This window comes from Humulus lupulus, chromosome X, assembly GCF_963169125.1.
Source record: "Humulus lupulus chromosome X, drHumLupu1.1, whole genome shotgun sequence".
Classification (NCBI taxonomy): Eukaryota; Viridiplantae; Streptophyta; class Magnoliopsida; order Rosales; family Cannabaceae; genus Humulus; species Humulus lupulus.
This window is the reverse complement of record NC_084802.1, coordinates 235,358,890-235,430,978: the sequence shown is the minus strand read 5'-3', so window position 1 is coordinate 235,430,978 and position 72,089 is coordinate 235,358,890. Positions and strand designations below refer to the sequence as shown.

Here is a 72,089-nt window from a genome sequence, read left to right as displayed (position 1 = left end):
TTGACAGGCCATGTCCTGGCCATGGGAACCGTAAGGAGGGCATCCTTCGGGGGACAGGGGGCGCTGATGAGACCCCCCACATTCGAGGGGAACATCCTCCATCTCCACCTCAGCCTCACCATCGTGTAGGGACGGCCCAGCCAACATAGCCATAGTCTTCTTAGACCCAGTAACTGACCACAGGAACTTGGGGTCAGAGACCGGGGACAGCTGGTAGCGGTTGAGGTTCACCACAGTAAATAGGACCACCGCCTTCTTCAGAGCGGAGTCCGCACTAATGAGCTTGTTGATGGCCTCCGCCTCCGGCCCAATGACCGAAGGATCAGAAAATTGCCCTGCATAATCCACGCCAATGTCAGTACAAGCAAAAGTACGAAACAGTAAGTTCTATTAAGAAAAAGAGAAAAACCAGGATACTTACTAGGGCCGGCGCAAAAGTCTTCACGAACCGAAAGAGGGCCCTCTACCCAGAAAAAGTCTTGTTTCCAAGGCCCTATGTTGGACACTGAGCCCTTTATCAAGGGGAGCTCATTGGCCTTCTGCAGGTAGTAAAATCCCTTGGACTTGTGCACTCCCATGAGGTTATACAGGGAATGCACCTCCTGCGCCGTCGGGGCCCGTTGGGGGTTTTCCTTAAACCAAATGAAGAGGCAACTTAAAGTCAACCAACTGTTGGGTGACAGTTGAAGAGGGGCCAAGTCGAAGTAATTAAGAACCGCCACAAAAAACGAGTGTAAAAGAATGGTGCCACCCGCCTTCAGAATCTGCTCACTCAAAGCCACAAAACCCTTCGCAGGGCGGTCAGCCCGGCATGCCTCCTTAGGAGCATATAGGGCGTACTCTGGTGCAATGCAGTAGTGCTTCACAATCCCCTTCAATTTATTCGGAGACACATGGGACACTAGGCTGGATGCCAGTAGAGGGGCCTCGTCCTCTTCCTGGGCGGACACCTGCCTGCGTGCTTTCAGCATATATGCAAAATCAAAAGAAATATGTGAGGAAGAGACAGAACACTTAACCCTCCATTTTTTCTTCCTAGCAAGAGTTTTCCATCGGGGGAGCGATGGCGGAAGCACTAAGCTAGGATAAACTGAGACTAGGGGCTGGGGAGAGGAGCTAGCAGCCCCATGACCGTCATCAGGCGAGGAGGGAGTGGGAGGTTCTGGCGGAATGTGTCCCTCCATAAATTCTAACTCCCACCGCAATTCAAAAAGGGTCGTCCTAAGACACGCTATATGGTCACTAAGGCCCAGGGGTGAAGGTCCTCCATCTCCTCTCGACACTGAGTCAATTTTGCTCTCCACCACCCAAATTTTACGCCTAAGATCGGCCATGCACTCAAGGTGGCGGATGCGGGCTTGCCTTAAAGAGTCATAGTCCTGGTGAGGGTTGCCCTCAGGGGACTCTGAGTCTGAGGACAGGTCAATAAACTCAGCCTTTGGGGGTATGTCGGACGGGCCGTCACTGGCCATGAAACCACGTCCCAACAGCAAAAAGAAGTTCACGTATAAACGAGGGGAAGGCTACAAAACACAAAGGAATAATCTTAATACATCTAGATGCAAACGCCCTAAATGGCCTACTACAGGGTATATATAAAAAAGAACAAAAACAACGAGGAGGAGGGGCGTGCATATGGTCAAACTCACTACAAGCTCAGACTAATGTACCCCATCCCGAGTACTGCTAGTTTGGACCCGATAAAATAAAAAATAAATAAATAAAAGGGAGAAGGAAAGAAAATATACCTCAAGCGATTAAGAAAGCGGGGGCGGGATCTAAAGAAGGTCAGGGAGCAAAAAGCACCACAGAGTCGAAAGTGCGCATCTGCAAGAATGAACCAAAAAGATGTGTTAGCCATAAAATAGACACACCAAGAAATTAGCTCATATATATATAAAAAATAAAAAAAAAAAGATGATGAAACTATGGAAAAAGTGTGGTTATGGGGGATTGAACCCTTTACCTCTTGAAAGGAGCAAGGGTCTAAGTTCCACTAAGCTAAGGAGATGGAGTGTAAATATTAGGCCAATCATGAGGGCCTATTTATAGGAATCATGGTGAATAGTCTACAAGAGCACCTAAAGGTACTCTAATAGACTGGGGGGCAAGTGTTGAGGCTCAAAATTCCACGCCCTCGAAGGATCAAAGGCACGCACTAAGGCCCCATAAGCACTTAATTACGTGATGGGGCCGCGATGCCCTCGAGCTCCCATTGTCCCGCACCAACCACGTACCTAGCGAAGCCACGCCTTAGTTGCATCTGATGGCCTCGCTGATGGTGGCCTCGCAGATGGTGGCCTCGCTGGTGGTGGCCTCACTGGTGGTGGCCTCGCTGATGGTGGCCTCGCTGGTTGTGGCCTCGCTGATGGTGGCCTCGCTGATGGTGGCCTCGCTGATGATGGCCTCGCTGGTGGTGGCCTTGCTGATGGTGGCCTCGCTGATGGTGGCCTCGCTGGTGGTGGCCTCGCTGGTGGTGGCCTCGCTGGTGGTGGCCTCGCTGGTGGTGGCCTCGCTGGTGGTGGCCTCGCTGGTGGTGGCCACGCTGGCAGAGCGTCTCGCTGGGCATGGTGGCCTTGCTAGTAAGGCACCTCGCGAAATGGTGCCCCAACCATGCCTCGGCCGCGCGCATGAGGTCCAGCACCAAGTGGCCTCGCGAGATGGCGTCACGCACACGCCTATTCTTCGCCCCTAACACTTCAAGTGGACGTCTCCTCTAAGGGTCAACCATGACTTCGACATTTAGAGGGAAAGGCCTAAGAATAATTCAAAAGGATCATGTTGGTACAATCTTGTACGGGGTACGACCGTTAGGACCGTACGCATGATCTTGACACTCTTGATAGACGAGTAGTTGGAGCATTAGGAAAGAGGACAAAATTGACACCACTACCTCCTGCGCCACTACACCTGCCACTACCCATCAGACACGGGTACAGACAAGTAGTGGAGACATCCTCCTGACATCTGCTCCTGTACGGGATGTATGACCACAACCTCTGAAGCCACTCCCCTGACACAGTACATATGTACCACTTGGTCTCCTGGACCACCATGTATCTAAGGCCATTAGAGCCTACTATAAAATGAACTCTAAGACCACCTGAAAAGGGGTTGGAAATTTTACTGTAGCAGAGGTTTGAGTGTGAATGAAAGACTGAATTCTCCATTATTGTTCTATCCTAGTTCTTGAGTTATTGTTCAAGTTTTTACAGCTTTCCGATTAGTGATCTTAATTTGATAATTTTTCCAACTTAACTTCGTTGACGAGTTCTCACCGTCAACACTAATCTAAGATGCTGCTTGTGCTCTGTCTCTGACTGAGAGTATACTAGTATATCATCGATAAAGCTGATCACAAACCGATCTAGGTAATCTTTGAACACCCTGTTCATCAGATCCATAAATGGTGCTGAGGCATTTGTCAGTCCAAATGACATCTCCAGAAACTCATAATGCCTATACCTGGTGCGAAAAGTTGTATTTGGTATGTGTTCCTCCCTGATCCTCAGCTCTTGATAACCAGATCGAAGATCTATCTTGGAGAATATCGTCCTACCCTGTAATTGATCAAACAGATCATCAATCCTTGGTAGAGGATACTTATTCTTGATAGTTAACTTGTTCAATTCTATATAATTGATACAGATCCTTAGAGAACCATCTTTCTTCTTCACAAAGAGAACTGGTGCGCCGCATGGCGAGAAACTGGGCCTAATAAAACACAAGTCTAGTCATTCTTATAACTGAACCTTTAATTCCTTAAGCTCTGCTGGAGCCATCCTATACGGTGCCCTTGACACTGGTTCTGTCCATGGCGCCAGTTCAATCACAAACTCTATCTCTCTGTGTGGAGGTAACCCTGGCATATCCTCTAGAAACACATCCAAAAATCATAGACTAATCTAGTTTGTCCTGGTTCCACTGGTACGACCTGAGTGGTATCCACCACACTAGCTAAGAATCCTATGCATCCCCCCTACAATAGGTCTCTAGCTCTAAGTACATATATCATAGGTATACAGGGTCCATGCACAGTGCAAATAAATACAACGGGATCCTCACCCTCAGGCTCAAAGGTTACCATCTTTTCTTGCAATCTATCATTGCCTCGTACTTGGCTAACCAATCCATACCCAAGATCATATAAAATTCAGTAATAACCAACTCTATCAAGTCAACTGACAACTCTCTACCATCCATGTCACTTGTAATAATACGACCCATCTCCTAGAAACCACTAACTTCCCAGTAGGTAGCAAGGTACCAAACCCCACAGGATAAAATTCATAAGGTTTACACAATCCATCAATAATCCTACTAGCAACAAAAGGGTGCGTAGCACCCGAATCAATCAAAACATTATAAAGGACCCTAACACTAGAAAGCTGACCTGAAACCACTGAGGGACTAGTCTTGGCCTTTACCTGAGTTAGGGTGAACACCCAAGCTGGCGTCAGGCTGTCCACCTTCTTGGGCTCTTCCTTCCTGGCTTTCGGGCAATCCTTCTTCACGTGCCCCACAATCCCACAGACGAAGCAGGTCTTCACCCGACATTCCCCAATATGGTGCCTCCTACATCGAGTACACTCTAGGAATGCTTTCTAGGTCTCACTGCCACCCTAGTGGCCTATCTGTACACCTCGTGGCCTCATATCTGGCCCTGGAGCTAAAAGTGTATCTGTAGTCTTTCTCTTTTGGTCACTAGGGCCTCCGCCCCTACCAAAGCCTGCAAATGGAGGTCCCGACCTCCTAGAATCCCTTCTAGTCGCATTCTCGCGCCAGATCTTGTTCAATGCATTCTCAGCTGTGAGCGCCTTCTCAACAACCTGTGCATAAGTAATCACTCCTGGCACAGTAGTGATCCGAACATCCCGGACTATCATGGGTTGTAGCCCCTAGAGAAACCTCTCACTTCTGGTCCCTTCAGTGGGCACCTGTTCCTCGACAAACTTTTTCAATATGTCAACCTTCAAATCATAATCGGTCACTGACATATTGCCTTGAAATAACTTGTTGAACTCTTCAGCCTTTGCAGCTCTAACTGCGTCATTGTAGTATTTCTCATTGAACAGAGTTCTAAATTCTTCCCATTCCATAGTATTTACATTCCTAGTCTGGGACACCACCTCCAACCATATTTGAGCATCCTTCCGAAACACATAAGTGGCACATGCTTCTCTCTCATTACCACCTACCCTCATGAAATCCAGGATGGTGGTTATCATTGTCATCCACTGCTCAGCCTTCAGTGGGTCTGGGCTGCCCTCAAAAACCAGAGGATGTTGTTTCCTGAACCTCTCATATAGGGATTCCCACCTGCTTTCCACTACCTAAGGTTGTACTGCAACTGGTACCATTGGCTATATCACTACCGGTACTGCGAGATGTACGTTCTTTGCTGGAACCTGTTATTGTCTCAAGAGGCGAATCTCATCTTTTTTCCTCGGTAACCTGGCTTGCATATCAGCAAGCACCTGTTGCCAGTTTTTTGGAGCTGGTGGTGGGGCCTAGCCCTAGTCATTCTCTTCCCTAGCCTGTATTTCTTGGCTAGCCAACCTCTGTGACCTTTGAGGAAGCATACTGACAACTGTCCCACTCTACAGTGATCAATTTCATTTTTAGGTAAGTAATAACTATACCTTTTGCCGCCTAGTGGTCCAAGACCAAACAAACAAACAGATGCAATGCTAATAAGCATGCCAATACATAATATATTCAATCGTGGTGCTAATAAGCACTTCCTGATATTCATCAACAAATAGCGATGCTAATAAGAATTTATGACATACATAAGCAACTAACGATGCAAATGAGCATATTCAAGCATTTATACATTTATAACAATGCTAATAAGCATGTTATTTAATCCATGCCAGTATTAACAATGCTAATAAGTATCTCCTAACATACATGTATCTATAACAACGCTAATGAGCGTGTCCATACCTACATGTCCATATAAAAACGCTAATAAGCGCTAACAATGATAATAAGCATTTCTTTATTATTCATGCAATAGTCAAGGGCCAGGCCCTATCAGAATATCTCATGCTCCCTAATAAGACATGCAGATAAGGCGAATACATTTATTTAAACAGTTAAGCAATTAATCACATAAGTAGTTACAAACCCTGAGTCGAGCTTGTCTTTAGTGGCGAGTGTACATGTCCAGCCAGTCTTCAGGAACCCTTAAACCTTGGCAGCTCTGATAATAAGTTGTAACGTCCTCCTAATCCAGGACCGTTACATTGTGTACTTTAAATAGTGCCAGATTTGCTAATCAAGTCCCTTGGTTATAAACGTGTAACTAAGGTTAGTGACAAGGGTTATGGTTAAAAAATTTGGTCAAGAGAAATGTTGACTTTTCATTAAAAATATTTATGTTTATACATGGGATCCCAAAATAACGTTTAAAAGGTTAATACAACTCAAAAGTTACAACCAGCCGACCTAAGAGACAAAATAAGGGATACAACCATAGTTCCTCCAAGATAACCCCGGCCGTGGTGGTCGAGCAGCTGTTTATGTACACGTCGCCACCGAAGCTCTCCAACCCATGGCTGGTCCAACTTTCCCTTCCCCTTACCAGCACCACATAGCATCCGTGAGCCAAGGCTCAGCAAGAAAACTTAAACATGTGCATGAACAGTAAATACAGATTCCAGATACATATCTAGCATGCCCAGTAGTAAAAACCTACTCATACATGCATACAATTACAAATAAATAATTATAGGATCATTTTGGGGCTCGCTGTCTTGAATAGATGACCATAGAGTCAACTCGGGGTCCTTTGCCCTAAATAGATGACCATAGAGTCAATCTGGGGCCTTATGCCCTAGCTATGTGACCATAGAGTCACCTGGGGGCCCTGTGCCCTAGCTCTGAGTAACTAGCCATAGAGCTAACCAAGCGCTTTATTATTTTCCAAACGACCATAGGGTCGGCCAACGTAATAGTACGTCCTTGATTAGGCCTAAGCCTCTCGACCAGCGCACAGCGCGCTATTGTCGCCCTTGACTAATAAGCCAATGCTTTAATCATATATTCAAACAACCAAGCAAATAGATAACCAGACACAAATGACTCGATACAAATAAGCATACTTCAGATAATACAAGTATGCATACATGTTAATCATATAACTCAACCGATTAAATATTAACTATGCTCTTTAAATATTAACCGATTAAATATTAACTATGCTTCGTAAATATTAATCGATTAAATATTAACTATGCATACAATATTAACTATGCTCCTTAACGGGGTCGAGCCCTAATTACGCAGATAATGCAAACAAGCATAAATCATTTAACAGTTATTCAGATACAGAGCATTCAAGCATGCATAATCAACGATCACAATCATAATCTTAATCATGATCATTCTCAGAGGCCTGAGCCCTATTCATAATTATATTTAACAATTGGGCTAATCCCTAATCACATATATCACGTATTGGGTGCAATTTTCGTACCTCAGGTCCGAGTGCAACATATAATATGAATTACTCTCGAGCACGATCTCGGTTTCAAGCCCCTACTGGTAACCTAGTCACAACCATAATATAAAATATCATTAATAAAGAGTGAATAAAGGCTTTTGGACTGAGTCCTAGTCTTCGGGACATCAAATTCTACTAAACCGAGTAGTGGAATCAATCCCAACTCCTTAGGTTTGAGTTCCAGTCACTCAAAACCTAAATTGGCCATTTTTGCCTATGCATGTCATGGTGCCCCCAGATGGATCGCGGTGCGCCTCAAGTCAGAGGCTTTTCCTGCCAAAAACACATGGACACACGCCGTGACTAAGCTTTGAAGGGTCGCAGCGCACCTACGCAAAACAGAACACCCCAGGCCCTTAGGTTCACGTGGGTCACGGCGCCCCAAGAACAGGGTCGCGGTGCGACCCTACGAACTCAGATTTTCTAGCTTTCTTCCTCAGCCAAATCCTACCAAAAACATCCCAAATGATTCCTAAAAACATAATTGAGTCCCTAGAATAGAATCAACATAATTCCATCAACAAAACCCAACCTTAAGTTCACCCAAAACCCCCACAAAACTCCAATTCAATTCCTTGAGCCACAAGCTCAAGAACACTTAAAACCAAAAACATAAATGAATCAAAACAAGGAATAGAGTTTACCTTAGGTGTGATTTCTATCCTTCTAGTTGTAGCAAATCCAATCCTTACTCAAGCCTTCAATTTACTAAGTTTTCAACCCTTAATTTCTCTTAGTTTCCTCAACAATCACCAAGAAAGATGAGAGAGAGAGAGAGAGAAGAACGAGTGAGGGAGAAGAAAGAGTTGCTGAGAGTTCCAAGTGTTTTTTTGTTTTGTGAGGTTACATAGAGTTCAAGTATCTCTAAGTATATCCCGAAGCTCAGGGTACCAAAAACGTCCCCAAGGGTAAAATGGTCAAAATTCCCGGAATTCCCTTCTAATCTCACTAACACCAAATATATCTTCAAATATTTATTCCCATTACCTGTTAATTCTCGGTAATGTACTAAATACCCAAAATACCCCTTGACTCACCCCGAGTTGGATTTTGGTCTCGTTGTGACTTTCCCGCTAACTTGCTCCCAAGGATCACCTCGTGCCGAGTAACCCAAATATATCCACATAATAATGTGGTCTCACACATATATCACATATATGCACATATATTCTAAATAGACCCATAACGGGCCAAATTATGAAAATTGCTCTTCTAAAAAGAAACAGGCCCACATGCATATTTAATACACCTAAACATGCATATCTAGTCATATTATAATATAACTCACGTAATCAGATAATGATACACATATATATCACTTAAACACATATTTCATAATTAAATTATACTTATCCAATTAATTTCCATAATTCGCCATCTTGTCCCCCTAATTAAGGCCTTAAGCCATATTAGGTAATTTGGGATGTTACAATAATGTAGCTATTTACAAGAGGTATGAAGCTTTTGGGGTCAGGAAGGGTCAGTATGCCCAACTTGCTGCTCTTCCTGCCAAAGAGAAAGACTGGTAAGCCATCATGACAGATGCCAACACGAGGCTCTACAAATTGTTGGGAAATGGTCAAAGTCTAGTCTTTTGTCCCCGAGGGCTTGCTAGGAAAAGGGCCCTCGCCATGATCGAGGGGGTTGAGAAGCTAATAAAGTCGCCCCACTAGTTCGTAGGCACCCTACCCAGAATATTGACCAAGAACGCGTTCGTTCTGAAGCAAGTGCCAGTGCTTCAAGTCAAGGTAACCCTAGAACAATGTTAATCGAGCAATAGTCTTTCTTTGCTAGCTCGATATAATCTGTCCCACATTGCACAAAGGGATGCAGATACATAAAGAAAAAATGTCACCCTCCAACAGTTTGTGGATTCATTAGTGCCCCCTTATGACTGTAGTTTTCCAATCGGAACAGTCTAGTAGATAATTATTATTGTTTCAGGAGTGGAATGTTCCAGGAGTATGGTACCTAATTGCGATCAGTGTTTGAGGAGTATGATCCAAGCTTGGATGATGAACCCATCCCTAAAATTGTTCCTCCTGAACCTCAACCAAAACCAAATATCCTCGACCTTTCTAGTCATGATCCTGTTAACCCCATTCCTATTTCAAAACTAATTCTAATAAATTACTCAAATAGCTTGGAGGGTTGGACCATTGTCTTTTTTGTCTTGTTTTACTTATTCTATTAAGCTTTGCTAACTCTCTATTTGTTGTTGCAGAAGAAAATATGAGCGACCTAGTAGATGCTTTCACCTCCACTAGCTCGACTATTAAAAGGACGTGAGTCACAAAGTTCCTCTGCTAGGTACCAAAGTAATAAAGGGGTGAACCCTGTCCTTGAGCCTCCACCTAAGCAAATCCCCAAGACCCAGCTTGCTCCTCCTCCTATTCCATCTGCTCCTCGACCGATCTCAAATATGGTGAAGTTCCCTAAGCGCCATCAGGGTTCTATTTAGGCTCTTATAAACGACTTACTCAGCCACGTAGATCAATTGCCTGAAAGAAAACTTGATAGAATGGAAAGTGCTGCCCCTGCTCGTTGGGTTTTATGTCCTAATTAAAACCCAATTTCTTTGTAATCTCATTTTATTATCAATAAAAGAATAGAAATAATTTTTTATTTGGTCAATCACTTTGCTCACATGTTTTATTTTCATGTTTATTTGTTTAATACGAACTTCTATTAAATCCCGAGTATATAGCTAATAATATTTATAGTGACGTAATCAAAGTAGAATATAAATATGATTATATGTTCAAAAATAAGTTAGTCCTAAGATTATTCAATGCACAGGATTTACACTAATTTGCCAATCTACGATATGATCTACTTACACATTGTAGTGTTATGTTCTTTCCAGAACATTAGCAAAGTAGATAAGATCAGATGTATTTGTTACATCGGACTAGACCGATATTGACAGTAAATAAGATAAGAAGACATACCTTTATTATCTATTCTATTCATATCATATAGTTGACCATAGGTCAATTCAATCTCAATTCTGAGTGGTTAGTATTCTAACTAATTGTATTATTTGAGTTCTTTGACTCGTTCGTTACTAGCTTACCCTACGGACTAGCCCATACTTACATCTTGAGAACTTGATAGTATAATTGAGTGGGAGTGTTAAATATGAACATCTATAGCTTCTGATGAGGAAGTAAAACTATGGTTTCCTTTTAGTTTGGTTCGAGGTGCTAAATGATAGAGATCTCATTTCAGTAATTAATATTAGTTTACTGAAATATCATTTACAAGGAACTAAGTGTTTTAAGGATAAAATACAATGACGGGTAAAACGATATTTTAGTCTCATCTCATTGTAGATCGTCGATAGAGGATTGAGTGATAATTATGGTTGTGACAATGGATAACTAATAACGTATATATATTGCTTATAGAGCGTTCTATGAATTCAAGAGTGCAATTCCGAGTCTTTAGTGGAGTCACAGGGAATTAATTAGTTAGTAAATTTATTTGTTAAATTTATGATAACTTATTGGAGCTTGATTTTATAGGTCCATGGTCCCCACAATACCTTGGATAAAATCATTTAGATAGTCTCAATTAATTGATTTAATCTTCAATTAGAATTATCAAAGTTGACCAAGTCAATTTTGGATAATTTCACAGAGTTATACAATTTAGAATAGAAAATAGATTTTAGGGGAAAATTATTAATTATGACAAATTGGTGTCTAAATTACTAAATAAGTTTAAATCAAGGTTCAAATTATAAATAATTAATTTTATGAAGGTTTTAAATAATTATTTAATTAATTAATCGATGGAAAATAATACGGGTCTTGAATTTAAGTCCAATGACTTATAATTAAATGAGAAATTTCACGAGCCTATAACCCATGATAATTTCATCCTAATGGCTGATATTGCCTATTATTTTATTGATTTTTTAAATTAAATAAGTGACCTAATTGAGCCTTTAAAAGGAATGCTAAGTGCGAGTTGAAAACAGATGATCAGAAGATCTAGTTTTGATGCTTTAGGATTTTAGACTCTCTCTACAACAAAAGTCCTTTTCTAAGCCTCTATATTTTCTTCTCTTCTTCTCTCTATATCTATGTCTTGTTTTGAGAATTTTCCACTCTAGTCTAGGTGATTCTAAGGATACTATAGAAGGCTATGAAGAAGTTTGAAGATGGGTTCAGTTTCTTGGTGATACCCTGTGACAGAAATGATACAAGGGTTAAAGAAACTGAAGAAATGACTTATTCATTCCACTGCATATAATGTAAGTGTTCTTATCATTATCTCTGTTTAAATTCAATTATAGAAACATGTTCTAGGTTTTCTTATACTAATTTGTTTAATATATGATTTACATGAAAATAAATAAGATCATGTATAAGTAATTCCCAACGCCGCCGACGTATTCAACCGAGCGTCGAGCATGCATCTGACCGTAAGCTCTTAGATTAATCTCATATTATTTTTGAAATCTCTAACATCTCCATCATTTTTACAACATGATTTTTTTTTTCAGGCGTTCATGGCCTAGATTAGAGCCAAGGACAAAATAAAATCCCAATTGGTGGAGGTCAAGAAAGGGAAAGCTCAAATCAAGGAGAATTTTACTCAGCTCGTTGAGAGGAACACTCAACTCAAGGAGGAGGTGAAGTAGCTCCAGGAGGAACTCAACATTGCTCGAGAGCTCGAGAGCCGTGGAGACTACTGAGACTATTGGAGCTCTTGACTCGCTACATGGCCAAGTTCAAGGATCTCTTAGCTCAAGTGCCCGTGGAGACTACTAAGACTACTGGAGCTACTGCCAATGGTGGGAAAGACGAGGTGTCATCTCGAGGAGCTGGGAATAGAGTTTAGCACGCCTTTTTTAGAAAAAAATTCTTTTGGTTCTTTTAGGGATTATTAAATCCCCTTTAATTAGGCCATGCAAGCTGAGACAAATGGAATTTCCTTTACAATTTTGAGGTTTAAAACCTTGCTCTGACTTTATATATTCCTCGTTCTAACAATTTATATACTTTTCTCCAAATTATCTTTTAATTATCTTGCAAACTTGTGAATGCAATAGTGTTAATGATCATAGAGAATCTTTAGATCGGGTTAAAACTATATTTTTGCTTAATAGCTACCTATTATTATTCAAGCCACGTATCATCTTAGGTACAGGTTTTTATCGCTTAATCAAGTCTTTATTCTTTGATATTTCTTGTTAGTTTAGTTTCATTCAGAATTATTATGAAAATCTGAGCTCAAACAATCCCTAATTATTCATTCCAAATTTCACTCTAACTTGAATTTTTCATATACTTAAAGTGTACTAAGTATAATATTATACGTACCTGCCCCCCAAGCGACCAAAATTTGATTATATTCTAGATCATTTTTAATGGGTTAATAGACAAAATTGATCAAAAATTGGCATCGTGTTTAAAATACATGGCAACCCTTGCATTTAAATAATATTTAAAATAAAAAAATGGCTTTTATAAATCCAAGCCCTTATTTTTTACAACTGAAATAAAACATAAACTCGATCTATAAGTAATACTAGTAATACTTCCTAAGATGAAATGTGCTCCAAGTTCGCATGACTCATTCTCCATTCAACCGAGCTAATTTGAACGTTCCTTCACATAGAATTTCTACGATCTGGTAAGTTCCTTCCCATTTTGGTCCCAGCACTCCATCCTTAGGGTCTTTGTTCGCTAGAAACACTCTTCTTAATACCAAGTCTCCTAGCTTGAATTTCCTCTCTTTGACCTTCGTATTAAAATATTGAGTTACCTTCTATTGATAAAATGTTAGTTGAAGTTGCGATAATCCTCTACGCTCTTCTATTAGATCGAGGGAGGTTTTCAATAGGTTGTGTCTTTTTTCTTGGTTGAAGGTTTTTTGCCTATGAGATGCTACCAAAACCTCGACTGGGAGCATAGCTTCACTTTCGTATGTTAGTGAAAATGGAGTATGTTTGGTTGAGCTGCAGTGAGACGTTTTGTATGCCTAAAGTACATGTGGGGGCTGCTCAGGCTACAACCCTTTAGCCTCTTCTAACCTATTCTTTAAGCTTGACCTTAGGGTTTTATTCAATGCTTCTACTTGTCCATTGGCTTGTGGATAGGCTATGGAGGAAAAGCTTTAATGACACCAACTTTTTTGCCGAAATTTGTAAGCAAATCATTGTCAAATTGAGTTGCATTGTCGGATTCAATTTTTCTTGGTAGTCTGTACCGAAAAATTATATTTTTTACCACGAAGTCTAGCACCCTCTTCGAAGTAATGGCTGCTAGCAATTCAGCTTCTACCCACTTAGTGAAATAATTCAATGCGACCAAAACATAGTGTACTCCACATTTTCCCATAAGTAATGATCTGATCAAATCTATCCCCCAAATAGTAAATGGCCATGGATATGAAAGCATAGTCAGCCCAAGTTATTGTTGAGAAACGATGGATTTTATCACACTTTTGAACATACGAGGTCGAGTCTTTATTCATGGTTGGCTAGAAATATCCCTACCTGAGTATCTTTATTGCAAGATTCCCCCCCCCCCCCCCCCCCCGGAGTGGTCCCCATAAAATCCATCGTGGACCTCTTTTAAAATAGCTTGAGATTCACTGGGAGATGCACATCTGAGTGAAGGCATGGAATGTCCTCTCATATATAATGTTCCTTCAACTAGAATGTACCTCAGGGCTTGATATAAAAATCTTTGGGCATCCTTGCGATTTGTCGGTAATTTTTTGGTGGTGAGATACTCGATGATGGGAGTCATCCAGGTCGAACATGTCTATATTAACTCGACCTTCTTAGATTCCTTCCATTCTCGGCTTTCCAAGAAATTCAACCAGAACAACGCTCAACGTGTCTACTTCCTTGGTTGTTGCAATCCAAGCTAAGGCATCTGTGTTAGTATTTTGCTCACGTGGTACTTAATCTACATAATAGAAGTCAAATTCTAATAACTCCTACTTCACTTTGGCTAAATATGCTGCCAAGAGCTAAGAGTCGTTGTAGCATTGTATGCCTTTTGCTTTCAATTCCTTAGCAACTCGTATTCCAGCCAATATGGCCTCATATTCAACTTCATTGTCTGAAGCACTAAAAACAAACCTTAAAGCTGAGTGGAATCGTTGTCCTTCAGAAGTAATCAATATGATTCCAGCTCCGAACCCATTCTCATTGGAAGATCCACCTACAAACACTTTCCAAAATCCTTGCACTGGTTCTCTCATTGGTTTTTCTTGAAAACCCGTGCATTCTGCCACAAACTTGGCCAAAGGTTGCCCTTTGATTGAAGATCATGGTTTATAAATTATTTCATACTGAGTGAGTTCTATGGACCATTTCAAAAGTCGTTCAAACATTTCAGGTTTTTGTGAAACCTGCCTTGAAGGCTAGTCGGTTAAGACGTGTGTAGTAAGCGATTGAAAGTAGGGCCTTAATTTCCTTGAAGCCATAACTAGGGAAAATGTGAGCTTTTCCATTAGGGGATACCGAGCTTTTGCTTCCAAGAGTCGCTTGCTAGTGTAGTAGACCAGTTTCTAAGATTGGTCCTCCTCCCGAACTAGGGCTGCATTAACTGTGTTCTCTGTTACAACCATATAGAGATATAAAATCTCTCCATATACAAGCTTAGATAATACTGGTCATTCAGCTAGGTTTTTTTCAGATCTTGGAAAGCTCGCTTGCATTCCTCACTCCATTCAAACCTCTTATTTCTTTGCAACAGACTATAGAATGCGAGGAACTTGTCAATTGACTTTGAAACAAAGCAATTTAAAGCTGCTATCCTTCCAGTTAAACTCTGAACATCCTTGTGCATTCTGGGAGAAGGCATATCAAGCAAGGACTTGATTTTATCCGGATTAGCTTTGATTCCTCTCTGATTTACAATAAAGCCCAAAAAATGTCTTAACGAGACTCTGAATGTGCATTTCTAAGGATTCAACTTCATGTCATATGTTCTAAGCACAGTGAAACATTCTTCTAGATTGGCCACATGGGTATTGGCTATTTTTTTACTTTACTAGCATATCGTCCACATACACTTCCATGTTACGACCAATCTGGTTTACAAACATTTTGTTCAACAGTCTTTGATAGGTAGCAATAGACATTGTGCTCGATCATGAAGCTCGTGTGTTCCTAATCAGCAAGGTTCATTACGATCTGGTTATATCTAGAATGCGCATCCATGAAAGACCTCAGCTCATGTCCAGTTGTTGCATCTACTAGCTGATCAATTTTGGGCAAAGGAAAATAATCCTTTGGGCACACTTCATTCATATCGCATACGTCGATGCAGGTCCTCCACCTTCTGTTCGACTTTGGTACCAACACGGAGTTAGCTATCCAGGTCGGATATTTTGCATCCTTAATGGATACATATTCAAGCTACTTCTTCCTCCAGAGCTTATCCCTTGTCTTTCTTGAGAAATCTCCGTTTTTGTTGTTTTGTCGATATATTTTTATCCAAGTTCAGGGTATGCATGATAACTCTAGGGTTGATGCCAACCATGTCAGAGTGCGACCACGCAAATTCGTCTAAGTTTTTCTTCAAAAATTTAACTTAATTTCTTTTCTGTTCTACGTCAAATTTTCTACTGATCTTCATAACCGTAGTTGTAATTTCTTCATCAAGAGTTATTTCTTCTAGTTCCTCCAAAGACTGAAGTTCTGACTTTACCTCGCCTATTTGTAGGTATATCTCTTTGCGTTCGATGACTTCAATCTCCATTAGCTGGGGTTCTTTAGTCTCTTCTAGGATTACCATGGCATGCTGCTTAGGTTGTGACTTTCCTTTCATTGCTATACTGTAGTATTCCCGAGCTACCAACTGATCTCCTCTGACCGTGCACACTCCTGTTGGTGCGGGAAATTTCATCACTAGCTGCCGGACAGAAGAAAACGCTTCAAGGCCAATCAAAATAGGTCGACCTAAAATGGTATTATATGCTATGGGATAATCTATCACCATAAAATTGAGCATCGTAGTTGTATTTCGGGTTTCATCCCCAACCGTTACTATGAGCTCTATCACCTCAATTGCAGCCAAACTTTCTCTTGAAAACCTGTATAGATTCGTCGAACAGGCTTTCAGATCTCTAACAGAAAGCCCCATCTTTTCAAACGTCGACCGGAACAACACATGATTGAACTTCCATTGTCGATCAATACCTTTTGAACTCTTCTATTAGCGAGTTGGACGATTATCACAAGGGGATCATTATGTGGGATTCAGACATGTTTGGCGTCCTCTTCTTTAAATATGATCGGTTGTTTATCCGTCCTTTGTTGCTTAGGAATCCACAACTCTAGAATGTGAGACGAGTTGTCATGCGTCTTCAGTTCTTGGACATATCATTTTTGGGTTCCACGACTCGTTCCTGCCAAGTAAGGTCCGCCTGCAATGATATCATCTCCTTCTACTGGAGGAGGTATGCGTTGATTTTCTAGAGTAGGTGGAGCCGCGTGGGCATTTTGCTGATTGTCTGTGACCTGCTATTGATTTGGGATAATCTGTTGGTTCGAAATCACCCGATTCTGAGCATATTATGCCAGCGTTCAAGCTTGAATTAATTTTTCAATTTTGTCGTTCAACTGACGATAGTCATCAGTTATATGACCTATGTCGTTGTGAAAATGGAAAAACTTGGTAGAATCCCGTTTAGCCTGTTGATTCCTCGTGGACTTGGGTTTCTTCCATTGAAAGCGATGAGAGTTTTCCAGATATATATATTTTTTTTTTCATGTTGTCATGCAAGGCTAATAAAAAAATGTTGTTGCCAGGGGTGAAAGCTCGCTATTTTGACTTCCGCTACAACGACTTTTGCGATGATCTTGACTAAACTCTCAATTTATCCATTAATTAAATATACGCAATGAAAATAGAGACATATTTTGTAACATCCTGGATAACCAAGATCGTTACACGATGTGTTTTAAAATAGTGCAAGACTTGCTAATCAAGTCATTTGAACAGTAATGTGGTCCTAAGGTCAATTACCAGGTTAGGTTTAAAAGATTTTGAACATAAATGGTTAGTTTTCATTAAAATAGACGTTTGGTACATGGGATCCCAAAAACAGGGTTTAAGAGACAAATTTACAATTCTCAAAAGTTATATACAACCACTGGCCACTCTAATGGAAAAGTACAAATTTCAGGCTCTGTCCTTGTACTTTCCCTCGGTCATGGTAGACGAGCAGCTGACAATGTACACCTCACCCCTAGAGCTCTCCAACTCATGGTTGGTCCAACTTACCCTTGCCTTTACCTGCACCACGTAGCACCCGTGAGCCAAGGCCCAACAAGAAAACCATAACAACAAATACATAATCAGTAATAACATCCAATCAATCATAAGACAGTCATTCAAAAGCTCAACAAATTGTAAGCATCAAACTGACAACAGTAAACATGTACATTCAGAAATGTATCTTAACCAATATACAAGTGCTCAGGGTCAGCGCTCTTAGGTCGTGCCCTCAATTTACTCAACTGACTCTAGCTCGCTTAGGCCGAGTCCTTTGTTTACTAGCTGACCCCGACTCACAGTGGTCGAGTTGCGTCCCGTGCGCAAATCATCAGCCCCGGCTCTCTTAGGCCATTCATTTCATGTTTTGCATAACAGTATCACAGTTACACAACACATATACTCATATACAGGGAATCTCAGTCCCAACATAGCCACACAAGGGTGTTGTAACGACCCAAAATCACTAATAAGGCTTAAGGGTCGAGCATAATTGGTTTATGTGTGATTTAATGATTAAATGCATGATTATATGATTATGTGGATATGTGAATTGCATGCTTATGAGTATTAAATATGCATGTGGGCCCTGTTAGCTTTCAATGGCATATTTGTAATTTTGGCCTGTTGAGGGCATAAATGTGATTATATGTGATAAATTGTTGAGACCACATTATTATGTGGATATATTTGCAGTATATGGCTCGAGACGGTCCTAGTGAGCGAATTGGCGAAATAGTCACGTTGGGGATTTATACCCGGCTCGGGGGAGCCTAGGGGTATTTTTGGGAATTTAGAAAATATATTGAGGATTATTAGACATTGGATAAATAATTGAAAATTAATTGGATGATGGGATTATCTGATAAATGGTGGGAACATTGGAGGAATGGGCGGGAATTGGGGAGAATGACCATTTTACCCTTAGATTAATTAAGGAACTAAGTTTTATATGGGAGGGCAAAATAGTATTTTCTTAAAATCTAAGGATATACTCAGGATTTAGGCATTAGAGGAAACTAGAAACAGAAGGAATCAATTAGAAGACTCCCTCATCTCTCTCACATACTCCCTCTTTCTCATTCTCCCTTGTTGAACATTGAAGCTAAGGTGAACAAAGGGGCATAAGCTTGGGCTTTGGCTGGAGATCTTTGAAGGATAGCAGAAGGAAAGCTAGGGGGTTTCTAGCTGGGAGTTGGAGCTGGAAAACAGGAAGGAACTCAGTCATAATTGAGGTAAGAATTGTGGTTTTCAACTTCGAATTTTTTTGGGTTTGTTATGTAGAGTTCTGAGTATTCAAATGATGAATTGTTGTTGAGTTGGGGTATGGATTCTAGTTGTTATGAGCTAGTAATTGAGGGATATTGCTGAGGTTGTTGGTGTTTAAAATAAGTAGTTTAGTCCTGAATTTGTAGCTGATTTCAGGATGAATTGAAGAGAATTGTTGGGGAAATTCTAGGTTAGTTCTTGGTGTTCTTGGCTGGGGAAAAATGGAGTGAAAACCCAAATTTTCTGGGTTCAAAGGGGGCACGTCGCGACCCAACCTGGGGTGTCGCGGCACGTGTGGCTATTTTGGCCTGGGGGTGCCTCTGACTTGGGGGCGTGCCGCGACTCACTAGGCCAAGTCGCGGCCCACCTCCCCTTTGGCTTGGGAGCTTGCTCTCTGACTTGGGGGCAAGTCGCGATCCACTAAGCCAAGTCGCGACCCGCCTATGGTTTTTAGCCTTAGAATTGTTTTAAGGATTGTTAGGGCTCGGGGGTTCAAACCTAGGCATTTGGGATAATTTTCTATTGCCCGGTTTAGTAGAAATGGAGGTCACAGAGGCTAGTTTCTGTCTTCTAGGTATTTTTATTTCGATTGGAAGTTGATGGATACCATTGGCCCTTGTGACTCGGTTTATCGCCAAGGCTCGGGGCTAAGGAGCGTGCTCGAAACCATTTCATATTCTCCGCTCAGAATTAAAGGTAAGAAAACTACACCCTTGTGTGGCTGTGTTGGAATTAAGGTTCCCTATATTTGAATAAAAATATTGTATGATTATGATATGCCATGTGAGCATGAAATAAACGACCTAAGAGTGTCGGGACTGATATTTGCGCATAGGACATGGCTCGGCCACTTAGAGCTGAGGTCGACTAAATAATCACTGAGCTCATCCCAAGCGAGCCAGAGTCAGTGGGTTAAATAGAGGGTACCCTGAGTATTGTATGATGATTATGATATGTTTACTATTGTTAATCTGATGTTTATAATATGTTGAATACCTGGTTAATTGCCTTATGGATTATTTGATTGTCTGTATTGTTTATGCTATGCTATATGGTTTTCTTGTTGGGCCTTGGCTCACGGGTTCTACGTGGTGCATGTAAAGGCAAGGGTAAGGTGGACCAATCTTGAGTTGGAGAGCTCTAGGGGCGGGATGTACATAGTCAGCTGCTCATCCACAACAGCTGAGGGATAGTACAGGGACAGGAAAACCTAAAAATGTGTATTTTTCCATTAGAGTGGCCTTTGCTTGTATATAACTTTTGAAAGCTGTAAATTTGTCCTTTAAACCCTATTTTTGGGATCCCATGTACTAAACGTTTATTTAAATGAAAAATTATCCATTTATGACCAAAATCTTTAAACGCTAGCTTGATTATGACTTTAGGGTCACATTTTCAACTAAACCACTTGATTATCAAGTCTTGCACAATTATAAACACACAATGTAATGGTCTTGGTTATCCAGGGCATTACAGATTCAGTTTTCTTACCTTGAATTCCGAGCGGAGGATACAGAACGGTCCCGAGCACGATCCTCAGTCCTGAGCCTTGGAGATAAACCTAGTCATAGTGGCCAATGGGTAATCATCAATTTCTAATCCAAATAAATACTTAGGAGACAAAAACTAGCCTCCAGGACCTAGATTTCTACTCAATCGGGTAGTAGAAATCATCCTGAGCACCTAGGTTCGAACCCCCGAGCCTTACCAATCCTAGAAACCATCCTAAGGAAAAATCCCCTAGGTGGGCCACGACCTAGCCCTAAGGGTCGCGATGCGCCCCCAAGTCAGAGACTTAAACTTCAAGCATTAGGGGGAAGCGGGCCACGACTTGCCCCCCTAGGGCCGCGGCGCACCTTCAAGTCAGAGAGCACACCCAGGCGTTCTAGGCATGCGAGCCGCAATGCTCCTGAGCTGGTTCGCGGCATGCCCTTACGAACCCAGAATTTTTGGGTTTGCTCCTCATCCGTCCTAGCAAAAACCTCTAAGATACAAGCCTAACAAACTTCCCAAACAAAGTCAATACTCAGCTATGAGTTTAAGACTTTTAATCACATATTTTAAACACAGACATCTTAACAATTATACTGAAGTCACCATCCTAATTTAGTAGAAATTCAGCACTCAATATCCAGCTTAATTCTACCCCAACAACCAAAATTTCCTAAGATAATCAATGACAAAAACTTACCTCAATTATGATTGAATCCTCAGAAGCTTCTAGCCTTCTACTCTTGAGGTTAAACCCCCAAGTTTCTTAGCTAAATTCCCTGGTTAGATGCTTCAATTCCTCAAGACTTCCCAACAGAATCTCCCTAAGCTTTAACCTTCAGTCCAACAAGACTCTTTAAGAGAAAGGGATAGATAGGGAAAACTGTGAGTGAGAGAGCTGAGAGTTTTCTACCACTTTTTGGCTATTCCTAAGAGTTTTACTAAGTGTATCCCTTGCTTAAACAAAAGACTATTTTTCCCCTTTAAGCTTATTAATCTTCTAAGGGTACTAAGGGGTAAAATGGTCATTCCACTCCCAGTTCCCGCTAATTCCTCAAGTGTTCCTACTATTAATTGATTAACCCCCTCATGTCCAATTAATTACCAAATACTTATTCAATATCTATAAATCCTCAAAATATCCTTTAAATTCCCAAAAATATACCCCTAGGCTCCCCCAAGCTGGGTATTAAACCCCACTGTGACTATTTCGCTAATCCACTCACTAGGACCGTCTCGAGCCATATATTGCAAATATACCCACATAATAATGTGGTCTCAATCATTTATCACATTTATGCCCTCAACAGGCCAAAATTACAAATATGCCCTTATAAGCTATAAAGAGCCCACATGCATATCTAATACTCGTAAACATGCATATCACATATTCATATAATCATATCAATTATGCATACTACGTAATCACGCTTTTAACCAATTAAACATACATATACCAATTATGCCCTTCTGACACGCTAATCAAGGCCCTAAGCCCTGTTAGCAAATTTGGGTCGTTACATATTTCTCTCTCGCCTTATTTTTTCTAGCTCCCGATTGATTGCCTTCATTATTTCCTTTCTTCTTATTATCCTCGAGCTGGTCGCTACTAGTGACTGGTGGAATGGATACATTTGTATTGGGAATTATGCTTGCGGACTAAATGACGATGTTATTTGCAGCCCCTATTGTTTACTCTGCTTCCTCGAGGTTTATCCATTCTTGAGCTCGAGATAAGAACTCATCTGTGTTCTTGACTCCCTTATCTGGAGTTCCTTCCAAAATTGTGGCCAAGGGGTAATTCCAACTCACATAGCCATAAGTTTGGAACTGTCATCAACATCTCTGGCCCGAGCAGCAACATTTGTGAACTTTTTCATGAAGGGCTTTGAGGGTTTCTCCTGGCTGTTGTTTTATGTTGGCCAAGGAATCAACCTCTACTCACCTTTCTTTGGTTGCTCAGAATTGTTTCTTAAATCTCAAGGATAATTGAATCCATGACGTGATTGAATGGCTTTGAAACTTATAAAACTACATCTTCATAGCATTGGTTAAAGTAGTCAGGAACAAAACACACTGGAGATCGATACTCACGTTGTGAGCTCGCATCAGAGTATTGAAAGTTCCAAAATTATTGGACAGATCAGTGGTCCCATCATAGGTCATCATGTAAGGCATTTTGAATTTAGGGGGATAAAGAGCTGCGAAAATATGTGGTGCAAAGGGATCAAGCTCCTCGTTAGAATCATCATTATCTCTTTTCCTTTCAGCTAGAAGGAGTCTCATCTGCTCCTCCATGAAAGTAAGTCGTCCCTGGGTTGGATCCCGAACAGTTAGGTTAATAGGGAGCTATTTATTAGCCTTCACTCATGATTGCATGTTATCTAGATAATTATTCAAGACATTCTTGCTCTCACGCCTCCCAGTGAGATCATCCCTTGGCTGAATATAACTTAGCTCACAGTCTTGGCTTTACTGCCTTCTATGCGAGTTAAGGTGCTCATGAATCGGGCTGATTACTATTTCAAATACTATGGTCAAAATTCAATTTATCCCTCAGTTCAGGTTCTTGTCTTCACGATAAAGTGTCTTGGACACTCTCCGATCTCTTTTCATGGTGAACTTTGGTCTAGTAGCTTCTCTCAGCAAAGCTTACCACTCGCTGTTGATGGCGATGAGGTTGATTACTAACCTAGACTCTAATCCCTGTGTCATGAGATTGAGTATCCTATGTACCTTCTCTCAGAGTAGGATTTCTCCGTTCACTCCCATGCATGGAAATATTTCCTCGATCTCTGTATTGGGGACCTTGAGCTCGAGGAGGTGATGGATGACGAATGGGTGATGGAGGATATCGTATGGGAGAGGCAATTGGTCAAATATTTGGAAGTACAGTCTAAGGGCGTTCTACATCCACTACAATCTTTCTTCCTTGGGTGGTGTCTTCTCCTTATTTTCCTTGTTGAACGGAACCCCAGTAGGTGGATTTGGGGGAATCTCGTTCCTATTTTCTCTGGCATAATTGGTTTTAGCTCGATGGACTAGTTGGTTCTTCGTAGGAGCTTGTCTTGAAGGTATGGAGCTGGGAGTAGTAGTCCTGATAGAGCAACTGATGTTTGTGCGATTACGCCCATGCGATCTAGTCCTTTGAGAAACATATGCCCTCCTTCCAACATCTGGGTTAGCTGTAGGAGGAAATCTTGCCATTATTTCATCAATGCGCCTATTGGCATTGGCTAGCTCATCCATGAGTTCAGAGTTTTCCTACTCGACTTATCCAACATAGTATGAGGAAAGTGATGTACCCTCCTATGATATGTTAACGAACTTTCTGTGTCCTAGTTGTTCCTAGCATTACGGTGAGGATGCTTACTAGCATGCTAAGAAGTTCCCTCTCATGTTGGGATAGGGAGCTGGTAATCTTGTTGATCTACAGGAAAGGTTTATTCCTCTTCTCTTGCTGATCTTCTAGTTACCATGACCATTATTACAACTAGAACCAAGCAACAAACTAAAGCCTAAAAAGCTCTCAATGAAAGCACCAAACCGTTGACATGGTTTTTCGTCAACTGAGAATTATCAATAAAAATGAGTTTTAGGCTTCAACAAACCATAAATAACAAAAATAAGAACACACACTTTTTACATGGTTCATAGGTTAAATCCACCTAGTCCACGAGTTGATATTATTTCTAAATATTCTTTCAAAAGAATTGTCTAATACAATTTCTCCCGAGTTTTGGTATCTAAAAATTATCGTCCCTTTTCATGTTCATTCCCTCTTTATTTATAGGGGAAAATGAACAGGTTTGGGTAACTTAAAAAATTGGTTAACTACCTGTTATTACAATATATTCTATTAATTGTTAATTGATTACATTCAATGCACAAAATCATATCATTCCTTTCATAGATGTAAATCCCTAATCCTCAAGGAACTTGTCTTTGCGCCTTCATTACATCATCCACGAGTTGGAATCTCATCAAGCAAACTCAGATAGGTTTTAGAGGACTTGAACTGTTTCGTTACATCATACGAACTAACCTTATGGGACCTGAAGATTTAGGTGATCAATCAATTTCCTTGGTGATAGTTCAGTTTGGACTGAATTGAAATATCTGGAACTTAGAACTGTGGACCTGGATTCAAAGAATCCTCATTAATCATCGTGACAAATATGTTTCCCCAACCTGCTCACAGTAAAACTGTGCTACGAACAAGACACGCCAGCTTGTATTTTTCGGGTAGAACATTTTCCATAACACTAAGATGAAATCTTTCACCAACATTCCTAATTAAATTTAAACAAATATCATTAAATATAATCAAATCTAAATATTTAAAAATAGCAAAGCTAAACCCATAAATCCTTAACAACAATAATCTCACCCCTAAATATTTAAGAAACCTAAATAAAAAGGAGATAAATATTAACAATTAGTAGTCTCAAATAAAAAATTCTTCAACAATAAAATCAAACCCAAACTTAGTTTTTTTAATATTGTTATGAAACACCAAAAATGACAATGTAAATTGCAATGAACAACATGTCTATAAATACGAATATTATATGAACTCGCACCCAACACCTTGTCATCGAGAAAGGTCGAAGAAATGAAAACATGGCATCACTGGAGAACCAAGCAACCTACACTATCAATGACACCCGACTTTGCAAACCCTTCTCTGTCCTTTCTCAATTCAGGGCCTCTTCCTCTATGTTAGATCAAATAAAGCATTTTTTTGGATATGGATATTTCAAATTTCATTGCAAGTTTCTAATTAATTAAGTTTTATTTATTTTTGTTGTCTGTGTTATCTTCATACGACAACGTGGTCTTAGTTGACAATGTTGTTTAGTCATCCTCGGGACCTAAAACCTCATCATCAATTAAAGTGGCCCAATTAAATTTATTTAAAAGTGTAATGATCTCAATATAAATTGCCTTAACCCTAATATTATTATGGTTAATTTTATTGTTGACGGTGAAATCTCGTCAACGAAATTAGATCGGAAAACTCAAAGGTAAGTCAGGTCATCTTTATATAAGAACTTAGGATAAACTTTAAGGAAAAGTCAACACGAATCAACAATGGAGTAAGCCTTTGTATATTTCTCAATAGCCTCTGCATACAATGAATTTTCCAACCCCCACCATGTGGAATTGGGGGTCATTATATAGTGGGCTCTAATGGCCCTAGATACACTGTGGTCCAGTGGACCAGGTGGTACATAAGCACACTGTCCGAAGAGTGGTTTTAGAGGTGGTGGTGTCGGCTCCCGTACATGGTCAGAATCTGTGGGGATGTCTCCACTACCTACTAAGTACGAGTGTCATGGGTTGTCTGGTGTGGACCGCAGCAAGTACTTTCTTTGTACGGCCACTACTTGTCTGACATGGGCCTTGTTTCCGTACTTTACTTCCTTTTAGTTCGTAGGTGCACTCCGTACCCCTCCTGCCTTCGCATCAGATCGCTGTGAAGCCTTCCCTTAGGTCCTTGACCTTACATCCTATGAGTCCCACAGGAAGAAAGTTGTCCCATAGAGGGCACCCCTGCGTTAGTTGATAATCTCATTCACAAGACCAATGCCCCGCGGTCCCCATGCGCATGGGGCCGCGAGACCACCAAGGACGAGGCTATCCTGCTGCCCAAGATCCTTCTCGCGACATATTCCCAAACGCGTGAAGTGAGGCAGGGTCGCTTGGGGGCCCGGAGATGCAAGCCAGGGCGAGGCGTTGGGCATCTCCCGGGCGTGAGGTATGCCTAATAGGTGTTAGGTGCCGTTGGCGTGTGACCCGTTGCACGTGGCATCTCCTAGGGGCGAGGCCTCCCCCTAGGCACGAGATGCCTACCCCGGATGCGAGGCACCCCTCTTAGGCGCGAGGCGCCGTGGACGCGAAGCGCACCCTTCGGGCGCGAGGCTCCCCTCCCAGGCGTGTGGTACCGGTGATGCGAGGCAGGGGCCTCGCGAGAGGTTGTGCGAGGCTGGGCCTCGCGAGACGCACATGGGCCGAGGCAGGCATGAGGCAGGGACCTCGCGAGGGGGGTGTGCGGCTGTGACGCGCGAGCCGCCTTGCTGGGTGCGCAGAAGGTGGTGTGAAGCTGGGCCTCATGAGACGCACATGCCCAGTGTGATGCCGAGGGCGCACCGAGGGTGATGCGAGGCTGGGCCTCGCGAGACGCACATGCCCAGGGTGATGTTGAGGGTGCACCGAGGATGATGCGAGGATGGGCCTTGCAAGACGCACGTGCCCGGGTGATGCCGAGGGGTGATGCGAGGCCGTTGCAAGAGGACGGTGGCCTGAGCATCTCGCGGCTTAGACATGTATTTAGGCCTTTATGTGACCTTAGCACGTGCCTTGGATCTTTTACAAGCATGGAATATTGAGCATCCACAAAGGCCATACTTCACGGCTCACTAGGTGATGCTTCCCTTGGGACAATCTCCCTGTTTCACAAGACTTATAGGTCTGAGCCTGATAATGTGACGAAGTGACCTTTAGCCTTGTATTTTAACCATGTACTGGGGATTTTTTTCTTGGTGGATTTTTGGCATCCACATTTATAATTACTATATTTCATATGATGATTAATAATTTTACAAACAAAACAAGTATAACAATAGCCCTTGAACTGTTCATTAACATTCACCATTGTACTCTTAATATAAACAATAAATTCAAACTCACAAAAATATGGCAGCAAACGTATTTTATTCAAATTATTAAAATCTACACAATTAGAAACAAGGAATTTGATGATACCATTCGCCTTAAGTATGCAATCCCATAGAGTAGTCTCATCCTTTGTTGATGAAGACTTTGAATCCATAATCACATTTATGTAGCGCATATTCAAGTAGAATTTTCTTTGATCTCTCATGCTTATATGTTCAACACAAACCAAATCTTGAAGCAAGCATTTGTGAGTGGTAGAAGATGGACAAATTGCCCTCATGTTGATTATGAAAAATACAAAAGAGAAAGTAATTGGAATAGAGATTTTGATTGTTGGGAATTTAAGGCTCACAAAAACATATACCAACAATGATTAAAATGAATTAATTCAATAATACAAACCCTAGAGATTAATCAAGAACCATATTCATAGTATAAAGGTAAATCTTGATAATTAAAGAACTATATTCAAAGTTTGAAGACAAATCTTGATAATAGAAAATTAATTGAGAAAACTAAAGACAAAATTATAGAATGATCATAACATAATTTTCTCACATGGAATCATCAATATTATGATGAATAAACACAAAATAAGAGATGAAACACAATTAATTAATCAAAAGACAAATTTAGGGTTAGAAAGATAAAACCCTTATAAGTAGAGCCCTAAGGCTTGAACATGAAGGATCTTCATTGTCCAAAATCTCTATTCCAAGCCTTCTCAAGATTGCTTGAAGCTTCTACAATGGTGGAATGAGAAGTGAGATTTAACAAGCCTTGAAACTCATATAAGTCGAGCATTGTTTGATGAGTTTCTTGGAGAAAATGAATGTTTTGAGGGAGCTAGAGAGAGAGAGAGAGAGAGAGAGGTCAAAGAGAGAGTTGAAAAGTGTGGTCAATACTTTACAACTCTCAAGGACCATTTTTATAGTGTAGACACTGTCATTAGGCTTAACCAATAAGAAACAACCTTTTAAACACATCATTTTGGAGCCAAAATCGGACTTTCTCGGATAGTCCTAGGCGACATGTTGCCTACACCAGTGACAGGCGACATGTCGCCTGTCCACTATCTTGGTTTTGGCTTTAAGCCTTGTGGCGACATGTCACATCTAGGTTACGACATGTCGCCTCTCCACTGCCTAGGGTTCCCAAAATCCCTTAAGGACCTCCAAATGATTCCAAAATTTTAGGGTAAGCTTAGATACCTCATTGTATCACTTTAAACCCATAAAAAGTTATTATTAATGCCTACAACAAAAACTCATATTTTCACTTCAACTTAAGTGAAAATTGTTAAGTGTTTTACACCACCATGTGTAAGACTACTTAACAATTATATACAACCAATCTCAACATTTGCCATTGTAAAATCCAATATGTTCTCGATGATCAAGAGGTGATAAGACTATTGCTCAACATCGTCACAATCAAGAGGCCTATTAGAGTTGGGTCAATAAAATTAATTGTGCACGCTTTACCATGTTAAGCGCCATTCACATTGACTTGATTGGTGAATTCGAGCATCATGCTACCTTCTAAGAAAATGTGGGATGCCCTTAAAATAAAATATGGAGGGACCTTAGTTACAAGACTACACGTGTTGAACACCAAGTTTAACTCCTATAAGATGCGCTTAAATCATACAATGAAGTAGCATCTTAGAGTGATGTCAACTATGATTCGCGAACTGAAGGTGGTCGGTAATAGCTTGAGTGATGAGTAGCAAGTCACTGGGGGAATTTGATCTTTACCAGATTCATGGGAAACAATGGTAGTGAACAAGACTCATAATGAGAACATCAAGACTTTTGATGATTTTCCTTGCCATCTTGAGCTGGAAGTTGAGCGCTTAGATGCGATAAAAGCTTCGAAAGTTGCAAGTTCTGGGAACACTTATTTAGCTAACAATAATTCGCGCATCAAGAAAGAACCTAGACACAAAAACAATGCTCAAAAGAATGGATGTGGTAATGGACCTAGGCTTCAGAAGGCTAAATCCACCAAGAGCAAGAGAGGTAAGTGTAGTGGCAAAGGAAAGTAAGGCAAATATTTTAACTATGACAAGGAAAGACACTTCGCTTGTGATTGCATTGAGCCAAAAAAGGTACTCCTTGATCTTAGTTCATGCAAATTTTACGTTTCATGTAATGTTTTGGTTGCTCATTCACATTCTCTTTGGATTGTTGATTCAGGAGAGTCTGAACACGTTGCAAGGGATCGAGACGACTTCGTAGAGTATCGTCGAATTCCAAAAGGGAGTCAAGGACTCTTCATGGGTAATGTAGCTAGTGTTGAGGTGTTGGGCATTGGCACTTACAAGCTGACATTGCATGGTGGTTGCACTCTGTTATTGCATGATTTTCTTTATGCTCCTAAAATTTGGCAAATTTTTTTATTAGTTATTTGTTTACTTATATTAGGTTTTAGTGTTCATTTTCATAGCACTAGTTGTGACATTTTTCTGGAAACTATTTTTTTTATGGTTTTGGTATTTTCCATGATAATCTTATTATTTTGGATATTGAGAATTCAGTTAATAAAGACAATGTTATTTCTTATTTGACTTCTACAAATGATGTTAATCCTAAAATATGGCATGCTAGGCTTGGCCATATAGGGCAAGATAGAATGAATAGGCTAGCTAGAGACGACCTATTGGGCCAGATCGCTAAAATCATCTTGCTAACTTGTGAACATTATTTAGTAGGAAAGTCAATTAGGAAACCATTTAGAAAAGCCAAAAGGGCCTCAAATCCTTTAGAGTTAGTACATTCTGACATATGTGGCCTAATGAATGTGACGACAAGGAATGGAGCCTCCTATATCATTACTTTCATAGACGAATTCATGCATTTTGGTCAAGTATATATGATCTCCCATAAGTCGAAAGCATTGGATTGCTTTAGACGTTTTATGAACATGGTTGAGAATCAAAAAGAGAAAACAATAAAAACTCTTAGAACTGATCGAGGACGCAAGTATCTATCAGAACAATTCATGGAATTGTGTGATGAAAAGGGGATAAGTAGACAATTAACAATTCTCGGTACTCCGTAACAAAATGGTGTAGAAAAGAGAAGAAATCACACATTGTTAGAAATTGTTAGGTTGATGATGGCTCAAGCCAAACTCCCAATATCCTTCTAGGGGAATGCTTTATTGACTATGACTTAGATCCTTAATCGAGTGCCCTCAAAATCAGTTACTACAACTCCTTATGAGCAATGGACAGGGTGCAAGCCTGAATTGGAGTATTTGAGCCCATGCAGTTCAGCAGGGTTTGTTTACACTACTTCTCATAAACATGAGAAGTTAAGCCCTAGAGCTTATAAATGTATATTCATTAGATATTCTAATGAATCCAAAATATATGTAATGCTTGGTGAACAATCTTATGAGAGTGAAACTGAAGTTGAGACACGTGATGTAGATTTTCTTGAAGAGGAATTTCCAAGAAAAGGAGATGTGGATAGAAACTTGGAGTTATATAAAGTGGTTGAACGAGATGAAAGTGCTACAACAAGAGTGGGAGTGTACCATTAGATGATGGTTCTCAAGATCCGCAAGAGCAAACATATGAGCATCCCATGTCATCATTTTGAGATTAAGGGGGAAGCATTCATGTGTGCCTTGCAAGATGAAGATGAGCTTAAGAATTATAAAGAAGCTCTTTCATCACCTGCTTCTGAGAAATGGAAAGCTGCAATGGAAGAGGAAATAACGTCTATGAAGAAAAACTATGTTTGGGACTTGGTAAATCTTCTACTTGGGTGAAAGGCTATTGGGAACAAACGCTACAAGAAATTTAGCTTTTGCCAACGTATTTGTTACCTACCAATATACATTTAAATTTCCCCACCAATATTTATTGGTAGGTGATTGGTCATCAATATTATTATATTTCGGAAAATATCATTACCTACCAATACTATGAGTAGGTAATGAGTTTTACCTACGTATATCTTGGGGAGAAATTTTTTAACAAATCCCGCTCAAGTTTCCCTCTGTTTTTTATTTATATTATATTTTTTATATTCTTGTAAATGCTTATTTGGAGGCTTATGTGTATTAAAAATTCTCATGTGTCAAAAATTGTGTAACATGTGGCATTCCACATATGTATACACTTGACAAAAAAATATAAAATATATTATATTAAAATTTAATTATATTATATTTTGTACGCCCTGATTTTCCAATGGGCTATTAGCTAGCTGAGATATGGCCTAATTATATCAGCCACGTGGATACCCCATGACCGGAGCTGCCGTCGTCAGGTCCTACCTCTTTAGCTCGAGGTAACCAAAGGTTCATCAAGATTACTCAAGGGCCGAGTCAGGACTATGAAGGCCGCAGGTCGAGAAGGCATCCAGCTCGGGGTACGAACTGGAGTTGGAAGCTATGACCTTTTATAAAGTCAACCACGCAATGTAAACGTGCATATATCAGACATCACGTGTCTGATATATCCCTAAATTCTCAGACACGCAGCATGAACGTGCGTATTCAGGCACCCACGACTGGGTTGGGCCGTGCGGCCCATTATCCCCCTTACCTATTGATTAGACCACACTTCATTTGTTAGGGTTTAGGAATTAATCATGAATGTCACAGAAGTGACATGATGGGTAAGAAGGTCACGGGATGACCCCCCTTACCAACTTCCAGGTGCCCTCTCCTATAAATATGGAGACCCTGGGAGTTGCAAAGGGTTGGATTCTATTATGTAACAAAGTATCCTGTAAAGAATATAAAAAGATAGCAATAATATTGGCTGGTGGAGTAGAAGGATTTTTAACCTTTGAACCACCTAAAAACGTAATTGTGTCATCAGTCCATTTAAAGATCATTCATTTGTTTCGGTTCATTATTAAGCATTAATCTCTTTCTCTTATTTTCTTAATTACCTGTTGGCGAAGAACCGCATCAACAGTTTGGTGCTTTCATTGAGAGCTAGTTAGATTGGTGCTATTACAAACATCCAACTATGGTGACCACTCGATCAAGACACGGTAACGAGGTGGAACAACATGATGGGCAGGAGGCTCATCATGCCGCCATCTCCGGTGAGCAAAATCCTAAAGTCCAGCAGCGGCCGGGCAAGCAGCCGATAGGCCAGGATGACACTGGAAGTTCGGCACCCCGGCCACCTAATCCGAACCCGGATTTTTACATGGTGGTAGAGATGGAGAACGCTCAGCTGAGGAGCCAACTAGCGAAATCTAGTCAGCAGATTAAGGAGGTGTTGGCCCGGTTACCCCCTCTTACAACCGACGATAACGTCGGAAAGAGGCAAGGCGAGACTCGTAAGTCCCGCCGGGGTAATCGGTCCAGGCCTAGCCGCTCGGACAGACCTCCGACGTCCAACTCTACTCTCTCATCGCACCACCGAGAAGCAAACTTCGAAGAAATACCCAGAGCCGAGCAACAGTATAGCCGCTCGGTCCAAACTTCAACTCCCAGCTCACTACCAGCCTCGAGCACGCCTAGGAGGGCTCGAGGGAATTCTAGAAGGAGATCCGGGGAGGGCTCACAACACCAGCCCGTCCCCGCCAGCCGTCCTGCGCCTCGTCCAGATCGCTAGGCACGGGGCCCGTAGGTTGGCAGGGTCGAAAGGCCTCCACCTAACTTGATCAGCCCTGACGGAACCAGGATTGCATCCCCGGTCAGACATCCTCCGTCACCAATAAGATATCCCTCTCCTCCTCGGCCTATCCGAGATATTCCAGCCTATGGAAGCAGCAGGAGAAATCTGCCATTCGCAGGACCTTCCCGTCGTAGTAGGGCGTCCAGAGGGAGCCCGGATCCTCACCCCCAGAGGCGGACTCCGAGCTTCTCTAACGGGAGCTACTGGACCGGCAGTCACCGGAGTGACCTTTCTGGCAGAGACTTGCGTCAACGCTTAAGCTCGGCGCAAAGTCCTCAAGCCACCCCAAGGGGCGACCTACGAGATCGCCTTAACTCTCATAGGGGGGACCCGATAGGAGGTGGCAGCCATGCTCGCTCAGGGGGAGACCTGTCCGAGGTACGTAACGGCGGGAATGCCCCAAATAACCTATCTTAAGATAGGAGGGGAAGTAACCCACCAAACGTATACAATGGATCCGGAGCTGTTGAACAGCCCCAGAGTAACCAATGAGATCAGGACAAAACCCTTGAGCGCCTGGCTTAGATGGAGGAGCTAATGAGGAAGCTCCTGTCGGAGAAAGAGAAAGACGAATATGATTTGGGGGACGAGCTTGAGCTCTTCGCCCTCAGCATAGCAGCAACGGCATACCCACCCGATTTCCGTATGCCGCACCTGTCCAAATTCAACGGAGACGGAGATCCATCGGATAATCTGGGGATGTTCAATACCCTGATGATGGCCCACAACATTGGCCCTGAGCTGAGGTGTCTGACATTTCCCTCCACACCGACTGGACCAGCCAGACAATGGTTCAAACAAAGCAAGAAACAATCAATCAGCTCCTAGAAAACTTTCTCTACTGACTTCAAAAGGGCATTCCGAGCCTCCCAGGCTGCCCGCGTCAAGGCCGACTCCTTGGCTAACGTGAGGCAACAACTCAACGAGCCTTTGAAGGCTTACCTGAGCAGGTTCGCAAACATCGCTGCTCAAGCCAGAGACGCAGATAATAGCTCCAAGCTCATGGCTTTGAGAACTGGAATCCTCGTCGAAGGGGGACTCTGGAATGAAATACAAAGGAAGGGAGTCAGCTCGGTAAACGAATTCCTAAATAGGGCCCAAGGGTGGATCAACTTGGAGTAGGCCCAAGCCTCAGTTGCAGGAACCAGCCAGGTCCCTAAGCAACCCGCTGGAGTGGGAATGGAGGTCGTGACAATGACCCAGAACGTTACGCAGAATAACCAGTTCGGTGGAGGCAAAAGAAAGGGGAACGACGAGGGCAACTAGCACGGCCCAGAGAAGAATAAGTCCATAGAAAAATTTAAGCCAGTCTACGTGACTTATACAGAGCTCACCCACTCTAGGGAGAACATCTTCCTAGCGAACTCTGCTCGCCTCCCCTGGAAGAAGCCGGAGCCGTTAAAGCACCAGAAAGGGAAGAGAGACACCTCCAAGTTTTGCCGTTTCCACAACGACGTTGGCCACAATACTGATGATTGTAGGCATTTGAAAGATGAGATCGAAACTCTCATCAGAGCCGGCCCCTTGGCTTAGTATGTGCGGAACAGAGTTCCAACAAGCCGACATGCTCCGGAAGTCCCGGTCAGTTAGGCCGGGTCTCGGGTCGATCAAGACGTCCCTCCTCCAGTGATAGGAGGAGAGATATCCACAATCTCAGGAGGTCCTCATTTGGTTGGTACGAGCAGGGGTGCCCAAAAGAGGTACGTAAACGAACTCAAGGCGCATAATGGAGTAGAGTTCGTCCCGGAGCAGCATCTGCCAAAACAGCAGCGATTGGAGAGGCAACCAATCATCTTTACTGAAGAAGATGCTGGCCACGTTCAGTTCCTTCATAACGACCCTCTGGTCGTAGCAGTACAGCTCGCTAATCGGAGGGTTAGGAGAGTGCTGATCGATAATGGGAGCTCGGTAAACCTTCTATTCCGGTCCACGCTGGAGAAGATGGGTTTGACTGTCGCCGAGCTGAAGGCGACCTCCATGATGCTGTATGGTTTTTTGGGAGAAGGATCAGCGACTATAGGGACGATCGAGCTAGTGATCACCTTAGGAGAGGGACCTCGGACAGTCTCGAAACTCCTCGAGTTCGTGGTTATCGACTGCCCCGCCGCATACAATGCTATTTTGGGCCGACCCACACTTATAGCTTTTGAAGCCATCACCTCCGTTCGCCACCTCGCCCTAAAATTCCCTTATTCCACGGGAATATGTACGGTGCGTGGCGATCAGCTCACTGCCAGGGAATGCTACAGCATTTCCATGAAGGGAAAATCGAAACCCGGGCAGCTAACGATGGCCATCCAAGGTGGAGGAGAGGAATCTCAGGAACTTTTGACTAATCCTGAGATTGAAAAACCTCAGAGCACCGAGGGGAAAAGTATCATCCTAAGTGAGGATATTGACCCCCGAATAGGCAAGGACAAGTCCGAGCTCCAAGCTATTGAAGAGCTCGAGGAAGTGAACATCGATCCACAAAATCCTTCACGGATGGTCAAGCTCGGGAAAAACCTCTGTGGCAAGAGGAAAGCAGAGCTGATCAAGTTTTTGCAGGATAACCTGGATGTGTTTGCATGGTCACATGAGAACATGGTGGGAATCAGTCAAAATGTCATCATGCACACCCTTCATTTGGATAAGAGCGTTCCTGCAAAGTCCCAGAAGCAGAGGCGACTGGGAACTACTCGGGCTGAGGCTTTAGAAGAAGAAGTAGCCTGGCTCAAGAAATGCGGCTTTATCCGTGAAGCCAAGTTTCCAGTTTGGGTCGCCAACCCTGTGCTGGTCCCGAAGCCCAACGGGAAATGGCAGACCTGCATTGACTTCTCCGACCTGAATAAAGCCTGCCCCAAAGATTGTTTCCCCTTGCCAAGGATTGATCAATTGGTGGATGCCACGGTGGGGCACGAGCTCATGTCCTTTATGGATGCGTACTCAGGCTATAATCAGATCGCCATGAATCTAGCGGACCAGGAGCACACCAGCTTCATGACCCCGACTAACGTCTATTGCTACAAGGTCATGCCATTCGGGCTGAAGAACGCCGGTGCTACATACCAGAGATTAGTGAATATAATGTTTGCCAACCAGATCGGGAAGAACATGGAAGTGTACGTTGATGACATGCTGGTCAAGTCAAAGACTGCTGATAACCATGTTTCCGACCTGGAAGAATGCTTCAAGATACTAAGAGAATACGACATGAGGCTTAACCCTCAGAAGTGTACTTTGGGGGCCGCGTCTGGAAAATTCCTGGGTTTCATTGTCAATACTAAAGGAATCAAGGCGAACCCCGATAAGGTCAGGTCATTGCTCGAGCTTCCCTCGCCCAGGTCGCGTAAAGATGTCCAAGGCCTGATAGGAAGGGTGGCAGCCCTAAATCGGTTTATTTCAAAATCCACCGACAAGTGCCTGCCATTCTATAACCTGCTCCGACGAAACAAGAAATTCGAATGGACAGAGGAGTGCAAAAGAGCTTTCCTCGACCTGAAGGCACATCTAGCCGAGTTGCCCGTATTTACCAAACCAAAGGCAGGAGAGCCCCTTTTCCTCTACCTAGTTGTCACAGAGGATGCAGCTAGTGCCGTATTGGTCCGAGAAGAAGACCGGGTTCAGAAACCGGTCTACTACATCAGCAAGAGACTTCTCGGGGCTGAGTCCCGATACCCGTTGATGGAAAAATTAGCGTTCTGCTTATCACGACCTCCCGAAAGCTCAAGCCGTATTTCCAATCCCACTTATATACACGTCATGACTGATCAGCCTTTAAGGCAGGTTTTGCAAAAACCTGAATCATCGGGGCGCCTGTTAAAGTGGGCTATCGAACTCAGTCAGTTCGAGATTTTGTACACCCCCCAAACTGCTATAAAAAGTTAGGCCCTGGCCGATTTTGTGGCAGAATGCACAGGATTCAGGGAGGGTCCTGTGGAAGACTCACCCCAGGTCACCTCGGCCCAGACGTCTTGGAAGATCTTCGTAGACGGCTCATCCAATGAGAACGGCTCAGGGGCTAGGATCATTTTGATATCCCCAGAGGGACATAGATTCCACTCGGCGCTGAGTTTCGGATTCAAGGCCTCCAACAACGAGGCCGAATACGAAGCTTTGCTGGCCAGGCTAAGGATAGCCCAGGAGTTGAAGGCCAGCTCCGTTCAGTGCTTCAGCGATTCCCAGCTCGTGGTAAACCAGGTGCTAGGTGAATATCAAGCACGAGGAGCCAAGATGGCTGCTTACCTGGGCAAGGTAAAAGTCAAACTGTCCGCGTTTGGGCGAGGCTCAATCGAGCAGATACCTCGGGAGCAGAACGCTAACGCAGACGACCTCGCCAAGATCGCTACCTCCGGGGAGACGGAGGCGCTGGGGTTAGTACCGGTGGAATTCCTGGAAAAACCAAGTATAGAAGAGGTCGGGGCGGAGGTCGAGATGATTGACGCCAGACCGACTTGGATGACTCCCATCCTCGAATACCTCACCAAAGGAAAGTTACCCGAAGGACGTAATGACGCACGGCGGGTACTGTACCAGGCTCCAAGGTATACAATGGTATATGGGGTGTTGTACCGACGTGGGCATTCCCTACCTCTCCTATGATGTGTTCTACCAGGCGAAGCAAAGGCCATCCTGCAGGAAGTGCACGAAGGTTTTTGCGGGGATCACACTGAGGGGCAAAGCCTGGCCCTAAAAGTCTTAAGGCAAGGGTATTACTGGCCCACTCTGTCAAAGGACTCAATCTCATACGTCAAGAAATGTGACAAGTGCCAGCGATTTACCACAGTTGTCCGAGCTCCCCCAGTCGAGCTAAAGATGATCTCGTCCCCGTGGCCATTTGCAGTCTGGGGAATCGACTTGGTTGGCGCCCTCCCTACTGGAAAGGGCAGGGTCCGCTACGCTGTGGTGACCATCGACTACTTCACGAAGTGGGCTGAGGGAGAACCTTTGGCAACAATAACTTCCAAGAAAGTTCTCGACTTCATGGTCAAGAGCATTATCTGCCGGTTCGGGCTACCGAAGAAAATCGTATCCGACAATGGGACTCAGTTCGACAGCGACCTCTTCACCGAATTTTGTGAAAGGTACAGAATCGTGAAAAGTTTCTCCTCCGTGGCCTATCCTCAGGCGAATGGCCAGGTCAAAGCTATCAATAAGACGCTAAAGGTGAGCCTTAAGAAAAGACTAAACGAAGCCAAGGGGGTCTAGCCAGAACAGCTCCCCCAGGTTCTGTGGGCATACCGGACCTCGCATCGGACTCCTACAGGTCATACTCCTTTCTCTCTGACTTTTGGGAGTGAGGCAATCCTCCCTGTCAAGATTAAGGTATCTTCGCATCGATTCCAGGCATATGACCAGGACCACAACCACGAACTACTTTGCGCCTCCCTCGACCTGATTGATGAAAGATGAGAAGATTCGCAGCTTTAGCTCGCGCATTACCAGGAAAAAATCACTTGTTATTTCAACTCAAAGGTCAAAAAGCGCGCCTTTAGCATTGGCAACCTGGTCCTCAGGAGGGTCTTCTTGGCTGGTAAGGATCCCAAAGATGGAGTATTGGGACCAAACTGGGAAGGGCCATATCAAATCACCGAGGTCATTAAGGAAGGAACTTATAAAATAGCTCAGCTCAATGGAGGGGCAATCCCACGAACTTGGAACGCCATTCATTTGAAGAAATATTATCAGTAGCACCCTTGTAAGGCTTAAAGGCCACTTTTTGTTAAGCAATGAGAATTAAATCTTTGTTTATTATTGTGTATATTTGTGGGTGTAATCTCAAGTAACCACGAAAGACCCTTTCCTAGTTACTTGGGGGGCATATGGTGCCTGGATATAACCAGGTCACCTTAAAGACTTAGAAGTTGATTCAAATTGATTGATCGTTGTTTTTCTTAAAAAACACGAGATATTGATAAAGGATTAATGCGAACTAAGTCCTATCCTGGATATAACCAGGTCGGCTCAAAACTTAGAAGTTGATTCAAATTGATTAATCGGTGTTTTTCTTAAAAAGCACAAGATATTAGTCAAGAATTAACACGAACTAAGTTTTCAAACTAACGTCCTGGACATAACCAGGTCATAAAACTTAGAAGTTAATTCAAATTGATTGATCGTTGTTTTTCTTAAAAAGCACGAGATATTGATAAAAATTAACGCGAACTAAGTTTTCAAACTAACGTCCTGGACATAACCAGGTCATAAAGCTTAGAAGTTAATTAAAATTGATTAATCGGTGTTTTTCTTAAAAAGCACAAAATATTAGTCAAGAATTAACACGAACTAAGTTTTTCAAAGCAATGACCAAAATGCGTAGAGGCAAAAGGAAATAAACCAATTAAATGCAAAAATTGATAAAGCCAATTGTTTCGAGGTGGAAAAACCTCATACAAAAGTTACAAAATAATAATAATAATGTGGGTGCGAAAAAGAAAGGCCCTAGGCTCCACCGGGCTGCTCTGTTGAGGTTGCCGTCTCGCCCTCCTGCTCGGCCGCTGTGGAGGTCTCCCCGGTCTCAGAGAGCGCCTCTCGCTGAAGACGAGCTTTGAACCCCTCCAGGAAGGGCTCCCAGACTTCCGCTCCTAGGAAGGAAAAATCGCCATCTGGGTCGAAGACCCAGCAGTGGTATAACATGTCCTCCATGGCGGAGCTGGAGGCCGCCTTCTCTTTTTCAAGGGCGACCTTAGCCTCCTCGGCCTCGGATTTTGCGGTGTCCAGCGTGGCCCGAGTAGTCCTGGCCTCCTTGAGTTCGGCCGTTACAGCAGCTAGGGCGACCTTGTTAGCCTCGGCCTCTTCCAGCTTGGGGCGGGACGTTTCCAGCTCGGCCCGTGCGGCCGCCAAGGCATCTTTGGCCTCCTATTCCTGATTTTGGGCAGTCTTCAGGGCGGCCAAGGTAGTTTGCTGGGCGGCCAAAACAGCCTGATGCTCACCCCTCATGTCCTCGAGGCGAGCCTTGGGACCTGGATATGCTCCGGTGAAGAGCCAAGGCACCCTGCAAAGCAAGGAGGCAATTGCCTTAGAAAAGAAAAAAGAAGGAACGTACGATGCATGGAAACCAAAGGGTACAAAGTGTAAAGCCAGCTTACCGTTAGAGCCATTCCCAGTGAAGACTCCATCACGCTCTCCGGGCTCCTTGTTTCGATCGCCCGCAGGTCCCTTTCGGTGGCGCCATAGTAGTGGTCGACGGTGTAGGTCGCCGTCTCGTACACCATCCCCCGAAAGACGTCGAGAATTTTCTCCAGGGCCTAGGGATCCACCGGAATGCACACCTCGGGGGCTGCGGTTGCCAAAATCCCGGGCTCCACCCCCGTATCCCGAACAAAGGCTGGAGCTCGTGAAGGGGGCGGGGGCATCTTCTCCACTGCGGCAGGAGGTGGAGGTACCTTGGCCTGGGCAGCTGGGGTCTGGTCTTTCCCCTCTGCAGGGGACTTGGTTGGGGTCCCAGCGGCCTTCTTCGCCACCTGGAGCTTCTTCATTTTGGGCCCAGAGGCCCTAGCAGAGGAGTTCCCTCCGGCGAACATAGCTCGCAGGTCTCTATTCTCGGGCTGAGACATTTCCTCTGGCAAAACAAAGACAACATTAATATACAAGTTGTTATATTATTTCATAATATAATGCTTTAGATTAAATAAATGTGACATAGAGTGTCACATATTGTAACATATAAAAGAGAGTTACATTATTTGGATATATGTGAAATATCCAAACATGTAACATATTTGGTGTTACAAATTCATCACAAATTTGTAACTCCTAAATATCACCCATTATTGTGTAGATTTGTTGTTACACAATATTGAGATGAATTTCTTAAAGCCATATGAGAAATGGCTGATAGAGATGTGATTTTGACTCCCATATTGTGTATGGAAGTTACAAAATCAAGTGGGAATAAATTGGAAAGTTTTGGAAAAAACTTAAAAAATTAGTTGCTGAAACTGACCAAGGGCCGCGGCGCTAGTGGCTGACAGATTCATACTAATTCAGTTTTTATCCAATTTTGAACGTTTCCAACAGCCAAGTAACTCCCAAATCTCTATTTTAATTCCATAAAACACCCAATTAACCATTGGTAACAGCCATGGGGGTTGGTGGAATTTGAAATTCAAAGGGTGTCTCTAAACTCTATAAATAGGAGCCTAATGCTCACTTGTAAGACACACCATTTCTATCCACTAGAGCACTTGGCTAGAAACACCTTGAGGCTTGATTATTCCATAAAGCATTTCCAAAATCTGTGAGAGATCCCTTAGTGCTTGAGTTAGGGGGAAATAAGCTTTTGGACAAAGGTTTCAAACCTTATTCAAGTTGGTGATCCCCAATACTCTTCACTTTGGTTGTGTGAGTGAGAGTTCTTTGTTCATTGTTCTTATTCTTGTTCTTTTATTCTATTGCTTTTCTTTTCTTCTATTATTCACTCTTTTACATGTATCTTTTGTTTTAGAGTTGTAATCTCATCTATATCTTTTCATTATACTACTTCTAGTTTATTTGTATATTTTGTCTTAGAGTTGTATTTTCTATTTCTATCATCTTCTACCTCTTTCTTTATATTTACATGTATCTTTTGTCATAGAGTTGTAACACTTTTTAATCAATCTATATTTACTTGTAATATATTGTCTAGAGTTGTAATAGTATCTTACCATTTCCATTGAGGCAAAATATTATTTTTCCTAACACAAGTAAGCATTCATGCAAGAACAAAAATAAGGGGGAAAAAGCGGAACTCAAGTATATATATTGAAAGGGATCCTACCACCCGAGCTAGAAGAGGAATCTATGGTCACGACCATCGGCCCCGGAGCTTCTGCGGGGGAATCTAAGACAATGACTTCGCGGGCTGGCACGGGTTCTGGGTCTGAAACTGGCTCAGGACTAGACTCTTCTATGTACTGCCTAAGACCCGGAGCTACGATACCCTCCCGGAGCGAGGGCCATGACCGAAGATTGGTCCCATACTCCTCAAATAAGGCCGACCTAAAGGCTAAAGAGTTGTCTACGACTACGGTACCCCTAGGGCGGCTACTCTCGTAATCCAGCATGAGCCGGTCGACACACTAAAGTAGGGTTACGTCGAGGTTGGGGTTGTTTCGATGGCGTTGGACGGGCTGGTTAGGATTAAACCTAGCTAATCGAGGATCGGTGGTGGCCCTATCTAAGCCCCTGAACATGTAAGGATTACCTTGCCCAGAGGGACCTGCGGCTGCTCCGGATCGGATCCTCTCCTCATCCGTTCTTTGGGTGACCTCCAGCGCCCGCTTCCTCCTCGTCCTTAGGAGGGGCACCTCGTCCTCCTCATACTCATCCCCCACAGCCTCCTCCTCGAGGATGGGCCTCATCTCGCGAGCTGGGGGAAGCCCCCGGGGTCTCCACAGGGCCAAAGTCTGGCCCGGAGAGATCAGTTTGCATGCCAACATCGTCTCGTCTATTACGAGCTGGCAGTAGTCCTTTTCACTGGGGGGCAAACCCACCAGTGTCTCGTACTGACTCCTGAGAATCACAGACTTGTCTGTCCTCGCGAAAATGGCTGCAGAATTATTCTAAGTCAGAAATGGATAAAGGGGGGAGCTAACCAATACTTAACTTACGAGCTAAGAGAAAAAGGTACTTACGAGGACGGTTGAAGTAGTGCAGTTCGCAGTTGCGAAACCCCTTGGACATAAAGAACTGGTCTCTGAAGTCGTTGGGGTGGCTGGGCAGCTCGATGACCGCAGCTGTGTTTGGGAATCGGGTCAAGTAATAGAACCCGTCGCTTCGCCCCCGCTGCTCCGGGCTGGCCTTGAGGCAGAAAAAATATAGGATATCTGCTGGAGTGGGGACCTCCCACTCCTGTTTCAAGAACAGATATCTCAACCCCGCCAACAAACGATAGGAGTTGAGGGGGAGCTGGAAAGGAGCCAACCTCACATAGTTGAGGAAGTCGGCGAAGTATTGGTCCAGCGAGAGGAAGGCCCCAGCCTTGAAGTGCTCGTCACTCCAGGCCGCGAACTCCTCGTCGAGCGGCGTGCAGCTCCACTCACCTTCTGCGGGAGGTCGGGCGATCAGGGCGCCCCTCCCCAGCTCGATGTTGTGGGAAAGGAATATTCTATTCACTTTCCCTTGGTCAGTGATCTTCGAGACGATCCTCGCGGCCTCGAAGAAAGCATTGGGCGCCACCTCGAGCTCCTGCTCCATGGCCAGCCCAAAGACGGGGATTGGGGAGTCTGTCATCACCTCCTTTCCTTTGGATTGTTGGGAGGACGAGCTACCTGTGATCCTCTTAGGAGCATTCTTCTTGGGTGCCATCTGGTCGTCTAGCGAACAAAAGAAGAAAATTCAGAAAAGGCGACCTAAGCATAAGGGAGAATCTAAAGAGAAGTGTTTCCTCTGCACGGGCTGACGTAATCTCAGCCCGTGGAGAGTGAGACCACGCGGTTCTATGAACACGCGCTTGTGCTCCCAACAGATCCCCGATTACTCAGAATTCGTGTGTCAGGAGGGTCAGGATAGAAATTTTCCTTGGAAGGAAAGTTTCAGTAGGCAAGAGGTGCAAAACCGCCTGTGAAGCGTGTCCCCTAAGCTACCCGGTTTTGCACCCAAAGTACTGGATATTTTGAACAAGCATACCCAAAAATCTACCCAGAAGGTTTCCCCAGAAAACGCACCCTACTGAACCATGCTCCTAAATTTTTTTCTTCTACAATCGATGCCCTAAAATAAAAGCCTACACCCTTCATACCCACAAAAAACCAACAAAATATTGCATGCAGCTACAGGAACTATTTACCTAGGCTATAGTGAAAAGAAAATTTAAAACATGCACAGTCAGAGAACTTATGAAGTGTTTTGCTGTGGGGGAGATGAAGGGGTCGTCTGAGTTGGGGCCTCACCGGAGTGACTAGTTCCAAGACCTCAAAGGAGTCCTTGCGATTGATCTTTCTGGAATGCTGGGAATGGTAACCAGGAGAAAAAGAGGGTTTTTTTTTAGGGAGAGAAGAGAGAAGAATAAGGGAAATTCAGAAAATTTTCAAATAAACGGGTGGCCCATGCGTAAGGTGGCCACCCCTTTTATATACGTGAAAGGCCACGTGAGGAGGGCCGTTGGATTGCCTTGATGTGGGATCCGAGACTCTCCACTCGAAAGGCGAAACGATGACTGAGTATAGGCTAGGCCATTTAATGCGGTTCTCGGAAGACATACCGTCACCAACCACGATGTTCCACGTATTCGGCGCCTGTGTAAAAGGTGGAATATGGAGAGTCCATGGAGAAGCCTAAAAGCCCCTACTGTGGCCCTACACGACGTCGTGTACCACGAGCAGGGGCTTGGGGGGCAGATGTACGCCCTGATTTTCCAATGGGCTATTAGCGAGCTGAGATATGGCCTAATTATATCAGCCACATGGATACCCCATGACCGGAGCTGCCATCGTCAGGTCCTACCTCTTTAGCTCGAGGTAACCAAAGGTTCATCAAGATTACTCAAGGGCCAAGTCAGGACTATGAAGGCCGTAGGTCAAGAAGGCATCCAGCTCGGGGTACGAACTGGAGTTGGAAACTATGACCTTTTATAAAGTCAACCACGCAATGTAAACGTGCATATATCAGACATCACGTGTCTGATATATCCCTAAATTCTCAGACACGCAGCATGAACGTGCGTATTCAGGCACCCACGACTAGGTTGGGCCGTGCGGCCCATTATCCCCCTTACCTATTGATTAGACCACACTTCATTTGTTAGGGTTTAGGAATTAATCATGAATGTCACAGAAGTGACATGATGGGTAAGAAGGTCACGGGATGACCCCCCTTACCAACTTCCAGGTGCCCTCTCCTATAAATATGGAGACCCTGGGAGTTGCAAAGGGTTGGATTCTATTATGTAACAAAGTATCCTATAAAGAATATAAAAAGATAGCAATAATATTGGCTGGTGGAGTAGAAGGATTTTTAACCTTTGAACCACCTAAAAACGTAATTGTGTCATCAGTCCATTTAAAGATCATTCATTTGTTTCGGTTCATTATTAAGCACTAATATCTTTCTCTTATTTTCTTAATTACCTGTTGGCGAAGAACCGCGTCAACATATTTAAAAAATATTATTATTAAAAATTAAAATTAATTTTCTTTATATATTAGGGTTAAGATTAACCCTAATCTCATATAAGTCTCAGTCGCCCCTTTTGTTTTTGGAAAATATCTCTTTCACTTTCTTCCCTTCCGTTCTCATCGTGGTCGAAGCCTCTGTTCTCTCCTTCCTCCATTGAATATGTGATTTGCCTCCCTTCTTTCAACTCGCTCCTTTGTGTCCACTCAATCTGTTGAAACTCTCGGTCAAGCTCTCTGATCGATGATGCTTCTGTCTGGTTCCTCTTTACTTTGAGTCGTCGCCCGGATCGATTTTGTTGTGAATCGCTGCCTGGATCGATTTTTTTGTGAGCCACTACCTGGTTTGTTCGATTTTGCTGTGAGCTGCCGCTTGGTTCATTCGATTTGTGAGTTTCCATCTCCTTCATCAAACGTGTTAGTTTTTTCATCCTTCACCTGACTGTTCAAAATTCAAATAGAACTTCTCTCATGGGTAATTTTTTATTATTATTTTATATTTATTGGTAGATATTATATTTCCTTCAAAATTATTGTGAATGTTGTTATTAATTTCTATATAGTTTTGTAGGTGTGATTTGTTTGGATAGTTGGTGAGTTTCAGATTGGACTTGGTGGTCTTGAGGTATATTTGTATGATTATTATTGATTTAATCCCCATTTTTCTGAAGGATTTATGATGAACAATTGTCCTGAGGCTTTTTTCTTTTATTTGCTAATTATTTGGGATGGTTCTGAGATGTCTCTGTGAGGATTGTGTGATTTGTTAATGCCTGTGATTATTGCTGGATGTGTAAGTGTATATATCTATAATTTTATTTTGTGTGGAGGATTTGTGAATTTCGAACAAGCCTTGGTTACTTTCAGATTTTTGAATGGGTGTGTCTGAGCCTCTGAGGTATATTTGTATTGATTCATTGTTGCTGTAGTTGTGCCTTGTTGAAATTTTTTTGTTTGTTTGTTTGTTGTCTGAGTTGTTATGAGGTAATTTTTTGTGAGACGGTTTTTCTTTATTGTTTTGTTCCATTCTTTTTATTTGATTTGGCTCTTTTATGTGCGTTTAAGTTATGTTTCATAATAATTTTGTGAAAAAAGTTATATTTTGTAAATTCTTTTATACTTCATAATTTTTTTTTTGACAAAGTCATTCTTTCAAATTGTTGTCTCTGTTTATTACCGCTAAATCAAAGTTTGGAAATTCTTGTTTTTGATTTTGTCTAGGATCATAGGCGAGTTTGTTTTAGTTTAGTTTAATTTAGCTCAGTTCATATATTGGTTTTTGTTGTTGCCATTGTTGTGTTAGTTAGGTTCATAGACTGGTTTCATTTATGTTGGTTTTGTTACACTTTATCTTTGGACATGGTCACTGTTTACCCAAAAAAGATTTACCTGATGACGTGGCAGAATTAACAAGCACGAGGGATACACGTGACCATTTAAGTGAGTACGATCTATTCGACCATCGACCAGAAGAGAGTTCACTAAGCAAACGACATATTTTATGGGCGACCAGTCTGGTCGCGGTATTTCAGATATGTAATTTCGCATAATTGTGATTTCCATTATTATTTAGATACGCCTGTATTAAATGTAATTAAGGCCCATCGACCCATGTAGAACTCCTTGAACCTATAAATAAGAATCAAAGGGCTCAAGAGAGGGGACTTTTGAACTTTGGAATTCTGAGAGAGAATTATAGTGTTTTTGTCCACCAAAATTGTATTCAACCCGAGGCTTGTGAAACTCGTGAACCCTAGTTCATTGATCACAATTTTTGGGATTCTACATCAATAAGAACACTAAGTGGACGTAGGTTATTGCCATTTTCTGGGGCCGAACCATTATAAATCTTTGGTGTCGTTTATCTTTTTATCTTGATTTCATCTCATTTTTATCGTTTTACTTGACTCTATGTCATTGACCAAATCAATGATCAACATTTTGGTGCTTTCATTGAGAGACTGAACGCAAGACCTCCAAGAAGATCAAATGGCGAAAACAGCTAGAAAGACCGAACAAACCTCTGGTATTGTACCAACCCAGCCTCCTCTGCAAAATGTGGCTGAGGATGAGCCACAAGTGGCTTTGGAGGAGGAGGAAATGGATTCTAAGACCTTGAGGATGACTCTGAGTGTGTTTCAGGAGGAGTTAGCCAATCTGAGGGCTAATCAAGAAAATGTGGTTGAAACAATGGCGTTGCAGCAGAGAGAGATTGATAGGCAAAGCTAAGAATTGAATTAACGGCAGGCCGACATGGACTGTCGGCAGAGGGACACCACTGCCGCTCTGGAGGCAGCCATTCAGTAGGCCCAAGGACAGCCTGCATAGGCTTCCCGGCCGGATCAACCACCCAGTACATCCCCACGGCAAGGTTCACATTCAGATCATCCTCAACATCACCACACTCCGCCTCAACCGACAAACCCTCAAAGACCGGAGCACCTCCCTGCTGCTTAACAAGATAGGCCGTTTTAGGATCCTAAGCAGCAACCACCCTCTCGGGCTGGTCGAGATAATCCCCAGCAGAATAGGACCGAGCAGCCTCCCCGAAATCCTAGATGCCAAACTGCTGAGGAACCAAACCCACTGAGCAGGGGACAGCGTCCTTTTGCGAGCAGAAGGTAGGTTGATTCAGGCTCTGCTATCAGGGGTCCCCCACAACATAATAATGCCCGGGGACCTACTGACCAACGCAGGCCTCCACCTGTCGGTCGGGACATGCTAGCAAGAGGAGGAAACAATGCGAATAGCAGGTCGCACCGTATTCGGTCACACTTTAGGGATGGCCATGACTATAATGAGGCGGATTCTAACAGAGGAAAATGCTAGTTGGCAGCAAGGAGAGAGGGCTGGAGAACAGAACCCTCCACCAAGAGAAAACCGGCCGACGAGCCAGAATGCTGGGGGGCAGCCCAAACAGTCCAACGTCTTTGATCGACTGGGCGCGAGTGAACAAAGGCGTAGGGATGAGGACTTGAGGGATGTTCTTAATGACAACTTCTCCTCCTCTACTTTCAAAAGAAATGATGAAATTATGACTGGAAGAGTCTCTTTCTCCATAAGATAAGCATAGCGTAGATGTTCCGGTAAAGCCTTCAATTCTAACACAGGTGGCTTCAAAATTGATGGTAATGGTCTTTCCGGTCCCTTGCCCAATTCTTCAAACCTTTTATTCTTCCATGGCCCATATGATTGTATCCACTTCAAATAACTCAACGCCTCTTCACTATCCTCACCATCTACATCATCAACTGTAAGACTAATTTCAAGAGGATCTCTAATTAACTTTCTTCTCCCTACTACATCTTCTACCACATCCACTGAGAAACAATTGTCACTTGCTTTAGGATAATTCATAGCCTTGAACACATTAAATACTACTTCTTACTGTTGTACTCTTAGCCTTAACTCTCCCTTTTGCACATCTATCAATGCTTGCCCAGTTGCTAAAAATGGCCTCCCCAAAATAATAGGAACATTCTCATATTCTTCCATATCAAGAACTATAAAATCAGCTGGAAATATAAACTTATCCACCTTCACCAACACATCTTCTATAATACCACTTGGATGCTTCATAGATCTATCAGCCAGCAGCAATGTTGCTGTGGTTGGCCTAGCTTCACCCAAACCAAGTCTACGAAATACCAACAAAGGCATCAAATTAATACTTGCCCCCGAATCACAAAGTGCATGCTTACATTCAAACTCTCCAACCACGCATGGAATAGTAAAACTACCAGGATCTCTTAACTTTCGAGGAAGTTTCCTTTGTAAAATAGCACTACACTCTTCTGTTAACGCTACTGTTTCATAATCACCCATCTTTCTTTTGTTAGATAAAATCTCCTTCATAAACTTCACATAGCTGGGCATCTGTTCTAATGCTTCTGCGAACGGTATATTAATATGTAGCTTCTTGAACTCCTCTAAGAACTTTGCAAACTGCTTATCCAGATTATGCTTATGAAGCCTTTGTGGATATGGAATTCCAACATGATCCTCAATACACACAGGTGGTACCACTTCTTTCTTACTAAGGTATTCAGTAACATTTTCTTCATTAGACTTCTCTTCTTCTATGCCTTGTGTATTTCCCTTCTGGCCTTCTTCTTCTGACTGATTCTTCTTTGGCTCTTCATACCGTATTCCACTCCTAAAAGTAATAGCTTGACACTGTTCTTTAGGATTAACTTCTGTAGTGCTAGGAAAATTTCCTTGAGCTCTATTAGACATTAAAGTAGCCAACTGCCCTATTTGAGTCTCCAAACTCCTTATGGACGCCTTGGTTTCACTCATAAATTGGTTGATTGCATCAGGTTGGGGCTCAGCTGGTTTCATTGGCATTTGGTGTGGTGGTCTATTTTGTGGGTGATAATATCCAAGTGGAGGTTGTTGGCATGAATGTTGCTGTGGATATGGTTGTTTATTTTGGGAAAGTTGATATTGTGGATGAGGTGGAGAGTAAGGTTGTTGAGTGTTTTGAGTATTGGACCAAGAAAAATTAGGATGATTCTTCCAACCTGGGTTGTAAGTCATGGAATGGGGATTATTGGGTTGTCTCTGGTAATTCCCTTTAGCTTGTACTTCTTCCATGGGCATGTTATTCATATCTAGAGCAGGGCATTGGTTGGGTGGATGGGTTGTACCACACAAATCACATAGGTTTTGAACTTGCACAGCTTGAGATGGCAGTGTAGTCTTTTGTAGTTGCTTTGTCAAGGTTGCTACTTGAGCTATAAGCATGGATATAACATCCAATTCCATCATTCCAGCAACCTTCTTTGGTTGTCCCCTTTCAGTTGGCCACTGATAATTATTCATCACCATCTCCTCTAACAGCTCATACACCTCATTAGCACTCTTACTCATAAAAGCACCTCCCACCACAACATCTATAATTGTTCTAGTTGTTCCAATCAACCCATTGTAAAAATTATGCACCAGCATCCACTTTTCTATACCATGATGTGGACACTTCCTTAACAACTCCTTAAATTGCTCCCAAGAATCATACAGTGACTCCCCTTCCATCTGATAAAAAATATTGATCTCTCCCCTTAGTTTTGCAGCCTTCGTTGGAGGAAAGAACTTAGCAAGGAACTTCTGAGTTAACTCCTCCCATGTAGTGATAAAATTTCCCTGCAAGGATATCAACCAACTCTTCGCCCTATCCCTTAGTGAAAATGGGAATAGCCTCAATCTTATAGCATCATCGCTCACCCAATTCATCTTGAACGTAGCACATAACTCCAAAAAATTAGCTATGTGTAAATTGGGATCCTCCGTTGGCATACCTCCAAATTGAATAGTTGATTGGACTATTTGAAGAATTGCTGGCTTAATCTCAAAATTATTTGCAACTATGGTTGGAGGTTTGATGCATGAATGCACTCCTGTAACAGTAGGAAGTACAAGGTCTCTCAATGTTCTTGGTCCTTGCTTCCTTAGAACCTCTGCAACATTATTAGCATCGTTTCCCAAATTGTCAGCCATGGTAAACTCCAATCTTTTCTTCGCCTTTTGCTTTTGTCTGCACGTATTTTCAATTTCCAGATCTATTGGTATAATCTCATTTTGTCTAATTCTTCGCATATACCAACAATTTTTTAAAACAATAGAACCTTAATCCAAATAAATGTTAAACAGAAATAAAATAAAATAAAACAACCAAATTAGAACAAATAACAATTAACTGTGATATTGGAAATTAAGTCCCCGACAACGGCGCCAAAAACTTGGTCTGTGAAAATTAGCACACAAGTGTACTTGGTCGATTCAAGTAACATATGATAAGTAGAGTATTGATCCCACGAAGACTGTTTTCCAAATACCACTAATTGTTCTTTAACTTTCTATTTAGTGAATTTAAACTTAAATGAATAATTAAAATTAAAATGAATACTCTCAATTATGAAAAGAATTTAAATAACTATAAGCAAAACAATGAATCAACTAATTAAAAATAAATACTAAAAAGCCTAGGAATTAATTTCATCAACTTTTCATTCTATTAATTTTACTAATCAATTCTAAATCTCTTCTTCCTATTCTAATAGCAGGTTAATATAATCGATTCCTATTCTTTTTCAAGACATAAGATCTCAGTCTATATGCAGGTTTTCTACATTTCTGTGATAAACTAGAACATATAGAAGGCGTTAAGCATGGAAACCTAATTACTACACAAGTCATACAGGTACTTTCGTCCAATATGCAACCTATGTCTATATAATGATAGCATTTTCAATTATCATCTTTTGAATTTTGAATCAAAATCATTAAATCAAGCAAATAGTGATCAAGTATTTACCAGCATTAAACAAACATCATATAGATTAGAATAGAGAATAAGTATCAATAGAATATCATAATAAAATTAAATAGAAATCCCAGTGACTACATTAATCCCTAGATAAAGAAATTAGTTCATAGATAACATGATGAAAATAAACTTCAAATAATTATTCATAGAAAATAACCTAAAGAATTTAGATGAAAAAGAAATCTAATTACAACAGCCTTTTCTAAATCTAGGGTTTTTCAAACTAAAACTGCTTATCAAAAATCGCAGAATAATGTTCCTTAAATAGTTTTCCAAGGTTCCCAAGTGAATAGACTATTTTGCCTTTCAAAAAGTGGCTAAAAATCTGAAAAACGCGTTGATAGCACTGTAGCGTTAGGTCTTGAGCGGTGTAGCGCTATTGTCAGTGCCAAAATGCCCTAAATATTTATTCACTAGCACTGTAGCGCTAGCCTTCTGTTCTTGATAGCGCTATGGCACCTGTTTTGTAGCGCTGGAGCGCTACTAACAGATTCGACATGTTCGAATATCTCCTTTCTAGCGTTGTAGCGTCTCTTTGCTAGCGTTGTAGCTCTATTGATAGTATTACACCTCTGACATATTGCTCCCGAAAAACATGAATTTCTCCAAATCAACTCCATTTTCTTCCACTTTCACTTCATTCCACTATTTTCACCAATTTAGCATGGAAAACCTGAAACATGAACAAACGAGCATAATTCTGCAATAAAATAGCCCTAAACTCATGAAAACCTACCTAAAAACTAGATCCTAAACGAGCCTAAAACTCGTTTATCAAGCTAATTCTGAAAAGATCAAGGCCCTGATCGAGATGCAGTCACCCCCCAAGATTAAAGATGTTCAAAATCTGACCGGGAGGATTGCCGCTTTGAGTAGATTCATTTCTAAGTCTACGGACAAGTGCGTTCCATTCTTTAATTTACTCAGGGGCAACAAGAAGTTTGAGTGGACTAAAGAGTGAGAGCATGCTTTTTAGGCGCTAAGGTCTCATATGTCACAACCATCGATCTTGTCCAAACTGGTCGAAAAAGAAACTTTGTTCATCTACTTGGTAGTCACAGAGTATGCTGCTAACGCAGTTTTGATCAGAGAGGAGGACCATGTCCAAAAAGTTGTGTCTTATATAAGCAAGAGGCTAGTAGGAGCGAAGTTGCGATATCCACCCTTTGAGAAATTAGCCTATTGCTTGATTCTGGCCTCCAGAAAGCTGTGATCGTACTTTCAAGCTCACCCCATTGTGGTACTCACCGACCAGCCATTACGGCAAGTCCTGCAGAAACCAGAAGCCGCCAGTTGATTACTAAAATGGGCAGTCGAACTTGGGCAGTTCGATATTTCCTATTCGCCACGAGCAGCTGTGAAGGGACGGGCTCTAGCAGACTTTGTCACAGAATTCACTGGAATCCAAGTTATCGAACCGATGGAGGATGTTGGACTCCAAAGTCAAACTCCTGTGTGGAAATTGTTCGTAGATGGCTCTTCCAATGAGCACAATGCTGGAGCAGGTTTGATCTTAGTCACGCCTGAAGGACATCGGTTCTATTGTGCAATCATATTGAACTTTACAATGTCCAATAACAAAGGCGAATACGAAGCTCTGCTCGCAGGATTAAGATTAGCCAAGGACATGGATATAAAGTCTCTTGAGATCTACAGTGACTCCTAGCTGGTGGTTAATCAAATTATAGGAGAATATCAAGCTTGAGGTCTAAAGATGGTTGCTTATTTGAACAAAGCAAAGGACTTATTGGCACAGTTCGAAAAGTATACCCTCCAGCAAGTACCTTGCGATCAGAATTCAAATGTTGATGCTTTGGCCAAGTTAGCAAGTGCGAAGGATGCTGACACCTTAAACATAGTACCAGTTGAGCATTTTTCAGCACCGAGCATTCAAGCAGAAAAGTCTTCAATGGTGATCCAAGCGGTAGACAAATGGATGACGCCCTTCATCAGATACCTTGAGCAAGGAGTGTTGCCAGCGGAAAGAAACAAAGCAAGGACCCTCCAGAGGCAGTCGGCTCGATTCATTCTAGTTGACGGATTTCTATACAGAAGAGGGTATTTGATGCCCCTGTTGAGGTGTGTTTCTAAGGAAAAGGCCAAGGAACTAATGCAAGAAGTTCATGAAGGTTTCTGTGCCGATCATGTTGGGGGCAGAGTTTGTCTAAAAAGATCCTAAGGCAAGGATACTTCTGGGCAACCATGAATGAAGACTCCATGGATTTTGTGCAAAAATGCAACAAGTGCCAAAGGTTCTCTAAAATACCTCAAGCAGCCCCAAATGAGCTCAAATAGATGCAAAGCCCGTGGCCGTTCACAGTATGGGGGATTGATCTGATCGGGTCTTTGCCCAAAGGAAAGGGGAATGTCAGGTATGCAGTGGTTGCTATTGACTATTTTACGAAGTGGGCCGAGGCTGAGCCATTTGCGACGATAACGACCAAGAAGGTTTTAGACTTTATAGTCAAGAACATCGTGTCGATATGGGTTACCAAGAAAAATTGTATCAGATAATGGTACACAATTCGATAGTGATCTTTTCACTGATTTTTGCGAGAGGCATGGGATTATCAAAAATGTTTCATCGGTAGCTCATCCGCAAGCAAACAGACAGGTTGAAGCTGTCAACAAGACCCTGAAGGACACCCTGAAGAAAAGACTTGAAGAAGCAAAGGGGGCATCGCCAGAACAACTACCAGAAGTCCTTTTGTCATATAGAACATCCCATCGAACAACAACATGCCATACTCCATTTTCTTTGGCTTATGGATATGAAGTCATGTTGCCTGTTGAGTTAGACCCACCGTCACATAGAAGGTTGGCATACGATCAGAGTACTAACGATCAGTTATTGATGGAATCTTTGGATTTGGTCGATGAAAGGCGCGAGCAAGCTCAACTTCGAGTGGCAGCTTATCAGCAAAAGGTGGCTCGATATTTCAACTCTAAAGTATGATAAAGAAAGTTTAATGTGGGAGAGTTGGTACTTAGAAGAGTTTTTCTTAACACACCCGATCAAGCTGTTGGAGTGCTTAGACCTAACTGGGAGGGTCCGTATCAGATTGAAGAAGTCCTCCAACCAGGCACGTATAAACTTGCTCGCTTGAATGGAGATCTCATTCCTCGCTATTGGAATGGAGAACACCTGTGCAAGTATTGTCAATAAATAGTTCTTTTTATAGAATTGGTTTTTATTAATTTCACTTTTTACAAGTTTATGAATAAGGGATGGTTCATTATATGACTGGTCGCTTACAAGTGTAAGATCAATTTTTGATCACTCGTACAGACACGACTTTGTCCATTTATTACGAGAAATAAAAGGAACTGTGCGCAACCAGTTATTCTTTCCAATTATTGTATTTATTACAAGTATTTGCTCATTACGTGTGTTGTTTTGCTATATTATCATTTTTTATAAGTTCGTGAGCAGTAATGTTTGAAATAGGTCTTGGTCATGGCAAGTGACCGAGGACCTAAAGCTCCTCAATCACTTGGGGGCATATAAGGTACTAAGCAGGCAAAGTATATCAACAAGCATATGTAAACACATGAGCAAAATAAGGGAAAGCATACTACGACACTTAGAGTATTTTTAAAAAAATTTAGATTTTGTGAAATGGAAACGAAGTGCTATGCTAAGTTCGGTCATGCGAGAAAATGTTATAATAAATAGAAAATATTATAATATCAAAGTGAAAAGTTTTACACTGGGAGCAGCTACCACTCGTATGTAATTTGTAATTAAAAGAAAGCTGCCCTACGTAACAAAAAATTGTCTTGACATCACAAACTGTAGTTCATGTGTCCCAGTTACAAATAAAAATAAATAAATAAAATTATGGAGTAGCAGGAGCAGTAGGAGTATCTTGCCGAGATTGCTAGTCGATTGTAGTCCTAGCATCCTCTTCGGCATCTTCGATGCCTATCGCCAAAGAAATCTCAGGAGATTCCTGAGCTTTTCTCTCTTCTTCCAGGCGAGCAGCGCACTTTGCCAGTTCCGCCTGCCTCATATGCTCTGGGAGGTAGTCAAAGTTTGCCCCTGGGTTGCTCTTCCAGAACAAGTAGAAGCATTTGAAAGCCGCTCCTTTGTATTTCTCCAGGTTACAAGCATTGGTCTCCTCAAGCTGATTAGCGCGCTCCTCTTGCTCGGCAATTTATTTCCTGCTGATCACCAGGTCCTCCTGAAGTTTGGAGGCCTCTTTAAAATTCAGCACCGAAGCCTCCTTGTACTTCTCCTTGGCCTCGGTGATTTTAATCAATGACTCCTAGTGTTTCCTCAGCTCCTCGCCCAGTCTAGCATTTTCCTTCTCGGCTGCTTTCAGCTGCTCGGCATATTTCTCCTCGGCCGCTTTCAGCTGCTCGACATATCTAGCCTCGACTGCCTTGACCTCATCAGCAAATTTAGCCTTGAACTCCTCAGCTCGGCGGTGGCCATGCCCCATTGTGAGGATACCCTGCAAACAGAAAAAGAAAAGTAAACCAGTCAAAGGCCATGAAAGAAAATGTTGTTTAATTAAAAAAAGAAGGAAAACTTACGCTGAGAATTTCGGACAGTTCGCGACTGATGACTTGGCTATGCAGCCGCGGAGGAAGGTGCGTGAAGGCCTCCTGGCTACGACGGTACTGTGAAAGCCTTTGTATCCTCTCCTAAGTGGCGTTAGCGACACTCAACAGGTCACTTGTTGAAGGTTGCCTTGCCTGCTCGGGAGGGAGGTTATTGCAAGGAGGGGGAGGAGGCGTCGTATTCCTAGAAGGAGTGGGCGCAGCAAGGGGTACTGGAGGATCCTCTGCTCGAGCCTTCTTCCTAGCAGGATCGCTGCTGCCCTCCCCAGGATGCCTTCTGCTCGCTCTCTTTTTGCTCAGAGGAGCATCATCGTCAGCGTACAGATCAAAAGCTTCTCCAGAAGGCATGACTGCAAGATGGAAACAAACGATCAGGCAATATAATTTAAGTTATTTAAAAGAGCAAGGGAATAAGGAGAAAGGAAATTCTAAGTAATATACTCGGGCTATTATTACTGGTCGATACATTATTTATAGAACTACTGCTACACTCACTCTCTGCCTCGAAGAAGTCTGAATCTAAATTACTGATCGCAAATCTAATGTTGTCATCCCCGTCAAATAAATGACAGGGAATAGGCAAGTTATCTAAAAGTGAGAAGTCAGTACCGTTCTCGTTGGGAGACTCGAGTACAGGCTTGGTGTACTTTGGAAGTTTTTCTTGCCCTTCCCATGTTGGGCAGGGGCAGCAGCAGCCCGAGGGTTGCCGGAGGGTTCCCGGATGGTCACTCATGTTGCCCGTCGTCTCAGGAGTTCTGACACATCCTGATTCTGGTCGGGGATGCCCTCTCCAGTCGCACTCCCTACGGTGGACTCCCTCACTTCCTGGTGATGTGTCAAGAGATCGACCAGCCTCAGATTGCTTTTTGTGACCAGCTCCTTGACGCTCTTCTCAATATTCGTCAAGCTAGCTAGGGCTGCGGCCCATATCTCCTTCTCTGGAGTGGGATCTGGTCGATACCATGGACCTAGATGCAACATCAAGGTTCTAAGGATGGAGAAAAACAAACTAGCAGAAAATAAACGACCAGAAATTAAGAAATTTACCTCCTCGAGTGAAGGCCAGGTTATCGGCGACCAGGTCCATCGTAAGGAAATACTCCTGGAAGTACTTCCCTACGTTGGATTTGTAGGTGATGTCGCTCAGAAAGGTACGAGCAGACTCTTGGTGGTAGAAATGGAAGAACCCTGTGTTGTTGTGGTTGTGGTTGGATTTGAGATCGAACAAGTAGTTGATCTCGTGCAGTGTAGGCACAGGCCATTTTTTATGATTGTAAAGGATGATAGTACTCTATATCCGTTGGGGGTAATTTGAAAATGGGCAACCACGAAGTAATTGGCCACCCCTTGAAAAAAATTGTGCAGAGGCAAGATTGCCCCTGCCTCGATGTGGTACCTCAACCAGGCACTGAAGGCTCCTCCAGGCACGTTTTCCCTCTGGTTAGGTGAAGGTTTGACTAGAGTTATCCTAGGAAGACCGTACTTCTTGAGATAATTGTTCACCATCCTCCCCGATATGATGCTAGGAGGTGCAACGTACCATTCAATGTCTGGCCTAAGGCCGCCGTGAGGTCGGGCTTTAGGTTGGATTTATGGTGGTGCAGTATTTACATGCTGAGGGTTAGTAGAAGGGTCCTCAGTGCGAGGGGCAAGCTGATTAGAAGAAGGGCTGGTTGTTTTCTTTTTTCTACGTGCTGTGTGTTTCACGCGACCCATGTTTGGTTGACTGGTCGGAGGGTTGGTCGCTGGGTTTTGTTATGAAAATGGGACTTCTGAAAATGACAGTGACAGTTGTTCTTGGTCCTCCAACAGTAGCGCGAGAAGATCATCGTCGATTGGCCTCTCACCTCCCCAAGGATCGTGCATGAATATCTGAGAACAGAAAGGGGGAGATGAGAATCTATGACCAACAGATAGAAGAAGAGGAAAAGTTGGGATAACGTTGCTCGTGTATAAAAGTTAAGGTTTTATACGACCAGCAGCATTCTAACGAAAATACTAAAAGTATGCGAGCAGTTTGGAAAAACAGATTAAAAAGCGAAAATGATAAGTTTTTTCAGAAAAACTTTTCGACTCCGAAAACAGGCGGGAAAAACCCAGATTTTTTCGAGAGCATAAAAATCGAATTTTCACTTCGATTTTGGGCCCTAAAACAATATTCTTAATTCCCACATCGATTTCTAAGCCTCACTTAATATTTTTACAACTTAAAACTCCTATCCTACCATGTTTCTGCCTACGAACCCGATTACCCAGAAATTTTTTCTCAAAGAACATTCAAAAACTCATACCCGAATACCAGAAAACTCATAAAATTTATTTTGCATGGTATAACAGAGATCGAGGGATGAAGAAACTTACTTGGATTGCAGATTATGTAGAAGTCACGGGTGTTGCTGCTCAAGATTGGTCGGACACGCCTCGGATCACTGAAGTTTTCTGGGCTTCTCTTGAGGATTTTTCTTCTGAGTTATTGAGAAAGGAAGGTTTGGTAAAAAGTAAAAAATGAGGCAAGTGATTTATTTATACTGATCGTGGCACAATAATAGAGGTTATGATGGGGGTAAGTTTTTGATGCGTGGGAAAGTGTAGTAGTCGTCAAAATACTTTTGGGAAACTGCAACAATCATAATTATTTACTTTTTCGAAAAGGCGCTGACAGACGTGACAAATCAGACGAAAAGTTGGTCGATTAAGTTTATTATATGATGGTCACAGTAAAATAAACTTAGGGGGCGAATGTTTACCCAAAAAAATTTACCTGATGACGTGGCAGAAATAATAAGCACATGGGATACACATGACTATTTAAGTGAGTATGATCTATTCGACCATTGACCAGAAGAGAGTTCACTCAGCAAACGACATATTTTTTGGCGACTAGTTTGGTCACGGTATTTCAGATATGTAATTTCACATAATATGTGATTTCCATTATTATTTAGATATGCATGTATTAAATGTAATTAAGGCACATCGGCCCATGTAGAACTCCTTGAGCCTATAAATAAGAATCAAAGGGCTCAAGAGATGGGACTTTTGAACTTTGGAATTCTGAGAGAGAATTATAGTGTTTTTATCCACCAAAATTGTATTCAACTTGAGGCTTGTGAAACTCGTGAACCCTAGTTCATTGATCGCAGTTTTTGGGATTCTACATCAATAACAACACTAAGTGAACATAGGTTATTACCATTTTTTTGGGTCGAACCACTATAAATCTTTGGTGTCGTTTATCTTTTTATCTTGATTTCATTTCGTTTTTATCGTTTTACTTGACTCTATGTCGTTGACCAAATCAAGGGTCAACAGTCACATTCAACCAAGATATAAAAATTAGTTTGCAAACTTTATATGGTTTTAAATGTTGAGTTTAGATTTTTTTTTTCTATTGGCCTATGATATTCAAAAAATGAGTATGCTTATTATGTTGGAGATTATGGGATTTCTTGTGCTCATATTATATATATGTTGGTATATCAAGTCACATAAATGCCCATAATAAATCATATTATATAAATTTTAAAATCCTTGTGATGATTAAAGTCGAGATATTTTATTTGTATTTTCCAACTCTGTTGGCCTCCCAACTCTCTGAAACATTGTCGACATCCTTATAAGGTAAGTTTTTGTATAATGATCTCTAAGAGGATTTATCACCTAATTTTACAAATTTTTATTGTTGTTTCTCTCATTCATTAGCATATTATGGAACATATATACAATTTAATTATAATTTAAAGTCTTTAATTCATTGTTTCAGGGATTATCATAGTACTGATTTTAGGAAGATGGATGCCCATGAGCATTAGGAATATCAAGAAAATAGGCATTATTGAGTTAGCAGTAACTTTAGGGAGATAGTTATATTGCCTTGTTGAATATATAAAATTATAGCTATGTAAATAAATTTTTATTGAGAATTATGTAGTCTTATCGAAATTTGATATATTATTTAAATTTTAAGTTTATGAATTTATAATATTATAACTATGTATATGAATTTTTATTATGATAATTATAATTTTTTTTACAAGTTATGATAATTATAATTAATTTTTTATTTAAATTAATATCAAATTTCAATTGTTAAAAATATAATTAAAAGTTTTAAAAAAATACCCAAAAATTATTATTTGTCAAAAAATAAATTAGAAAAAAAACCAATAAGCACATGCCACATGGCACAATGACTGTGTTACATTGTCCAATTATGGATCAATAAATTTTTTTCCACGTGGCCCAATAAAATGTGTGCTACGTGGCCCAATAAAAGTGTCACATGTTTCACTAAAAGCTTAGCACATGGCTTGCCACATCAGCTTCCACGTCAGGCGCCACATCAAACACTGTGTGGGGAGCGCCAACTCATATCTATGGGGTCCACATTAATTTTACCTATTGATATGTCAATCGTAGGTAAATGGATCTTTCTCCACTAAGTTTTACCTACCAATAGCATATTGGTAGAAATACGTAGGTAAAGGCTTTTATCTACCAATAAGTTATTTTTACCTACCCTTAAAAATGGTAGATAAAGACCAAATTTCTTGTAGTGAAATAGGTTCTAAAAGTCAAATGCAAGGCAGATGGATCTATTGAAAGGTATAAGGCTTGCCTAGTGGCGAAATGTTACACCTAAAGGGAGGGTGTAGACTATGAGAAAACCTTCGCACCACTAGTGATGATTGCCTCAATTCGCCTAATTTTAGCCATTGTTACTCATTTGGATTTGGAACTTTACCAAATGGATGTAAAGACTAGATGAAGATATTGATATGGATCAACCTATGGGTTTTGAGACAAAAGGACAAGGTTGCAAAGTTTGCAAGCTTCGTGGTTCTATTTACGACTTAAAACAATCATCTAGGTAGTGGTATTTAAGATTTCATCGAGCCATTATTACAAATGGGTTTACGATGGTCAAAGAAGATAATTGTGTGTATGTTAAATGGTCTAAGGGAAGCTTCCTTATCTTATCGTTGTATGTAGACGACATTCTACTGACTGAAAATGATACAGAGATGATTATCGCCACTAAGAAGTTGTTGTCCTCATATTTTGAGATGATGGATATGGGTGAAGCTAATTATGTGCTTGGAGTTAAGATCCTTAAAGATCGTTCAAGGATCTCTATTGGAATCTGCAAATTTTAGATGAAAAACTGCAAACCTATTGACACTTCTATTGGAAAAGATGAAACCTTAAGCCTTGATATGGGTCCTAAGACTCAAGGAAAAAAAAAAAGACAAAATGGGTTGTGTTCCCTATGTCAGTGCGATTGGAAGCTTAATGTATGTTATGATATGTACACATCCAAATATTTGTTATGTCATTGGGTAAGTTAGCCAGTTTCAATCAAATCACGACTTTGGTCATGGGAAAGCAGTGAAAAGGATACTTAGATACCTCAAAGGGACATCTGATTACATGCTGTGTTATCAAGCGTCAAATTTGGGCTTAGTTGGCTATAGTGATGCTGATTAGGGGAGTGACTTAGATGAGCGCAAATTAACATCAGGATATTCTTTCTCGCTTAGTGATGGCACCATATCATGGAGTAGCAAGAAAAAATCTTGAATAACATTATTCACTATGGAGTCGGAGTACATTTTTTGTTCAGCCGCAATTCAAGAAGGTGTTTGGTAAAAGAGGTTGCTAAAAGAGCTTTGCGTTGGTGCAAATGTTTCAAATCCTATCACTGTACATTGCGACAATATGGTTGCTCTTGCTTATGCAAATGAACCCAAGTATCATGGAAAAACCAAACACATTGACATACGATACCATTTCATTAAAGATATGGTTGCGCAAAAGGAAGTGGTCCTGAAGAACATTTCTACTACTCACATGGAAACTGATCTTTTGACTAAGTTGATTGCCTGAGAGGCGTATCAGTCTCATGTTAGGAGTCTAGGACTACGTAGAATGTGATATTTTTATTGTTATGTTTCAGTCGACTATTTTTCAGATATTTGTGTTTGAAATATTATTTGTGGGAAATAAAATTTGTGTTCTCAATTTTTGTGATTACATGTTTATTTTTATCATACACACATGTAAAACCATGATGAGTTATTTATGGTTGATGACTATGCAAACATGTAATGATTGTATTTCTCACATGAGAAATCGACTTTGGCACTTGCAGAGCGAGCAAAGATGAGATATTGAGTGTTGGTGCTGTGAAAGTGAACTAGGTTGAACCTTGTACTAAGCCAAGATGAGATATTTCAAGATCATCTATGGGTAAATAATGAGATCCCACTACCCATATATAACATGTTGGATAGCCAGATGCGAATCTTAATATGGCGCTAAGACGAGTGAGCATATAGAGTTCGGGTTAGGTGTTTGATAGCGACAAAAATAGATTATGTACGGTGTTTTGTATAAAGAAAGAGAAGCATACACTCTCAATTTTGGATGAATACTCCACCATAGCATGTGTATCATACCATACCACATCTGTTTGGCAACCAATATAAGGAAAGTGGATGAGTGAATCTCTGTGTTCTCCACTGTGTGAGACCTTATGGATCATAATTTCATTATTTGATCCCACGCTTTATTTTTTGTGCATAATGTGACTTTTGACAATGTCATAAGGTGGATGTTTAATGTTTGCTACTTTAACATGTTTCCCATGGCCATGTCTGATTCGACCTAAAGGGACTTAGTTGGGAAAGAAATTAGATTGAAACTAAATGACATGAGGGTGAAAGGAAGGTTATTTGGCAACACATTGAAGTTTTGTGTTCACTGTAGACAAATTACATCACTATTGGGTATGCTAATGTAATTGTGAAATCAAACATGAGATTGAGGTCTGTGTATGCTCATTAATGTTATGAGAGGGATTAGAGATGCAATATTTGATGTGGCCAAATAAGTATGAGGCATAACGAGACACTGTGAGGGATGTTTTGTGCTAGTCTTCTATAAGATTTGGTATATTACTCCCAACCTTTCATTGGTGGTGGCTTAACGGTCGCATGGTTCATTAGCCAGTATGAGCATAATAATTAATGAGATGAAGATGAGAGATAAGAATACTGCGCACCTAGGATGTGCGAGTGGGAGATGTTGGACTTTGGATCCATATCCATGACTCAATGGATCGCCCATCCAGTCTTGATCCATTTGGGTGATCAGTTTGAATTTGAATTCAAACTGACTGAGATATTATTTAATTAAATAAATGTACAATTTTGCATTATCTTTATTTAATAGTTAAAAAAAATATTTAACAATATTCTAAATATTTCTTCTCATATAATAATTCAAATTATGTTTTGAATTAAATTTGATTCTCTTAAAAAATTAATATATATACATATCTCATATTGTTGTTAGTAAAAAAATACGTACTATTCTAAATAGAGAGAAAAACACTCTCTTAGAAAACATGTATATTTTTCTGTTGGTGTGTTCTTGTGAGGCTTTTGCACCGTGGAAATATATGTGGTTGTTCTAGTAACACCACATACCGTGAGTATATCGAAGGAGTCATTGCTCATGACGTATGTGTACTGTGAGAGTGCTCTTGGCGAATCCTCCACTGGTGTAGATTCTAGATACAACTCGGTACTTATTTAAGACGCTTCTGATAATTATATATATATATAAATATTCTCTTGCCCCCTACATTTGAAGCCGAAGAAGTTGGGAAGAAGAAGTCGTTGATGGAGGGAAGAAGAAGAAGTTGGGTTGTTGAGAGAGAGGGGGAGGAAGAAAGGAGAAGCAGCGAAGAGGGAGTGGGAAAAATGATTATTTTATTTTAATTTTTTTATTAATAAAAATGCATTTTTAATTGTTTTTGTAATTTTAAAATGATATTTGTTTTATTCAAATACATTTTTGTTATTTAAGTAATTATAAAAGAGAAAAATATTTTATAAGTTTGTAAAAAATAATAAGAAAAAGTAATGTGAAAGAAAAAGTAATGAAAAGTTAAGGAGAGAAAAATTGAGAAAATGAAGGTAGAGAAAGTGATGAGAGATAAAGAATAAAATAAGGAGAGATAAAAAATAAGGAGAGATGATGAAAGTGAAAATGAGGAGAAAGAAAATAATGATAGAAAGTGACCAGAGACAAAAAGATGATAGAAGAAGTGGTGTGAGAGAAAGTAAAAGAAAAATTAATAATATTTTTTTAAAACTATAGAAAATAATTTTTTATTGATCTCAAAATTTTCTTTTTTTGTAATTTTATTTTTAAAAATTGTTATGAAAATAACACCAAACACTCTTGTTTTTTAAGAATAGCTTTCAGTTTTTGAAATAGTAAATAATTATTTGGTATCCTAGATATATTGAAATATAAACTTAGTACCTTACATTTTTAATAATGCTTATTTGATACACTGAAATTTAAAATCGTATATATTTAGTACAATGAATTTAAATTTGATCAATAAGACCAATCTGTTCTGAGTTATATATACAGATTATAAGATGAGTATTATTAAAAACATAAAGTATTAAATTTGTATTTTGATAAAATGTAGGTACTAAATAAATATTTACTATTTTTTTATCAAGAAGTATTTACCATTTTTTTTTTTAAATTTTAGTTAAGGAGCGAAAATGACTTTTTCTCTTACATATATATTTATCTAATAATTTACCCACACAAATAAACGGAGTATATAATGGAATTTTTTCTATGTAAGTGCAATTCTCACTAAGAGCACAAAAGAGGACAAGTGAAAAGATGCGGGTGTGTTTGAAAAAAATTGAGTAATTAATAGGTGTAATTACCAATGGAGGGATTCTATAACTCTTCTATGTAATAAATGGGTAGATAACAGAAAATGTTTTAACGATTTTGGAATATTATTATATTTAATAAAATATTTTTATATTTAAAGATAATTTGTAAGTATTTAAATTTAAATAAAATAAAATAAATAATTAAAATATGATATTTTTGAGATATTTTATAATGATAATTATTTTCAAATAATAAATAATTAATCAAATTAAAATATGATATTTTTCAGATATTTTAGGATGATAATTATTTAAAAATAATAAAATTATACGTTTTATAACTTAAATAAAATTTAATTAAACTTGAACTCACTTATTAGAATAACAACATATTAAACATATAATATAATCTACTATGAATTAACACAAATTGTTTTTTTTAACTAGCAAGAAACTTAAATTTAAAATTCAAGTATAATATTGAATATTACTTTAAATATATAATATATATACTCTTGTTGTCACTCCCAAATTGAAAAAATATAACAAACATAAACTTAAACAAAAATAAATAAATTGTTTAATTAAAATAAGATATTTATTTCAAAATTTATATGACATTAATTTAAATTTAATAAATTTTATAAATAAAACTAGGCAAACCTGCATATTGCATGTTGTTTGTATCTAGTATATATATATGTATATATATATTAGATCCAAACAATTTGTAATATGCACATTTGCTTAGTTTTCTTTATAGAATTTATTAATTATTTTTATTAAATTTATATTAATGTAATATAAATTTTAAATAAATATTATATTTTAATTAAATAATTTATTTATTTTTGTTTAAGTTTATGTTTGTTCTAGTTTTTGAATTTGGGAGGGACAATTATATATTATATGTTTAATGTAATATTAAATATTATACATATATTTCAAATTTAAGTTTCTTGCTAGTTTTTAAAAAAATAATCAATTTGTTACTAATTAACAATAGATTATATTATATATTTAATATAATATTATTCTAATAAGTGAGTTTAAGTTTAATTAAATTTTATTATTTTAAAATAATTATCATTGTAAAATATCTCAAAAATATCATATTTTAATTTGTTTAATTATTTATTATTTTAAAAAAAATTATCATTATAAAATATCTAAAAAATATCTTATTTTAATTTTTTAATTATTTATTTTATTTTATTTAAGTTTAAGTATTTACAAACTACGTTTATATATAAGAATATTCATTTAAAGTTAATACACATTTATTATATATAATAGATATATATATGAGTATTTATAATATATTTTAAAATTTAATGTGAGTTTAAATGTCAAGTAAAAATTAATTATAAATTTTTATTATTAGTAAAATAATTAGTAATTACACAGATAAAATATTATGTAAAAAATATTATTTAAAATTAATAATAGACGAGGGTAATTGAGACTTGTGAAACAAACACTCTAAATTATTTAATTAATTACTCTACATCCAGTTCCAATTCCAATTACATATTCAAGACTCAATTGTTACAATTCTAAACCACAAAAACCGATGAATGCATACGTGTGCAATTGTAATTTGTGATTCGATAACCACGAAGCTTCTCTTCTCTCTCTCCCTTTCAAAAGCCACCTCAAATATATACGCATTTTTATATTTCCCACCATTTTCTACTTGTCTTTCATCCTTTTTTTTCTTCTGTAGATCTTTCATTTCCATTTTCTTTGGCTTTCTGCCAAACCCTAATAACTAGTTACTGGACTCTGTCACCATGTCGCCTTCCTGCTGTGGCGCCGCTGGCGAGAATGGTTGCGCCCCCGTTGTTGATCGCGATCCCCTCGGTGCTGATAAGTCTGCGCATTGTAACAGATCCGATCGTTCGTCTTCTTATTTTTCTTCTTCATCATCTTCTTCTTCGATAGTTTACGGTTCATTGCCGTTGAAGGACTCCGAGAAGCTTCGGAGGATAGTGATTGCTTCGGCGAAGGGCTTCAGTATTGGAGCTGGTCTCAAAGGCGGTTTAGCTCTTTTCTCTATTTTAGTTCGGTTGAGACGAAGAAAGGCGTTGGCGTCTCTGAGGTTGAAAACTTACTCCCGTGTTAGATTTTGAATTTTGGAGTGGCTTAGTGGAGTAGTTCTGTTCTTATGCTTGATTTGCGATCTGTTTTGGGAGTTTGCAGGAAGGAAGGAGTGATCACGAATAGTGAGGCAGTCGTTACTGCTTTGAAGGAGACACTGCGATACGGTCTATTTCTTGGCACCTTCGCCGGTACATTTGTCTCGGTTGATGAGATTATAGGCTCTTTGGGAGGTCATCGTAGGCATGGTTCCTAATTTGAATCCGAATTCGAATCAATCGTTTATAAAGTTAAATGTATTTTGAGAGAAAATGAATTGCTTTCTTCAATTTGATTTGGTATACCTATAATGTTTCTCTAGTACAGGACAGCGAAATGGAGGGCTCTATTAGCAGGGGCTATAGCTGGACCTTCCATGCTTCTTACTGGGCTTAATACGCAGCATATTAGTTTAGCTATTTACATACTTATGCGAGCTGCTGTATTAGCGTCTCGTTGTGGGATTAAAAGCAAACGGTTTGGGAGATATTGTAAGCCACTAACATGGGCTCATGGCGACATTTTCCTTATGTGTCTTTCTTCTTCCCAAATTCTGTAAGTATATTTTCAAATTGGATTGTTTTGTTTTTCTACATCTAAATTTGTTTGTTTTTATTTGTCTCTTGGTTTCGTCATGTGTTCTATCTAATTGGGGATTCGCAAAATGAATGTGGTTTATGGACATTGTATTGAATATTTAATAGATTTGTCTATAGAATTTGCGAGTTCATATTCAAAATTGGCATGTTTCCCTGTCATTATGGGCGTGTGTGTTTCTGTTGACCAGCTCTTTCAGTGGTTTTATAATCTGTTGTTGGACAGCAAATTTTTCTTTGTTTGTTTTTTCTTTCATGGAAGAACATACTTTGTCTTAAGAAAGAAAACAAACTTTATTGCTCAGGTCTGCTTACATATTGAAGCAGGAGAGTTTGCCCCCATCTTATAAATCATTCCTCAATAAACATGGTGGAAAGGATACTGTTATCTTGAATGCTGTGAAAGAGATTGCTTCTGGCAAGCCTTTCAGCAACTTGGATGCTGTAAAAGAATATTACAGAACTGTTGACGTGGACGTTAAACTAGATCCTGATATGAAAGTTCCCTGCTCGGTATGCTTCTTTAGTCACTGAACGGTTCTCTTTTCCTACCACAGGATAAAAATTTGAATTTATTCTGTTTTTGTATGCATGCATTGTGCATAACAATTAAAAGCCGCCCTTACACCCCTACTGAAACATGAATGAATGATGAGGGGAAATGCCCACCTAGGCTATCGGTAGTGGATGCTGATTGAGGCTAGCTCAATTGGATAGGATTCACGGGGGTGTTTGCGTGTGTGTGGGATGGGAGGGGTTCAAATATGGGTCTGTATTTTTTTATATATTTTTTTTTAAAAAGGAACCCATGGCGGTATTTTATTTTTATTTTTAATGTTAAAAGCCTTCCCTGGAATCTTGTTTCGAAGTAATTTTTTGGACAAGTTTTGGCTAGAATTGCCAGGATTGTGTTATTGGCTGGGAACCAGTTTTGTCAATAATATTAAGTAAAATGTTGATATCATCATCATGACATCATGTTCCTCTAATTCTTAAGCTTTTGATCTTTTTATGCAGATTGTGCATGGAAACCAGTCATGCAGTTCACACGTTATTTCGTTTCTTATTCAAGCCTATAAGAGAGCCTTACCAGTTTATCTACCAGTATATTTGATTCCTGCACTTATAGTTCATCGTCAGGACCTCTTGAAAAGGTGATTGCTTTTTTTTTTTCTATGATTTATAAATCACACGTTTCCTATCCTGGTGTTTAGTGAAAGTGATTTTCTGTCTGTTAATTGTAGCAAAAACATTTAGTCGAAGGAAGGCTGGTTGGTTTTGGGATATTTTTTTAGATCAATGAAAGTGTTATTTATTGTTATTGTTGTTCTACTTGTTGGGTGTGTGTTTATTATTTAGTTATATAAAATTATTAATGGAGTATGTTGACACACTTCATTGGTCAATATATTTTTTGATACATGCATTCTCTTGTTTTTATTTTTTTTTATGCTTAATGCTAATAGCTAATATTGATAAGAAAGATCCCCAGTATATTTGTTTTCAATCAATGAATAATATTCTGTTGCGATCTTGTGCTCTTTGTTATGTATGCATTGTACTGTCTTACACATCTGTTTCACCATATGCAGGCCTTACACAATACTAGGAAAAGGTCTTCTTGGTACTGCAAGATCAAGCTTGTTTCTGTCTGTATATTGCTCATCAGCCTGGTGAGCATTTTTCACTCATGTTATTAATTTTAGTTTTATTGTTATATATTTGTTGTGAAAAATATAACAATAGACTTGTAAGTGCACAAATCGAACAAGTAATAAAATGGTCAAAAGACTAATATCATTCACAAGGATTAAAAGCACTTAAATAAATTAAGTATAGCGATTAATAAATCCTAATTTTATCTAGGTGATCAATTTCAAATGTTGGAAGAATTGCAAAAGTAATTTTAAATAAATTTGGAAAAACTCAAGATATTGAAATGTCAAGGTTTCAATTTCATTTTTATATAGTTATACTTCTTTTTAATGTGCCTAATCTAGACCTAGAACCAAGAATGTTATTTTATATCTATACCCTCTTTCGAGTGCTCTGCATAAACGATGTTCAAGTATGTGTAAGTGATATCTAGTCTATATGTCTATTTATTCCTACTTTTAGTAAGTTCTATTTTAGAAATAATTTTAAATATTCCATTTCTCAATTTCACAATCTAAAATTATTTTGGATGCCTATATAAATACTTATCTCTTGATCTCACACTATCTAAATTGCTCCACCCACTTTTGGATTGTTTACCTGTTCCCCTCGCAAGTAATAATTCTCACAATTTAAATAAAACTTTACACATAATCACATAAAGTGTAAAAATATAATATGTGTCAAGTGAGACATTGGGTAGTTATTTGGCTGTTCAATACGACAGAGTTTAGAGATGTGCCTTTCTTTGATTTATGTAGAGTGGCAAGTCTTCTTGTAATGTTTGTGTTTCCTGTACTTTGTTACCGTTGTCTTTATGTTTTCTTGGTAAGATGGTTGTACATCTTTGTGCACCTTTCAATAATAATACAAGTAGTTGTGCTTTGTTTCAAAAAAAAAAAACACTAAATATGTCGAAAACAACAATTAACCATGATAGAACACGAGAACATAGAACTAAGAATGTATTCACATTAAATCAAAGAAAATATAATTAAGGTAAAAAATTTATCTCAACCCTAACAATTAATTAATTAGTCACTCATAATGTGGCTTACAATCTCAAAATATTATTCAATATCTGAAAAATTAAAAGAAGTGAAGAAGAAAAGCAAAGAATAGCTGAAAACTCTGTTAAAATGGCTTTGATACTCGTCCTAAATCTTGTCAATATGTTTCTCTCCCTTCCAATTGAGTTTCTTTTATAGGTATTTTGGTCGTGCCCTTGCCTTTAGAAACATCCTTGACCGGATGCAATTTGAATTTGAATAAAACACATGTAAAAAAACCATATATCCCAAGTTTTGTGGGCGAAGAGGCGATGCGTCACCTATTCATATAAGTGTTAATGAATTTTACGTGCATGTGTAAGTTAATGTAGATATACCCACTTCACAGAAATTTGTTGAACAAAATCTGACATAAGTGTAAGTTCTAGTTCAAAACCAAAATAATCAAATTGTTAAAAAAATATGGATTCCAGCTATATGTTTATGAATAGATATGTATTCTTCACTTTCTCCCCTTTATCAAGGACACTCTTTACATTTTAGAAAACTCTCTTTCGATGTTCATCAGGATGTGGACGTGCATACTGTTCAGGATTTTCAAGAAATGTAATATTCCAATGGTGGCAATGGGAACGGTACCGAACTATTTCCTCTTCATTTACTTTCTATTTACTGGTTGGATGGACTCTTATTTAGTCCGTTGCGGCTTTGTCCTAATGGTATTATTTCTATTATTGGGCAGTTTCCAACAGGTCTAGCTTTGGCCATCGAGAAGAAAAGCAGGCGTATTGAAATATCACTCTACTGCCTTGCTCGGGCCATTGAGAGCTTCTTCACATGCATGGCCGAAGCTGGGTACTTGCCGCAGTCAAAGAACTTTAAGAGAGCTGATGTAGTGGTTTTCAGCTTATCAACAGCCATCATAATGCACTGTTATGCACAAGAGAGGGAAGTCTTCCGATCCAAATACTTGAACGTTCTTGATTGGGTTTTCGGTGTTCCACCTCCACCATGTGAGACTCCTCGCTGCAAAAAAAAATTAGAAACCGAATTGGGTTTTCAAGACACGGTTTGAGCCCCTCAAGGTATTAGGCTTTAACACTAGTGTGTTCATTCTTAATACCAATCTCTACTTTCTTAGTAAAGTAGGCTTATTTTGTGCCTTTTGTTAGCCATTCATTGCTGGAAGAGAAACTATAATCAAGTCATTTTTTATACAACGAGATTGCATTCATATTTTGGTAACACGACTACGCGAAGCGATCTGGAAAAAATCGAATTAATATTTTTTATGCGGTGACAGCATTAGGAAGTGTTATAACGTAAGAGAAAGCTAGTAAAGTTTGAGCAGGCAACGCCTTTCTTCTTTACAATCAGGCGTTTGGTACTGATCCCTGACAACGAAATTACAATCCTAACCAAAAATTGATAAAAGCTGAGAAAACAAAATGGGAAATTTCATGGATTATGCATGATAACACGTAATACAAAATATGGTAAAATTATGTGGCATGTTGAAAATAGTTTTTTTTGTTGACTATAATGCCCCTCTCATTAACTCTTTTCTTTCTCTCTCAATCTATCTCTCACTCTCCATTCCTCTCTACTATGGCGACACTGCCACTACTACCTCACCAAGCTCTTTTTTTTACTCAAAAATTGTTTCTCTCTATCATTTCTCCTTTGGATCTTTACCTATGACATCCTTTGGATTGAAGGACCATTGAAGCACCTATCCCTATTAACACCACCATAAAATTGTGTGTTTTACATACAAATTTTAAGATTTTATATGGTCTAATATTGTAGATCTCGAAAAATACTAAAATTAAGAAGAAAAAAAATCATCTGAAATAGACATTTGCGTGAAAAGTTATGAATTTTCAAAGTTTTCGTCAAATTTCAGCGCAGAGCATCGAAAAAGTATTGTTTTGGCCAAAAATCAACTTTTCATAATTGCATCGAAATAATATCGATTTTGTATCGAAATTGCATCGATTTTGCATCGAAAAAACATATTTTGCCCAAAAATTAAGTTGTTATGATTGCATCGCAAGAGCATCGAAACAACATCGATTTTTTTATCGAAAAAGCATTGATTTTGCATTGAAAGTGTTTCGTTTTGACAAAAAATCAAGTTTTCCATGATTGCATC

The 72,089-nt window shown here is 40.4% G+C and overlaps 1 protein-coding gene and 1 non-coding gene across 3 annotated transcripts; both read left to right on the top strand.

Annotated features, from left to right (window-relative positions):
* Positions 1 to 49,888: 49,888 nt before the first annotated feature.
* LOC133807770 (small nucleolar RNA R71) lies at positions 49,889 to 49,995 on the top strand. Its single transcript, XR_009879664.1, has one exon. It is a non-coding gene; the product is annotated as a small nucleolar RNA R71 (small nucleolar RNA).
* A 16,207-nt stretch (positions 49,996 to 66,202) lies between these two features.
* Positions 66,203 to 71,179, top strand: LOC133803321 (uncharacterized). Of its 2 annotated transcripts, XM_062241315.1 has the most exons (9): positions 66,203 to 66,634; positions 66,736 to 66,876; positions 67,000 to 67,227; positions 67,574 to 67,781; positions 68,286 to 68,422; positions 68,861 to 68,941; positions 70,503 to 70,569; positions 70,677 to 71,019; positions 71,107 to 71,179. In XM_062241315.1, the coding sequence occupies exons 1-8, from the start codon at positions 66,327 to 66,329 to the stop codon at positions 71,007 to 71,009; spliced, it is 1,503 nt and encodes a 500-aa protein (XP_062097299.1). In that variant the 5' UTR covers positions 66,203 to 66,326; the 3' UTR covers positions 71,010 to 71,019; positions 71,107 to 71,179. The 2 variants fall into 2 exon arrangements, with proteins under 2 accessions (XP_062097299.1, XP_062097300.1); XM_062241316.1 differs by lacking the exon at positions 66,203 to 66,634 and having other exon boundaries at positions 66,741 to 66,876; positions 66,995 to 67,227; positions 70,677 to 71,179.
* Positions 71,180 to 72,089: the final 910 nt, after the last annotated feature.

Bases quoted from the DNA above. Each gene is read 5' to 3' on its own strand.
- LOC133803321 (XM_062241315.1), top strand. From the start codon at position 66,327: ATGTCGCCTTCCTGCTGTGGCGCCGCTGGCGAGAATGGTTGCGCCCCC. The intron at 68,423-68,860 runs GTGATTGCTTTT...CACCATATGCAG, and splicing joins CGTCAGGACCTCTTGAAAAG to GCCTTACACAATACTAGGAA. The intron at 68,942-70,502 runs GTGAGCATTTTT...GATGTTCATCAG, and splicing joins GTATATTGCTCATCAGCCTG to GATGTGGACGTGCATACTGT.